The sequence below is a fragment of the Argentina silus genome, assembly GCF_951799395.1.
Source record: "Argentina silus genome assembly, chromosome: Y".
Taxonomy (NCBI): domain Eukaryota; kingdom Metazoa; phylum Chordata; class Actinopteri; order Argentiniformes; family Argentinidae; genus Argentina; species Argentina silus.
In genome coordinates, this window is record NC_139654.1 from 34,269,925 (window position 1) to 34,342,013 (window position 72,089).

General features: G+C 47.0%; 1 protein-coding gene across 1 annotated transcript; it reads left to right on the top strand.

The window, feature by feature from the left end:
* Positions 1 to 11,886: 11,886 nt before the first annotated feature.
* LOC310824084 (echinoderm microtubule-associated protein-like 4) lies at positions 11,887 to 45,738 on the top strand (the record flags this gene model as incomplete). The annotated part of the gene is made up of 12 exons (XM_083696962.1): positions 11,887 to 12,036; positions 13,427 to 13,522; positions 13,641 to 13,775; positions 14,084 to 14,217; positions 14,620 to 14,773; positions 14,905 to 15,030; positions 15,132 to 15,255; positions 21,478 to 21,576; positions 22,187 to 22,317; positions 23,662 to 23,781; positions 23,874 to 24,118; positions 45,471 to 45,738. 12 exons carry the CDS (start codon positions 11,887 to 11,889, stop codon positions 45,736 to 45,738), a joined length of 1,782 nt encoding a protein of 593 aa, XP_083553088.1.
* Positions 45,739 to 72,089: the final 26,351 nt, after the last annotated feature.

The following is a 72,089-nucleotide window of genomic DNA, read 5'->3' on the forward strand; positions in this document are numbered from 1 at the left end:
ACTTAAGTCAGTGATGTAAATGTATTTAGTTTAATGAATGTACAATTGATGAATGTGCAATTTAATGAATGTACCGAGTTGACGTAATGGATGGTTCCACTCTGATATAGCTCCTCGCTGAATTAAACAACATTGTAATACAATATAATATACATAGCGGGGAGCCCTTAAACTTCTAACCCCCCGCTTGAATAAACAACAATAAACTAATAAATAAAAGCGGGGAGAACCATGAAATTCAACCCCCTGCAGGTGGAAGCTGGGGTGGTGGTGGGAAACTTGAACGAATGGGCAGCGTGAACGACTGCTCAAGCTATAGTAAAACTACATGAACTGGCTTTTATAGCCTGTCCCATGAACAGGTGACAATCAGCAAGTGAGAACAGCGTGTGGGAGTGTTCGTCCCTGACGCCAGCTGCGTCCTCCTTGCCGTGCCTTACTGAACCTGTGTGATACTACAAACGGGCTGGTAGGCCAAGAAAGACTTGTACAGTGGATGACCAAAGAATGCTCACCATAATTAAGAAAAAAAACAAAGCAACTGTCCCACAGATCAGGAACACTCTCCAGGAGGTATCCGCAGAATACGTCACCAGCCGAACTACAGGCTTCACTGCAAGGTGCAAACCACTAGTTATCCTCAAAAAGGATGGGTCAGGTTACAGTTTGCTAAAAAGGTCTTGTGGACAGATAAGATTAATATTATCATGTTCCAGAGTGATTGTAAGAGGAAAATTTGGAGAAAAAAAGATCTGCCCAAGATTTAAAGCATACCAGTTCATCTGTGAAACATGGTGAAGGGTGTCTTATGGTTTGGGCAGGTATAGCTGCCACTAGAAGTGGCTAACGTACATACGTGTGTGTGTGTGTGTGTGTGTGCGCGTGCACAGAATCATCTTGCCTACTCGAGTACAAGCAAATGCCTCCAAATTCATTGGATGGCGGTTCATCATACAGTAAGACAATGACCCAAACATACTGCCATAGTTTTTCTGGGTCAATCTTCAGATTTAAATCCAATTGAACATGCATTTCATTTTGTCTTCTCAAAGATTTTAGTCAACAAGAGTTTAAAACAAGCAACAACTGAAGATGGCTGCAGTACAGGCCTGGCAGAGCAATGGGTTGCAGACTTCAGTAGAAGTCACACAAGTACACAAGTAGAAAATTGTTGAAATGAAAACAAAGATCCGCTAGTAGTTGAGCCAACTGTGAGTCTGGGTTGTAGTAATTTGCAAATAGAAGTATGAATGGCAAGGGATCTTACATTTATTTTGGTGTTTGTGCTACATTTGTTGTACTTTTCTTATGGCAACAGGTCTGTAAGAAAATATAGCACAACTTCTGAGTTTAAGGAATCTTTTACTTGGTGCATCAAGCAGCAGAGCAAGTCCATACTTTGGGTCCAGCCGTGTGGTCTGAAACTGAGTTTTCCATCAGCTCTTGTAGTGTTTTACCCTTTGATCTATCACCCAGTCTGAAACAGTATACAAAACATTAACATCTCTATGTTTATTGGTTTGATAAATCTTGTCACACTTAACTTGATCACTCACCATCACTGGGTGTGGTGAAAACCAGTTCCAAATGGTTGGCCTGATAAGCCTGTTTCTCAACAGTCTAAATCTTACATTCCATCCTTTTATGCTTTTTCACTTCATTGAAATAGCATCACAACAATTGAAAGTTCTTCAATTTTAGTGAATATACAATTATGCTTCAGGTTGTCTTCTTGCTAGGGAAATGTTACTTGTCTCTGAATGAGTATTCTTTCTTTACCCTGGAGTTCATGCGGCTTTACCTCAGTCTCCCCGGGAGCGGTCAGCGACTGGAGTCAACCATCCCATCCTTGTCGCGGAAATCTATTACTTATAGATAGAGAGTACTGAAAAATTACTTCAAGCTTTTTAAAAAGTTTTATTTTAATGCTGCAGCAGAGAGCACAGTTAAGACACGCTAAGTAAGCATGCCCCAAGTATCCCCCCGAACATCAGTGGCAGGCCTCTTTATATAGTTAGTTCTGCTCATACTGTTACACAGAAGGTCTGAGGAACCAAACGACGGCACACAGAGAGGGTAGATAAAGCCCGAAGGCGTATTTAATAATGAACGGGGACAAGTAGATAATCCAAAGAGAGTAGTCGAAGTTCGGTCCAGGGGTCGGCAGGAGAGCGGGCAGTCAAACAGGCAGGAGGTCGGGCAGGTAGACGGGTAGTCGGACAGGCAGATGGTCGGGAGGCAGGGAGGTCCAGTAGTTGGTAAGAGGCTAGGTCCGTGGAAGGGTCGACGAGGGGGAAAACCAGGGAGGACGAGGTATCTGGATGGGCACAAGGGAACGCGGTGAAACACAAATAAACACAAGAGGATAACAAAGGCTCGAAGCGTAATGCGGGTTACTGGGAAGGTTACCATGGACACAGTACGATCTGGCACTGGAGTGAAGATCAGGCAGGGTTCTTATAGGGCGGTGATTGCAGATGGTTTGCAGGTGTGCTGAGGGGAGACAGGGAACAGGTGCGCCGTCGACTGGGAGCTGGATGCTCCAGCGATGATCGCCGGGGCCTCAAGGTGGCGCCAGAGGGATGGTTAGGAGGGGGAACCGTAACACATACATTATTTTGAGGTACAACAGGATATGCAAAACAGGTCAGATGGTTCCCAGCATTACACGGCCCTTAACGCCAGCAGTTTATGATCAAATGTGTCTGGTTGGACAGTATCTTGTCTTGGTTGGAGACTTTGAGTGCTTTCAGTCGGACAGTAAGCTCTTCATAGATTATCTTTTACACACGACTCTTACATTCAGCACGCTTCCGCATATTATGGAAAATTACAGCGGTACAACAGTTGACGAATACAGTACAGTGAAAATACAGTACAGTATTCTAAGTTAACCTTTCCTACAATCTACCCCACTAATCTACTAATCATCTAACATTCATTTTTCTATCATTTTTTTATTTTCCTTTTGAGTCTCAACTGTTCTATAAATTAGAAAAACAGAAAGATAGAGCATTGTTTATTCTTTGAAGCTAGCATGAAAACAAAATAATCATAGATTGAGACAACAGTTTGCTCACTATTGGGCGAAGTTCCCATGGACAAATGGTCAAGTTCATCATCATCAGCAATTTTTCCTGGGCTTTGCATAGTCATCGTAACAATCATATTCATCATCATCCATATAACCAGGAACTGGGTACAGGTTGGGGTAGAAGCATTTGGGAGAGGAGTCAGGGTCGGTGTCGTCAAGATCAGTCATTTCCAACGTCATTTGTGGTACGACAGCACCAATAGCTCGATTCATGGCACACATTAAACAAACAATGTCTCCCCCTCCACACTGAAGCACTGTGCAGACCAGCTGTCTCCAGTGTTCACGAACATCTTTAACACCTCACTGGTTGAATGCATGGTACTTGCCTGCTTCAAAACATCCACCATCATCCCCATTCCCAAAAAGCCGAGGATCACAGGCCTTAAAAACTAGACCAGTTGCCCTGACCTCTGTGGTAATGAAGACCTTTGAGTGCCTCATGCTGACCCATCTTAAGGCCATCACCAACCCCCTCCTCGACCCACTGCAGTTCGCCTACAGAGCCAACAGGTCTGTAGACGACGCAGTCAACATGGGACTCCACTTCATCCTCCAGCACCTAGACTCCCCTGGCACCTGCTCCAGGATCCTGTTTGTGGACTTCAGCTCCGCATTCAACACCATTGTCCCAGCTCTTCTCCAGGACAAGCTATTCCAGCTGAGCGTGCCCGAGCCCACCTGCAAGTGGATCACTGACTTCCTGACAGACAGGAAGCAGCACATGCGGCTGGGCAAGCTTGTCTCGGAGCCCCGGACAATCAGCACTGGAGCCCCACAAGGTTGTGTGCTCTCTCCTCTACTCTTCTCCCTCTACACCAACAGCTGCACCTCTAGCCACCCTTCTGTCAAACTCCTGAAGTTCGCAGATGACACAACCCTCATTGGATTAATCTCCAATGGAGATGAGTCCGCCTACAGAAAGGAAGTTGGTCACCACCTCTTCCATAGACTTCCATCCGGCAAAAGGTTCCGGTCTATCAAGACCAAAACCTTGCGCCACCTGAACAGTTTCTTCCCCATGGCAGTGGGGCTCACAAACGAGCTCCCTAACTCTCACTGACTCTGGGACTTCCCTCCCCACCCCACCCTGTCTCTCTCTCACTCACACACACACACACACACAATGCACTGACAGTGTAATTTATATTTATTTAAAATTATTTGAATTCATAGTGTACATGCTGCATACCCATTTCACAGCCTCTAGCCTCATTGCCTCTTAGCCTCGCACAGCCAACATAACTTATTGTTTTATTGTTCTATTTTTTTTGTTTTTTTTGCTATTTTGTTAATATTTTGCTATTTTGTACATTTGTTGTTAATATTTTGCTTATATTGTTTTTTATGTCCCATGCACCAACCTCACCATGTCAATTTCCTGTATGTGCATACACTCACCGGCCACTTTATTAGGTACACCTTGCTAGTACCGGGTTGGACCCCCTTTTGCCTTCAGAACTGCCTTAATTCTTTGTGGCATAGATTCAACAAGGTGCTGGTCATGTTCAAGAAACCAGTTTGAGATTATTTGAGCTTTGTGACATGGCACGTTATCCTGCTGGAAGTAGCCATCAGAAGATGGGTACACTGTGGTCATAAAGGGATGGACATGGTCAGCAACAATACTCAGGTAGGCTGTGGCATTTAAACGATGCTCAATTGGTACTAAGTGGCCCAAAGTGTGCCAAGAAAATATCCCCCACACCATTACACCACCAGCCTGAACCGTTGATACAAGGCAGGTTTTCACGAAATCTAAAATGAAACCACAGTCTCATCCAAGTACAGTCACTAAACAGGATAAGCAAATTGAAAGAGTAGCAACTTACTCTTTCAAGTACTCTTTCAAGTACTTGGATTTCTTGATAGATGAGTTTCTCACTTTTAAACTTTAAACAAGTCATGTTTTTCTTTTGAAGCAAGAAAATGGCTCATCTCCGCTACCTACATGTGTGCCTATAATTCATTATGGTGATATCGTGTGCATGTATGCCCCTGTGGCGTCATTACGTTTGCTGGACACTGTACCATGGGACACTGAGGTTTGTTAGTAAGTCCAATGTATGAGAGTGGGCTGGCCTTCCTTTGCTCTTCATTGGTAATTTTTTTATTTATAAGGCCATACTGAGTCAGCTCCCATTTTGCTTGTGTAAATACAGTGCCCCTCTGTAAGTATTGGAAAGAGGAAGCATTTTGTCTTCTTTTAGCTCTGTATACCAACAGTTTGAAATCAAATAATTAATATGGGTACAAATTCTCAGCTTTAATTAAATGTTTTCTTTTTTTAGATTGGTTCCACCATTTAGAAATGACACCCCTTTTTATTCATAGTCCCTCTATTTCAGGGCACCAAAAGTATTGGAACATTGGCTTGACATGTGTTTCTGGTTAGTTCTGTGTGTTCCGTCACATCATTTCTGCAGGCATAAGAGAGCTGTCAATGTCTGGTATTGATTCTAGGCATTGCATTTGCCTTTGGAGTCTGCTCTTGGAGGACCAAAGAGACATCAATGAAAGTCAAGAAAGCCATAATGAGGCTGAAATATCAGAAAAATCAATCAGAAACGTTAGACTTCCCATTTACATTTGTCATTTAGCAGACACCTTTATCAGAAAGCGACTTACATTTCCCAAAATCAACAGTTTGTAACACAATTTAAAAAGAAAGAAAGCACTGGTGAGCTCAGCAATCGCAAACGGGCTGGTAGGCCAAAGAAGACTGTGGAGGGACATGCAGCGTTCGGCCTGTAGAGGGAGCTACAGGACCGTGGCCAGGGTTCGGAGGCGAGGCTGATTGCGCAGGTGTTGCGAATGAAGCCTCGCTAACGAAAGGTTTTAAGATGTATGTGCCTCTGCTTTCGGGAGGAGAAGGGCTGGAAAGCGGGGACTGGAAAGTCCCAACGAACACTGAAACAACCATTGAAACAAACATTCTGAATAAACGGGAGATTTCCCTATCACCGACACCGCCCAACCTGGGACACAGAGGAAATGGAGACACTAAGTGCGGCCATTGCCGGGATGACGAGGATCCACGAACAGCAGGCCCACCTGCAGCAGGAGCACCAGGCCGCGGTGGAGGAGATGGCGACGGCGAGGGCTGAGGACCGTACCCTCCTCCGGGAGCTCGTCGGGGCCATCAAGGCGGGGCCGGCGCCCGGGTCGGCACAAGGTCCCCCCAAGGTCCACCTCCAGAAAATGGGGGACCTGGACGAACCGGAGGCGTTCCTCGCGGTGTTCGAAGGGACGGCGAGGATCTCGGGGTGGCCGGACGGCGAGTGGGCGTACCATCTGCTGCCCCTCCTGTCAAGGGAGGCGCAGCTCGCTGCCCACAGCCTACCAGCGGCCGCCCAACGGGACTACCCGTCCCTGGCCCGGGCAATTCGAGACCGCCTGGGCCTCACACCGGAGGAACACCGTCGCCGGTTCCGGGCCCTGACGATGGAGGAGGGGAGCCGGCCCTTTGCCTACGCCCAGCGGCTGCGGGACAGCGCGTGGCGGTGGCTGGACCCGAGAAACAGCTCGGCGGAGGAGGTCGGGGACCGGGTGGTGTTAGAACAATTCCTCACGGGGCTCCCGGCCCGAACCGCCGCCTGGGTCCAGTACCACCGACCCCAGGATCTCGCGGCCGCCGTAGGGTTGGCAGAGGACCATCTCTCCCTCCCACCGCGGGAGTTACGTCGAGCAACCCCGGCCCCGCGCACGGGAGGAGCCGAGGGACCGGAAGGGGAAAGGCCGGCGCCCGCCCCGAGGACTAGATGGCAGGGGCGCGTACATCCGGAGCCAGCCCTGGCCCCACAGGCAGCACCCCGAGCGACAGGGGGGGTGTGTTGGCGATGCGGACGGCCGGGCCATGTGCAGGCCGAGTGCCCGGTGATGGAGGTGGGGCAGGTCGTCCGCATCGGCAACATACCGGGCCCTCCCCCCGGACCAGGAGCGGCGTATCGTGTTCCGGTAAGGATACAGCATGATACGCACCAGGCGTTCTTGGATTCGGGCTGCATGCAGTCGATGATTCAGGAGCGCCTGGTTCGACCGGGGGCATTGTTGAAGGCGTCGAGGGTGTTGGTGAAGTGTGTGCATGGGGACATCCACGAATACCCTGTGGTCACTATCGAAATTCATTATGAAGGAAAAAAACATAGTGTACAGGCGGCGGTTAGCCCGCGCCTCACGCACCCCCTGATTCTAGGTGTAGATTGGGAGGGGTTTCCTCAAGCGGTAAAGAGGGCTACCGGGGTGCGTGCACGACAGAGAGGGAGGTGTGAGGCGTGTAATGTGCTCTGTGCTGAGGCGGTGCCTCGTGACACTGCCGAGGAGCCGGAGCCGGCGGGGGGGGGTCTCAACCCGAGATTTCCCCGCCGAACTATCCGCTGCTAGGCGACTTCCCCCTCGAGCAGTCTCGTGACGAGACCCTACGATCGGCCTATGACCAAGTGATAGCAATTGATGGTACTTTGGTACGGCCAGACACAGTGCGCGCCCACCCCTATTTTGCGATTATCAGCGACAGGTTATATAGAGTAAGTCGTGACTCACATAGTCAGGAGGAAGTAACCCAGTTGTTGGTTCCCCGTAGCCGCCGGGAAATGGTCTTCCAGGAGGCTCATTTCAACCCCATGGCGGGCCATTTAGGTTATGATAAGACACTAAACCGTATAATGGCTAAATTTTATTGGCCAGGAATTCGGGCAGAGGTGCGTAGGTGGTGCGCTTCTTGTCGCGAATGTCAGTTGGTAAATCCCCCGGCCATTCCACGGGCCCCCTTGCGGCCCTTACCATTGGTCGAGAACCCATTCGACCGCATTGCTCTGGATATTATCGGGCCATTTGATCGGTGTACACAGGGATATCGGTTTGTGTTGGTCTTGATAGATTACGCAACCCGATACCCCGAGGCAATACCGCTGCGCAATATTTCTGCCAGGAGTGTAGCGCAGGCATTGTTTCAAGTAATCTCCCGCGTGGGAATCCCTAAAGAGATTCTCACCGATCAGGGCACTAATTTTATGTCACGCACCCTCAAACAACTGTACGGCTTGTTGAACATTAAGGCGGTTCGAACCAGTGTTTACCACCCGGCCACTGATGGCCTTTGTGAGAGGTTCAATCGGACCTTGAAGTCAATGATCCGGAAGTTTGTACACGAGGATAGTCGGAATTGGCATAAATGGCTAGATCCCCTGCTGTTTGCGGTACGGGAAGTCCCCCAAGCTTCCACCGGGTTTTCCCCGTTTGAATTACTCTACGGGCGTAAGCCCCGGGGTGTCCTAGACCTTCTTAAAGAAAATTGGGAGGAAAATTGCGCACAAAGCTCCACGCCCTAGGGGTTATTTCACGCGAGCATTTGCAGCAAGCCCAGGAGCGTCAAAAGCGCCTATACGACAGGAGAACGAACCTGCGAGAATTTACACCGGGAGACAAGGTGCTCGTACTGTTACCCACCTCCAGCACGAAATTACTCGCCAAGTGGCAAGGGCTGTTTGTGGTCACACGTCGCATGGGGGACGTGGATTATGAGGTACCGGGGGGTTAGCTTGCAGGTGTATCACATAAATCTCCTAAAAAAATGGAACGACGTGGTCACTGTTGCTCTGGCTACGATAATTCCAGAGAGAGATGAGTTCGGACCGGAAGTGCCAAAATCAAAAGTTAGCACTCCGGTCGGTATTGATAACCATCTCTCTGCTAGCCAGGCCACGGACGTTGCAGATTTGCAAGCTAAATTCGCCGACGTGTTCTCTCCCCTGCCCGGTCGGACTACGCTTATCGACCACCATATAGAAACGCAGCCGGGTTTAACAGTGCGCACGCGTCCCTATAGGTTACCGGTACACAAACGAGACATTGTGTGCCGGGAATTGGAAGCCATGCTGGAGCTGGGTGTGGTCGAGGAGTCCCGCAGTGACTGGTGTAGCCCCATCGTGCTTGTCAACAAGCCGGATGGGGCTATACGGTTCTGTGTGGATTAGAGACGGGTTAATGCGGTCTCCAAGTTCGATGCCTACCCGATGCCCCGGGTTGACGAGCTCTTGGACCGGCTGGGCACGGCCAAATATTTCACGACGTTGGATTGCACGAAGGGATACTGGCAGATTCCACTCTCGCCGGTATCCCGGGAGAAAACTGCATTCTCCACTCCGCTCGGGCTATACCAGTTCACGGTGCTCCCTTTCGGGTTGTTCGGAGCCCCAGCCACTTTTCAGCGCCTCATGGACCGCATTGTGTGGCCGCACTCTGCCTATGCTGCGGCCTACCTGGATGACATTGTCATTCACAGTGACACCTGGGCGCAGCATGTGCAGAGTGTGGCTGCTGTTCTGCGGTCCCTGAGGCAGGCGGGGCTGACGGCCAACCCGAAGAAGTGCGTGATCGGGCGGAGGGAGATCCGGTATCTGGGGTACCACTTGGGTCGGGGGGAGGTGCGGCCGCAGATTGAAAAGACTGCGGCCATCGCCGCCTCTCCGCGGCCCAAGACGAAGAAGGAGGTGAGGGCCTTCCTGGGGCTGGCTGGCTATTACCGGCAGTTCATGCCGGGATTTTCAGAGCTGGCCAGTCCCTTGACGGACCTCACCCAGAAGGGTGCCACGGATCCGGTCCAATGGTCGGGCCAGTGCCAGGGGTCGTTCGAGGCCCTTAATGGAGCTCTTTGTGGAGAAAGACAGACCGGGGGCGCAGATGGTCGTGGCAGACTTCCTCTCCTGTGCAGGGGGGGGGGAGTAGGTTGTCGGCCGTCGTGTCCCCGGTGGGGGTATGTGGAGGGACATGCAGCGTTCGGCCTGTAGAGGCAGCTACAGGACCGTGGCCAGGGTTCGGAAGCGAGGCTGATTGCGCAGGTGTTGCGAATGAAGTCTCGCTAACGAAAGGTTTTAAGATGTGTGTGCCTCTGCTTCCGGAGGAGAAGGGCTGGAAAGCGGGGACTGGAAAGTCCCAACGAACATTGAAACAACCATTGAAACAAACATTCTGAATAAACGGGAGATTTCCCTATCACCGACACCGACTCCGCCTCTGTGTTTAGGACTTGTTTACAAAGACTTATAAAGTGGATGACTGAAGAATGCTCACCATAATTAATAATTAATTAATTAATTAAGAAAAAAAGACTGTCCCACAGATCAGAAACAGTCTCCAGGAGGTAGACGTGAATGTGTCAGAGACTACCATCCAGGTAATATGTCACCAGCTGAGCTACAGAGGCTTTATTGCAAGGTGCAAACCACTAGTTATCCTCAAAAAGGATGGTCAGGTTACAGTTTGCTAAAATGCCTGCAGAGGTCTAGAAAATGTGCTCCTGGACTATTATCATGTACCAGAGTGATTGCAAGTTTGGAGAAAAAATATCTGCCCAAGTTTTACAGCAAGCCACCTCATCTGTGAAACATGGTGGAGGGGGTGCTATAGTTTTGGCATGTAAAGCTGCCACAAGAGCTGGCTAACTTGTCTTAATTGATGATGTTACTGCGTATGGCAGCAGCAGAATGTATTCCAAAGTGTACAGAAACCAGCAAATGCCTCCAAATCCATTGGATGGCGCTTCATCATACAGACAATGACCCCACATACTGCCATAGCAATTAGGGAGTTTTTCAGGGCCAGAAGGTGGAAAGTTCTTATTCAGATTTAAATACAATTGAACATGCATTTAATTTCCTGATGGGAAGATTTTGACATAAAGGGTTATAACCCTTTATGTCAAACCCTAACCCAAAACAAACAATAACCCAATCTGACCCCTCTCTTCTTTGACCCCAAAGTAATTATTTGATTTCAAATCCAAACTGTTGCAGTATAGAGCTAAAAGAAGACAAAATGCTTCCTCTTTCCCATACGTATGGAGGGCACTGTACAGTATATTGTCCACCAGTCAAATGACAACTATTGCCTGCACTCTTGTGACTGTTCTGTTGACTGTGTCTTAGACCCGTACAGAGCTAGGGAAAACAGCTTTCCAGTTCTCTCCCCCTTCCGCTTGGATTGAGCTTCAGAAGGTCCTGAAATTACAGGAGCTCGTCCTTTTAAATGAGTTTAAAGCTCGGCTAAACAGTATGATGGAAAATTAAGTAGGGGGTGTAAATGTTCTATGGATTGATTGAAGCACATACTTCTTTGTCACAAAAAACATTCATAAAGTTTGGTTCTTTTATGAATTTATTCTGGGTCTTCTGAAAATGTGAGAAAATCTTCATGAATGTTTTTTGTGACAAAGAAGTATGTGCTCCAATCAATCCATCACAGAAAAATAAGAGTTGTAGAAATGATTGGAAACTCAAGACTGCCATGACATACATGTTCTTTACAAGTGTATGTCAACTTCTAACCACAACTGTATATCCATGGAGGAATATGAAGAGATTAATTTTCATCTGCTTTTTCATGTTATCCTGTCCTGTCAGACTGTCTTTTTTTTTTTTTTTTTTTTTTTTTTTTTTTAACAGGTTGATCCATATTCACTCTAATGATTCCCACCTTAATCCAACTCATTATGTCTAAGCCCTTAACATACCAAACAGGCTCTGACCTTGTTACTGACAGGACTGTCACCTGCAGCGCTATGCTATCCTAAGCTAGGCTAGCATCCTGTCTGTCTCTCAGCCAGATCTTGCTCTGGAGCTGACTACTGTACCTGTCGAAGGCTGACTGCCTTTACTGGTCATCACTCCTGCATGAACACTAGTACTCACTGGGTTTCATCATGTAAAGGAAAGGAGACAAGGAAACGAGGATACTCCTGAGGAGTGTTGAGATGTCCAAACTCAGACACTTCAGCTACACTTCTAGTTGGTTAGATGTGTGTGTGTCTCTCTCTCTCTCTCTCTCTTGTCCTGCCACTGCAGCCCCATGTGAGGGTGTGGGACTCTGTCAGTCTGTCCACCCTGCAGGTCATCGGCCTGGGCACCTTCGAGAGAGGGGTGGGCTCCCTGGCCTTCTCTAAAGTGGTAGGTACCCCAGCTTCACCATTCATCATTGTACTGGTTGAGTTAACATAATACGGATATATAACATAACACCTTATTAATCCCCACAGGGGATGTACTGCAGCCATCTTCAGTTGTTGTTTCTTTTGAGGACGTTTTGCCTCAAGTCTCCTCTTCAGCAAATGAAATGCATGTTCAACAGGATTTAAATCTGGAGATTGACTTGGCTAGTCGGTAACTTTCCACATTTTGGCTTTGAAAAACTCCAGAGTTGCTATGGCAGTATGTTTTGTCATTGTCCTGCTGTATGTCCAATGAATTTGGAGGCATTTGCTTGTACTTGGGCTGACAAGATGTCTCTGTACACTTTAGAATTCATCCTGCTGTTGCCGTCAGCGGTTACATCATCAATGAAGACAAGTGAGCCAGTTCCAGTGGAAGCCATACATGCCCAAGCCATTACACCCCCTCCACCATATTTCACAGATGAGGTTTCTCCACACTTTACTCTTACTATCACTCTGGTACATGTTAATCTTTGTCTCATCTGTCCACAATATTTTTTTCCAGAACTGTCCATCCTTAACATCCATAAACTTGTCATCCTGTGGCTAACTAGTGGTTTGTACCTTGTAGTGTAGCCACTGTCGTTCTGCTGGTGAAGTCTTCTGCGGATGGTAGACTCTGACACATTCACGCCTACCTCCTGGAGAGTGTTCCTGATATGTGGGACAGTTGTTTTGAGGTTTTTCTCAGTCATGATGAACATTCTTCCGTCATTCACTGTCAAAGTCTTCCTTAGCCGACCAGGCCATTTGCAATTTCTGAGCTCACCAGTGGTTTCTTTCCTTTTAATTGTGTTCCAAATTGTTAATTTTGGTAGGTTTAAGGTTTTGGCTGTTTCTGATTGATCTTTTTCAGATATTTCAGCCTGATGATGGCTTACGCAAGGCACTGTATATACCCTTATGCAGGTCACACAGATTAGAGGTCATACACTTGTATCAAAGCCAGTGGTTAGGAGGTTGAGAACAGATGTTCTAGACTGTATTCTGGGGTTCTAGGTGCTCTGTGTATCTGGATCAGGCTAGTGGGTCAGTGTACAGTCTCATTGAGGTGCTGAATGCCTCATACCTACTCTAATCAATAGTCGTTTATAGTCCCTCATCTCTCCCATTCTCTCTGTCTCTGCTGTTGCACATTCAAGCTGCTTATACTGCCTGTCACCTCACCCACATACAAACACAAATGTTCTCCCACACACAATGAACATGCAAACAGGCATTCAAGGTTGGGTTAATCATAATCGCTTACGTTATCAAAGGTCTACCTGAAAAGCAATAGATCTGTACTAGTGCTGAATTCTAAAGCTCCATCCATCCCTCTCTCCCTCCCTCCTTCCCTCTAACAGGACTCAGGTATACACCTGGCTGTGATTGATGATTGTAATGACCACATGCTGACTATCTGGGACTGGCAAAAGAAATCCAAGATCGCTGAAATCAAGGTCTGACACCTGTGGCATTAAATACCAAATTTTCTATGTCACTTGCTATATATTTTTCTTCCACAGTGCCCTTAGTGACTGTGTCTTGACAGGATGGTCTCTGTTCTGCCCTCCCTAGAGTTCCAATGACGTGGTTCTTGCAGTGGAGTTCCACCCCACCGATGCCAACACCATAGTGACCTGTGGCAAGTCTCACATCTTCTTCTGGACCTGGAGTGGAACCTCACTGGCACGCAAGCAGGGCATCTTTGGGGTGAGGAGGACACATCCATGTCTTTATACCCATACACAGTGTCATTCTCTAGTCCCCTAAAGGGGGGTGTCTTCCATGGTCAGTGTCACTTTCTACTTATTTGTTTGCGTTCATGATATGAGACTGGGTTGTGACTAGGAACATTCATTTTGTTCATTTGGTAGGTTAGGTTACATAAATGTTCCCAAAAAGCTTGTGTTTTGATCACAGCACAAAATGCATTTGGAATCAGTCCAAATTATGTACACGCCGTGTTTCAAAGGCAGTTTATAGATTGTTATTATTATTATTCTCCTTCGTCTTTTCAGAAATATGAGAAGCCCAAGTTTGTGCAGTGTCTGGTCTTCCTGAGCAATGGGGACATCCTGGCTGGAGACTATGGTGGCATCATGCTAGTGTGGAGCAGGATCACCATGGAGCCAGCCCCAGGGAAGGGACCTAAGGGGGGGGGGTTAGAACTGCCCCCTCTGCAGTGTCTGTTTTTATTTCAGGAGGAGCGATATCCAGGAATGTGGAGAATGCGGCCATATCAACCATCGAAAAACACACTTGTATATCCACGCACGCACACACACACACACACTTAGCCCTATGAAAGGCTCCCCTGAGAACAACAAGAGCTGGCCTGTACCGAGGCACATTAACCACATTTGCGAATGTCAACTGTTTGTGGTATCCTATTCCCAGAAATCTTGTCTGTGAGCTTTTTTACGGTCTTTCTCTCTCATTCCTCCCTCCCTCCCCCTCAACCTTCTGGCACATTTTTCCTGCTCTCCCTATCCTTTGCTTTCCTTCTCTTCTCTTTTCCTTTCTTTTCTCCAACCCCCCCTCCCCTCCTCCCTGTAGGTGCGTTTCAGATCAGTCATCAGATCAAGGCCCATGATGGCAGTGTGTTCATGCTGTGCCAGATGAGGAACGGGACCCTGCTCACAGGAGGTGGAAAGGACCACAAGATCATTCTGTGGGACCACAACCTCAACCCAGAGAGAGATATAGAGGTGCAGTGACTCTACACAAAACTATTCTCATTCCCAAACAACCTATACCCCCGTTCATCGCATAGAAACATGCCCTGAATAAATAGCACACTTAGCATTTGGTACTAATCAGATTTGTTCTCCTCTTCCAGGTCCCTGATCAATATGGAACCATTCGGGCTGTGGCCGAGGGCAAGGGAGAGCAGTTTTTGGTGGGCACTTCCCGTAACTTCATCCTGAGGGGGATGTTTAATGACGGTTTCCAGGTGGAAGTGCAGGTAAGCGACTGTTACGTCCCTCATACTGTATGCGGGTGGGTTCTCCTGTCGTGCTGTGTTTTGTGTTCCCGTCTATGTCTCCTCCTCTCACTCTCATACAGGTGTCCGTCCACGATTGGCCCATCCGTCATCATTCGCGCACCGGTTCCGGACCAATCAACTGTCCATCCGTCTATTTAAAGCCCCTCCTGTCCTCTGTTCGGGAGTCGTCGTCTGTTGTGTTTTGTTTGGTGTCTATTGTTGAAAGTGAATTAGCCAAGCCACGTGCATATTTAGCTGTTTCTTGTTATGGTTTAAAACTATACACGGCATAGTGTTTTGGTTTTCACGCACAGGGACAAGGGGATAGTTAAGCTGCCCATGGGTTTTCAGGTGTGTTCTGTCACATAATTTGTACAGGCATAAAAGAGATGTCAATGTCTAGTATTGATTCTAGGCTTAGGGTTTGCTTTTAGAGTCTGCTATTGATGTCTGCTATTGAACATCAGGACCAAAGAGGTGTCAATGAAAGTCAAGGAAGTCAATATTAGGTTGAAAATTCAGAAGAAAAAACCCCCCAGAAACATCAGAAACATAGCCAAAACCTTAGGCTTGACAAAATCAACAGTTTGGAACATCATTAAAAAGAGCTCAGCAAACGCAAATGCCCTGATAGGCCAAGGAAAATGTCTACAGTGGATGACCGAAGAATGCTCACTATAATTTAGAAAAACCCCATCCGCAGAATACGTCACAAGCCAAACTACAGAAGCTTCACTGCAAGGTGCAAACCACTAGTTATGCTCAAAAACGATGGTCAGGTTACAGTTTGCTAAAAAGTACCTTAAAAGCCTGCAGAGGTCTCAAAAAGGTATTGTAGACAGGTAAGACGAATAGTATGTACCAGAGTGATTTCAAGAGGAAAGTTTGAAGAAAAAAGAACATGCCCAAGATTTCCAACATACAACCTCATCTGTGAGGGCGTGTTATGGTTTGGCATGTATAGCTGCCACGAGAACTGGCTAACTTGTTGTGGGGGGACATGCAGCGTTCGGCCTGTAGAGGGAGCTACAGGACCGTAGCCGGGGTTGTGTCGGCGAGACTTTGTTGCACACCTGCTGCAAATGAAGTCTCGTCGGCGAATGTTTAAGATGTGTGTGCTTCTGCCATTTCAGTAGCTGAGCTGGAAACGGCGAGACGGGCGAGACGAGAGAGAGAGTGTAACTTTTGAGGAGGCTGGAAAGCCAACAAACAGTGGTTACGAAAGACTGTATGAATAAACGGGAGAGTTGTTCCCTCACCTTAACGCTGCGTCTGCCTCTGTGTATAAACGGACTTTGCTACATTGGCGCCCAACCTGGGACACAGAATGGAGACGCTAGCAGCAGCGGTCTCGAGGATAGCGCTCGTCCTCGAGCAACAGACGGTCCTGCAGCAGACCCAGCAGGCGACGCTGGAAGAACTGACGGCGGCGAGGACCGCGGACCGTGCCCTCCTCCAGGACCTAACCAGGGTCGTCGGGCCGGTGCCGGGGACCGGAGCGGCACCAGGTCCCCCCAAGGTCCAGCTACAGAAGATGGGGGACCTGGACGACCCAGAGGCGTTCCTCACGGTGTTCGAGGGGACGGCAAGGATCTCGGGGTGGCCGGTCCGAGAGTGGGCCTACCATCTGCTGCCCCTCCTGTCAGGGGAGGCGCAGCTCGCGGCCCACAGTTTGCCGGCGGCCGCCCAACGGGATTACACGTCCCTGGCCCGGGCGATTCGGGACCGCCTGGGCCTTACACCGGAGGAACACCGACGCCGGTTTCGGGCCCTGGCAATGGAGGAGGGGTGCCGGCCCTTCGCCTACGCCCAGCGGCTGGGGGACAGCGCATGGCGGTGGCTGGACCCCGAGAACAACTCGGCGGTGGAGGTCGGGTACCGGGTAGTAATGGAGCAGTTCCTCGCGGGGCTCCCAGCCCGTACCGCCGCCTGGGTCCAGTACCACCGCCCCCAGGATCTCAAGACCGCCGTGGGGCTGGCGGAGGACCATCTCTCCCTCCCACCGCGGGGGCCACAACGACCAACCCCGGCCCCGCGGCAGGGGCCGACGCCCAGGAGGAGCCGAGGGAGCAGAAGGAGAGAGGCCGGCGCCCGCCCCAAGGTCGAGATGGCAGGGGCGCACCCATCCAGAGCCGACCCCGGCCCCACAGGTAGCACCTCGAGCGACAGGGGGGGTGTGTTGGCGGTGCGGACGGCCGGGCCACGTGCAGGCAGAGTGCCAGGCGATGGACGTGGGACAGGTCGTCCGCATCGGCGACATACCGGGCCCTCCCCCCGGACCAGGAGCGGCGTATCGTGTTCCAGTAAGGATAAAACATGATACGCACCAGGCATTCTTGGATTCGGGCTGCATGCAGTCCATGATCCAGGAGCGCCTGGTTCGGCCGGGGGCATTGTTGAAGGCATCGAGGGTGCGGGTGAGGTGTGTGCATGGGGACATTCACGAATATCCGGTGGTCGCTATCGAAATTCATTTTGAGGGAAAAAAACATAGTGTACAGGCGGCGGTTAGCCCACGCCTCACGCATCCCCTGATTCTAGGTGTGGATTGGGAGGGGTTTCCTCAAGCGGTAAAGAGGGCTACCGGGATGCGTGCACGACAGCTAGGGAGGTGTGAGGCGTGTAATGTGCTCTGTGCCGAGGCGGCGCCTCGCGGCACTGCCGGGGAGCCGGAGCCGGCGGGGGCGCCTCACCCCGAGACTTCCCCGCCGAACTATCCGCTGCTAGGCGACTTCCCCCTCGAGCAGTCTCGTGACGAGACCCTAAGATCAGCCTTTGACCAAGTGATAGCAATTGATGGTACTTTGATACGGCCAGACACAGTGCGCGCCCACCCCTATTTTGCGATTATCAGCGACAGGTTATATAGAGTAAGTCGTGACTCACATAGTCAGGAGGAAGTAACCCAGTTGTTGGTTCCCCGCAGCCGCCGCGAAATGGTCTTCCAGGCGGCTCATTTCAACCCCATGGCGGGCCATTTAGGGTATGACAAAACACTGAACCGTATAATGGCTCGATTTTATTGGCCGGGGATTCGGGCAGAGGTGCGTAGGTGGTGCGCTTCCTGTCGGGAATGTCAGTTGGTAAATTCCCCGGCCATTCCACGTGCCCCCTTGCGGCCCTTACCATTGGTCGAGAACCCGTTCGACCGCATTGCGATGGATATTATCGGGCCATTTGACCGGAGTACACAGGGTTATCGATTTGTGTTGGTCTTGATAGATTACGCCACCCGATACCCCGAGGCAATACCACTGCGCAATATCTCTGCCAGGAGTGTAGCGCAAGCATTGTTTCAAGTCATCTCCCGCGTGGGAATCCCGAAAGAGATTCTCACCGATCAGGGCACTAATTTTATGTCACGCACCCTCAAGGAACTGTATGGCTTGTTGAACATCAAGGCGATTCGAACCAGTATTTACCACCCGGCCACTGACGGCCTTTGTGAGCGGTTCAATCGGACCTTGAAGTCAATGATCCGGAAGTTTGTCCACGAGGATAGTCGGAATTGGCATAAATGGCTAGATCCCCTGTTGTTTGCGGTGCGGGAAGTTCCCCAAGCTTCCACCGGGTTTTCCCCGTTTGAATTACTCTACGGGCGTAAGCCCCGGGGTGTCCTAGACCTGCTTAAAGAAAATTGGGAGGAAGGGTCTAGCGACAGTAAAAGTGAGATCCAGTACGTCCTCGACTTGCGCACAAAGCTCCACGCCCTAGGGGCTATCTCACGTGAGCATTTGCTGCAAGCCCAGGAGCGTCAGAAACGCCTGTATGACAGGGGGACTACCCTACGAGAGTTTACACCGGGAGACAAGGTGCTCGTACTGTTACCCACCTCCAGCACGAAATTACTCGCGAAGTGGCAAGGGCCGTTTGTGGTCACACGTCGCATGGGGGACGTGGATTATGAGGTTGTACGCTCGGACCGGGGGGATAGCTTGCAGGTGTATCACGTCAATCTCCTAAAAAAATGGAACGACGTGGTCACTGTTGCTCTGGCTACGGTAATTCCAGAGAGAGAGGAGTTCGGTCCGGAAGTCCCAAAATCGAAAGTTAGCACTCCGGTCGATATTGATAACCATCTCTCTGCTAGCCAGGCCGCGGACGTTGCAGATTTGCAGGTTAAGTTCGCCGACGTGTTCTCTCCCCTGCCCGGTCGGACTACGCTCATCGACCACCATATAGAAACGCAGCCGGGTTTAACGGTGCGCACGCGTCCCTATAGGTTGCCGGTGCACAAACGAGACGTTGTGTGCAGGGAGTTGGAAGCCATGCTGGAGCTGGGTGTGGTCGAGGAGTCCCGCAGTGATTGGTGTAGCCCCATCGTGCTTGTCAACAAGCCAGATGGGGCTATACGGTTCTGTGTGGATTATAGACGGGTTAATGCGGTCTCCAAGTTCGATGCATATCCGATGCCCCGGGTTGACGAGCTCTTGGACCGGCTTGGTACGGCCAGGTACTTCACGACATTGGATTGCACGAAGGGATACTGGCAGATTCCACTCTCGCCGGTGTCCCGGGAGAAAACGGCATTCTCCACTCCGCTCGGGTTATTCCAGTTCACCGTGCTCCCTTTCGGGTTGTTCGGAGCCCCAGCCACTTTTCAGCGCCTCATGGACCGTATTCTGCGGCCGCACGCTGCCTATGCTGCGGCCTACCTAGATGACATTGTCATTCACAGTGACACCTGGCCGCAGCATGTGCGGAGTGTGGCTGCTGTTCTGCGGTCCCTGAGGCAGGCGGGGCTGACGGCCAACCCGAAAAAGTGCGTGATCGGGCGGAGGGAGATCCGGTATCTGGGGTACCACTTGGGACGGGGGGAGGTGCGACCGCAGATTGAAAAGACTGCGGCCATCGCCGCCTCTCCCCGGCCCAAGACGAAGAAGGAGGTGAGGGCCTTCCTGGGGCTGGCTGGATATTACCGGCAGTTCGTACCAGGGTTTTCAGAGCTGGCCAGTCCCTTGACGGACCTCACCCGGAAGGGTGCCCCGGATCCGGTCCAATGGTCGGGCCAGTGCCAGGGGTCGTTCGAGGCCCTTAAGGGGGCTCTTTGTGGAGAAACGGTCCTGTATGCGCCTGATTTTAACCTCCCTTTCTCCCTACAGACGGACGCGTCGGATAGAGGGCTGGGAGCAGTGCTGACCGACCGGTGCTGTACCTGAGCCGCAAGCTGTCGGAGAGGGAGGGCCGGTACAGCACCGTGGAGAAGGAGTGCCTGGCCATCAAGTGGGCGGTCGGCACCCTCCGCTACTACCTGCTGGGTCGCGCCTTCACCCTCTACTCCGACCATGCCCCCCTCCAGTGGCTCCACCGCATGAAGGATGTAAACGCGAGGATCACCCGGTGGTACCTCGCGTTGCAGCCCTTCAACTTTTCCGTCGTGCACAGACCGGGGGCGCAGATGGTCGTGGCAGACTTCCTCTCCCGTGCAGGGGGGGGGGAGTAGGTCGTTGGCCATCGGGTCCCCGGCCTGTGTCGGGCGGTGGGGGTATGTGGGGGGACATGCAGCGTTCAGCCTGTAGAGGGAGCTACAGGACCGTGGCCGGGGTTGTGTCGGCGAGACTTTGTTGCACACCTGCTGCAAATGAAGTCTCGTCGGCGAATGTTTAAGATGTGTGTGCTTCTGCCATTTCAGTAGCTGAGCTGGAAACGGCGAGACGGGCGAGACGAGAGAGAGAGTGTAACTTTTGAGGAGGCTGGAAAGCCAACAAAGAGTGGTTACGAAAGACTGTATGAATAAACGGGAGAGTTGTTCCCTCACCTTAACGCTGCGTCTGCCTCTGTGTATAAACGGACTTTGCTACACCTGTCTTAATTAATGATGTAACGGCTGATAGCAGCAGTAGAATGTATTCTGAAGTGTACAGAAACATATTCACACATTGTCTGCTCGAGTACAAGCAAATGCCTCCAAATTCATTGGATGGCGCTTCATCATACTGTAAGACAATGACCCAAAATATACAATAGCAACAATGGAGTTTTTCAGGGTCAAAAAGTGGAAAGTTCTTGATTGGCCAAGTCAATCTTCAGATTGAAGTCCAATTAAACATTTCATTTCCTGATAAGATTTTAGGCAAAAAGACCTAAAAACAAGCAACAACTGAATATGGCTGCATAACAGGCCTGGCAGAGCATCACCAGAGAAGATACCCAGCGTCTGGTGGAGTCAATGGGTCACAGACTTCAGGCAGTTATTGCATGAAAAGGTTGTCTACCAAATACTAAACATGAGTGCTTAATTTGGACATTTGATGAAATGACTTTTGGAGTATAGAGCCAAAAGAAGAAAAAAGTGCTTCACTGTCCCATTACTTACGCAGGGCACTGCATATACAGTGTGTGTGTGTGTGCGCGCTTATTGCCAGCACAAAGGGGCTCATGAATTTGTTGTGAATTGTACAGGAGTTAAGCTGTAACCTTTTGCAGGGGACATTCCAAATGGCTGCAAGTACATCCGTAATCGTTCCGAGTGTAAAGACATTGACTGGGCCACTTACACCTGTGTACTGGGCTTCCATGTCTTTGGTCAGTACCTAGTTTACAGTGGTGTGTGTGTGTCTGTCTGTCTGTCTGTCTGTCTGTCTTCATGTGGGTTTGTAAAGCTCTGTGGATGCTATTGATGTATCTGTGGGGCCTACTGCTACACTAAGACTGCAGTTCTCAATCACATGCTTACATTTACATTACATTTATGGCATTTAGCAGACGCCTTTATCCAAAGCGACTTACTCACATGCTCTCGCTCTCTCTCTCGAACTCATGCCCAGTATAATAGAGACCCACATTAGCCCTCCACTCCACATTTTTCATCACTTTATGAGGCTGGAAAATTAGTTAACTCTTGACTTTCAAATTCCACAGTTCTCAGTCTGCCAGTCGATTGAGCCCATGCTGAGACTGAAAGGACCCCTGACAATTGAGATTGCATACATGTGAAGCAATCACTATTTCTGCATCTCCATCTCTCGTACACGTTCTCTATCTCTATCTCTGTGAGAATGAGAGATGTAAGTATGAGAAAATAAGAAAAAGAGTATGTGTTTGCGGAGTGTGGATTGGTCTGCCCCCTGGTGGTATGTTTTTGACATACTCTTGGAGAGAGAGAGACAACTTGCTCTCTGTGTGTGTTTCCCAGGAGTGTGGCCTGAGGGCTCAGATGGCACAGACATCAATGCCCTGATCAGGTCTCACAACAGAAAGGTGATCGCGCTGGCTGATGACTTCTGCAAAGTGCACCTCTTCCAGTACCCCTGCTCCAGATCCAAGGTAGACCAGCCCTAAGTTACCCAATTACTACAGTATTAGGTTAAAGTCGAGATTCTCAGCTTTTATTTGATGGTATTTGTGTCCATATTGGTTTCACCATTCAGAAATGTCTGATCAGTTTTTATGCATAGTCAGCCTATTTCAGGGTACCCAAAAGTGATGGGACAATTGGCTTGACAGGTGTTTCTGGTTCGCTAGATGTGTTCCTTCACATCATTTCTGCAGTCATAAGAGAACTCCCAATGTCTAGTATTGATTCTAGGCTTTGTGTTTGCCTTTGGAGTCTGCTATTGGTGTCTGTGAACATGAGGACTAAAGAGACATCAGTGAAAGTCAGGGAAGCTATTATGATGAAATAGCAAAAACAAAAGAAAATCTAAACTTAAACCTACCAAAATCAACAGTTTGGAACATCATTAAAAGGAAAGAAAGCACGAAGAATGCTCACCATGATTAAGAAAACCCCCAAAACAACTGTCCCACAGATCAGGAACACTCTCCAGGAGGTCGGCATGAATGTGTCAGCCACAAAAACATGATGGCCAGGTTACAGTTTGATAAAAAGTACCTAAAAGAGCCTGTTCTGGAAAAGGGTCTTGTGGACAGATGAGACAAAGATAAACATGTACCAGAGTGATGGCAAGACTAAAATGTGAAGGAAGAAAAGGAACTGCCCAATATCTACAGCATACCATCTTATCTGTGAAATATGGTGGAGGGGGGTATTATGGCTTAGGCATGTATGGCTTCCACTGGAACTGGCTCACTTGTCTTCATTGATGATGTAACTGCTGACAGCAGCAGTAGTATGAATTCTGAAGTGTACAGAAACATCTTGTCAGCCCAAGTACAAGAAAATGCCTCCAATCTCATTGGATGGCGCTTCATCATACAGTAAGACAATGACCCAAAACATACTGCCATAGCAACTAGGGAGTTTTTCAGGGCCAAAAAGTGGAAAGGTCTTGACTGGCCAAGTCAATCCTCAGATTTAAATCTAATTGAACATGCATTTCATTTCCTGATAACATTTTAGGCAAAAAGACCTTAAAACAAACAACAACTGAAGAAGTACAGGCCTGGCAGAGCATCACCAGAGAAGACTCAGTGTCTAGTGGGGTCAATGGGTCGCAGACTTCAGGCAGTTAAAATAAAAGCTGAGAATCTGTACTTTATTCTCATAGTACTTGTTTGATTGGAAATCCAAACGTCTGGAGTGTAGAAGAAAATGCTTCACTGTCCCATTACTTACGCAGGGCACTGTGTATGTGTGTGTGTGATAATATATATATATATTTATTATTACTAGATTATTGTTTATCATTGCATTTCCTTCCCCCTCAGTCACCCAGCTACAAGTACACCGCTCACAGCAGTCATGTGACCAACGTGAGCTTCCTCCACAACGACAGTCACCTTGTGTCCACAGGGGGAAAGGATACCAGCGTCATGCAGTGGCGCCTGGTTGAAAAGACCTCCCCAACGACTCCTCCCTGTCTCTGGGGGAGGGGTTCCTGCACAACTCCACCCCCTGCAGTGTCCCTGCGGTGCTCCAGACACCCACCCTCACCGAGCCGGCCCCTCCCCCTCTCACCCTGACATCTGACCACCCAGCACTCCGCGGGACGGGAAAGCCTCCCCCCATGCCCACTGAGCACATGGCCAACGGACAGCAGGAAAGCTCCCCCGAAACCACGCCCCCCTCTGACCTGACCCCGCCTCATTCTGAGTCCACTCCACCCTCCTCTGACAGCACGCTGAGCCCCAATGACCGCCTGGATCCCAGGGCAGGTTGTTTGAGGTTTTCTTTCTGTGGGTCCATCCATACATCTTTTGGGGGTTGTCTTTTTCTAAAGGGCTTGTACAGAATCTTGTTTTTCAGTTTGATGGGCTAGTATCCAAAACGCACAGAGGAAAGGGAACAAGGGAAGTGAGGGGGGGTCTTCTCCCCCTCAACTCCCCTGTAGTAGAATGGCTGGCACTCCGCTGCCCTCCATCCCAGAGGTCGCCGACCTGTGCTCATTTTGTGATCATCAAGTCAGTGGGTGGGGATAGGGGATGGTGTGGGGGAGGGACACAGACATGTAAAACCTTTTTGTGTATGATGCAGAATAAGCATGGTGGCGTCCATACATGATGACAATGATGTTGATAAGATATTTTGACAAGATGGCGGCGCGTGCACACGCAGCGACCACTCGCGCTCCAGAGAATGCGGTGTTTTGTTTGTTTAATAAGTGTTTGCCCGAAAGTTTGTCGTGTTTTTCTCGTCTGTCTGCGTCGAAATACAAGTACAGTCGACAGGCTCTGCTAGACATCTGCGAGAGCAAGATTTACAACGTTTTGGACACCACAACAGAGACACTCAAAGAGCTCGGATTACTTCGCCGGCCCGCGACTACTCGACCCGACCCGACTCGACTCGACTGCCACCACTCCCCCGGAAAGGAGAGGTCGGAAGCGGTGCGCGAGGAAGCAGAAGAGGGGCAAGCGCGGAGGTATCCGGGCTAGGCTAGCGGCTAGTCCAACTCGCCCAGCCATACCATCCATCATCCTGGCCAACGTACGATCCTTGGACAACAAAATGGATCATATACGACTGCTGAGGTCAGCGAATCGGACAGTGAGTAACTGCTGTGTACTTGTTTTCACTGAAACATGGCTGAACGACAACATCCCCGACTCCGCTGTACAACTTGAGCAGCTGACATGCTATCGAGCGGACAGAGCCCTCGTCAACGGAGGTAAACAGCGTGGCGGCGGAGTTTGTGTTTACATTCGTGATGCGTGGTGCCGGGACGCTGTGGTAGTATGCAGACACTGTTCACCACTGGCGGAGTTTATGATCATAAAGTGCCGTCCTTTCTATCTGCCGAGGGAGTTTACTGCGGTCTTGCCGCAGTATACATCCCTCCAACCTCCAGCAACAGTGACAGGAATGCGGCACTTTGTGAACTGTACCAGGCCATCAGTGAACAACAGACAGCACACCCAGACGGATTTACCATCCTCGCTGGAGATTTTAATCATGCTGACCTTAAGACTGTCTTACCAAAACTCCATCAGCATGTCAATTTCCCAACAAGAGGGGAAAACACCTTGGACTTGGTCTACACTTCTCACAAAGGAGCATACAAGGCCTCCCCCCTCCCCCACATCGGACTCTCTGATCACATCACTGTCATGCTAATGCCAGCATATAGGCCCAGAGTGAAAGTCGGAAAACCGGTCCGGAAAGAGATAACTGTGTGGCCGGAGGGGTCCAGGTCTGCTCTCAAGGACTGTCTTGCAACAACAGACTGGGACATGTTCAAGCAAGCAGCCACACAGAACAACCATACGGACAATGAGGAGCTTACAGACACTGTCCTCTCCTACATCCGTAAGTGCTCTGATGATGTGACCCACAAAAAGACCATCATCACTCGGGCTAACCAGAAGCCATGGCTGACAGGAGCAGTCCATCGGCTGCTGAGGGCCAGAGACAAAGCCTTCAGAGCCGGGGATGAAAATGGCCTGAGAACAGCGAGAGCCAGCCTGTCCCGTGGCATCAAGATAGCAAAACTGGACTACACAAATAAGATTACCTGCCACTTCAAGGACAGCAGAGACACGCGGAGCCTGTGGCAGGGCATTCAGACCATAACGGACTACAAGCCCGCGCCACAGACCTGCGACAACAACATCTCTCTGCTCAACAACCTCAACAGCTTCTTTGCACGGTTTGAAGCAACAAACACTACAAGCCCACAGAAAACTCCACCCCCCCCCCACGATCAGGTCCTGTGCCTGTCTGCTGCCAGTGTGAAGAGGACACTCTCTACCATCAACCCCCGCAAAGCAACAGGCCCAGACAACATCCCAGGCCGTGTGCTGAGGGACTGCGCAGAGGAGCTTAAGGATGTCTTCACGGACATCTTTAACACTTCTTTGCGTCAAGCTGCTGTCCCATCACATTTCAAGACCTCCATCATCATACCTGTGCCAAAGAAATCCGCTCCATCCTGCTTCAATGACTATCGCCCTGTAGCACTGACCCCCATCATCATGAAGTGCTTTGAACGGCTAGTCATGTCTCACATTAAGTCCATCCTCCCCCCCACCCTGGACCCCTTTCAGTTTGCATACCGAGCAAAACGTTCCACAGAGGACGCAATCTGCTCTGCTCTCCACCCAGCCCTCACCCACCTGGAAAAAGCAGACTCATATGTGAGAATGCTTTTCATAGACTTTAGCTCAGCATTTAACACCATAATCCCGCAACAACTGATCTGTAAACTGGACCAGCTGGGGCTCAACACCTCCCTCTGCAACTGGCTGCTGGACTTCCTCAGTGAGAGACCACAAGCAGTACGAGTCGGCAACAACACCTCGAGCAGCATCACACTCAGCACAGGGGCCCCCCAAGGCTGTGTGCTCAGTCCCCTGCTCTTCACCCTGCTGACTCACGACTGCACACCAACCTACAGCACCAATCACATGGTGAAGTTTGCGGACGACACAACTCTGGTGGGTCTCATCTCCAAGAACGACGAGACCCACTATAGAAAGGAGGTCAACCTTCTGACCACGTGGTGCAGAGACAACAACCTCCTGCTGAATGTCAGCAAAACGAAGGAGATTGTGGTCGACTTCCGGAGAGGGCACACCGAACACCCACCACTGACCATCGATGGTGCTGCTGTGGAGAGAGTGAGCAGCACCAAATTCCTGGGGGTGCACATCAGTGAGGACCTCTCCTGGACCACCAACACCGCATCACTGGCGAAGACAGCCCAGCGGCGCCTCTACTTCCTCCGCAAGCTGAAGCGAGCGAAAGCTCCCACACCGATCCTGACAACATTCTACCGAGGCACCATTGAAAGCATCCTGTCCAGCTGCATCACTGTGTGGGGCGGTAGCTGCACCGAACACAGTAGGAAAGCACTGCAACGCATTGTGAACACAGCTGCTAAGATCATTGGTGCCCCACTCCCATCCCTGCAAGAGACTTACTCCACCCGCCTCACCCGCAAAGCTACCTCGATTGTGAGCGACGCAAGCCACCCCGCACACAGTCTGTTCAGCCTCCTGCCTTCTGGAAGAAGGTATAGGAGCCTCCGTGCCCACACCACCAGACTCACGAAAAGCTTCATACCCCAAGCTGTCAGGAAGCTAAATTCCCTCCCCTCACTTCCCCCAGCCACATCCTCCAAGCTGTCAGGAAGCTGAAACCACCACCACCCCCCCCCCCCCCCCAAAAACACTACGGACTCTGGACAATCCACTATTCTATTGCTACAATGCACTATTGCACTATTATTTTTTTATACAGAATACACAGTATTTGGCTGCTATTTACTGTCTTTACTGACTGCTCTTTTTGCACTGTTTAAATTATTTTTATTGAATGTTTTACTTTTAGTATGTGTTATCTGTTGTGCCTGGGCACTTTATCTGTCTCACCGTGGGAGAGTGAGAAACGTCCTCTCGATTCCTTTGTATGTCTTGACATGTGAAGAATTGACAATAAAGCCACTTTGACTTTGACTTGACTTTGATGACTGACAAAAAATACAACAACGTGACAATGTTTGAGCCAATCTCATGCATTCCTGTCAAACAGAAAAATACTGAAGATTTAAAAAATGAAAATAAACATTTTAAAACAGAGACCCCCTTCCTCTGTATGTGCTTTTTTGTGCACTTTCAACTTGTCACTGTGTTGGTGATGATAAGAATGTTTTATGAACTGTAATGACTAGTTTACAGTAGGTTCATAATTCCAGCTTGCTCATTTCATGTCGCTCTTGTTTTTACAGGAACAGTCCTCATGACAGACAGAAATGTTTGAGTGCGTGCGTGCGCAGACACAGGCAGGCACATGATCATTTACTTGAGTGTGTAATAGTGGAGAGTTTTTCAGGTCATTGCTCTGTCTGACTGGCACTGACTCAGCAGGACAGGTAGTTCTAGCTGACTGGCACACACATAAACAGACCCAGAGAGAGAGAGAGACCCAGACCCACAGCTGAGCAGAGACTGGGTGTCTGTCTATTGCAGTGCAGGGAATGATGCCAGAATGTCCCTTCGAACAGCACGACTCAGCACCATCACATACACGCACATGTGCGCCCCTCAATCGAGAGATGAGATTCTGAGATCCGAGATGACTAACTCACTCACATAACTACATACAATCTATTTGTTTGATACCTTCACACACTTACCAACACTTTGCTTTGGTCACAAAGTGCTTAATAGCAACCTGTCCGTGCACCCTTTCTCCATCTGTCTTGCCCACCCTTCTCTCTTTGATTGTCCTGAGCCTTGATACTACTGCCCCCTGGAGGCGTTGCAGCAGTCCTCATGGCAACAAGTCCAAAACTTTTAGTCTGCAGAAATTCAGCCTTGTGCAGCCCTTCTCCCCGGTTTCTATAGAGCCACTATTGTCAAAGTGGGGTACGTGGATCGATCTAGGGGTTTTGCGAAATAAATCTGTGATTTACCTTCCCAAACAGTCGTGTTGAATAGCCGACTGCAGTCTCAGTACCAAAAATAAATGCATGCACCCTATCCAACAGAAAAATAACATTATCACAATGTCTCATATGTAAGGGATAATGTTCATAGAATATCAATTAGGCTACAAAATAACCGACAGGGGGTACATGACTGTTAAAAGTTTGGGAACCACTGCTATAGAGGAAATACACAGCAAATACAAAGTGAAATGTTCCTATGACATGTCATGTATGTTCGTATCCATATTCAATTCATTTTGTTTGAGTTATGTGAGTTATACTCATGATATACTTAAGTATATTTAAGGATACTAAAATGACCCAGCTTTAATTGTATTTAAGTTATATTTAATATACTACAATTGTAAATTATGTAGATTTTTAGCATATTAAGTTTACTTGAAATATGTTAAATTGACTTATCTTAATATTTAAGTATACTTATAAGTATGATTATACTGAGATGTACTTTCAACACACTTAGAATGAAATCTTAGTCATATTCAAATAGTGACTGTCAAATAGTATGAAGTATATTAGAAGTGTGTTAATAATCTGTCACTAGCATATTTCTGTGTATTCAATTAGATATAAAAAAATAAAAAAAAGCATTGGTATTTATGTTCAATTTCATTTTAATATTCAACCTTTATTAATGCATGAAGTACTATTGAGGTTGAGGGGGACATGACATGTAACCATGCAACTCTGTAACTCTTGCAGCAGGTCAACTGCCAAGCAAGGAGGCCCATAGGTTTCTGACTTGTACATAAGGCTGAATGGAATACCTTATGGTCCTGATTATTTGCAGTTACAGTAAGCAACTTCATACATATAATTGAGGGATAGCAGGACTCAAAGTATACACAGGGTAGCACTGTTAATACATAATCCAATCTCAAAATGAGCATTGAATCCAATAAATAACCAAACTTTTTTACTTTTTGTAAGTATACTCAATTACAACATAAAAAAACAAACATTTAATCTAGTATACTTTTTGTAAGTATACTAAACTCCAGATTGAATTCCATGACAATAAAGTATACTTTGAGTAAGTGCACAAAAGTACAAAGTCAGCACAATTTTAGTGTAGTTTCAGTAAGTATGAATATATTTTAAGCATATTAATTACTCCTTTAAGTATACATTTTTTCGCTTGTAACTTATAGTAGGCCTATTTGATTTGAAAAGCCTATTTGACAATAAATAACCTCTTTTTGTATCCCTTTGTTCTTATTTTCTCTGTCATGCTTACATTGATGTGCATCCATATTGCTGAGGGTAATAATTCTTAGAAACAGAGGGCAAAGCAGCTGTTCCTGCCAAACTGGTTCAGGTTTGGCACTAGGCTCTTGGCACTAGAACAGAACAAATCTTAAGTATTGTGTCAGCGCAATGAAACCTAATGCAATGAAAATCCTGGTAAGAATCCTCAACTGTATCTCATGAACTACTGTGTATGCAACATGCTCATTTTAAAAGGGCAAGTACAACATTAAGGAAGAGAAGGATAGCAATAGAGTATTTTAAGACATAAAAGAAATTAATGTAAATAAAAGGAGTAAAGAAGTTAACGAAATTAAAGTAAATAAAAGGAATAAAATAAATTAAATCTTACCTTATCAGCATGACAAATCTACTCATGAAACAGACTGTAAAAAGGTCCTTGGACACAGAGGCGGACTCAGTAGTTTTGATAAGGGCAAACCCTGTTTATTCACACTCATCAATTCCTCTCGTCGACTTTCCAGTCGCAGCTTTCCAGCTCTTTTCGAAAGCAGAGGCACACACATCTAAAACCATTTCATTAACGAGGCTTCATTTGCAACCGGTGCGCAAAAGCCTCGCTTCCGTAGCCTGGCCACGGTGCTGTAGCTCCCTCTACAGGCCGAACGCTGCATGTCCCCCCACATACCCCCACCGCCCGACACAGGCCGGGGACACGATGGCCGACAGCCTACTCCCCCCCCCCCCCTGCACGGGAGAGGAAGTCTGCCACAACCATCTGCGCCCCCAGTCTGTGCACGACCGAAAAGTTGAAGGGCTGCAACGCGAGATACCACCGGGTGATCCTCGCGTTCACATCCTTCATGCGGTGGAGCCACTGGAGGGGAGCATGGTCGGAATAGAGGGTGAAAGCGCGACCCAGCAGGTAGTAGCGGAGGGCGCCGACCGCCCACTTGATGGCGAGGCATTCCTTCTCCACCGTGCTGTACCGGCCCTCCCTCTCCGACAGTATGCGGCTCAGGTACAGCACCGGCCAGTCAGTCCCCTCCACCCGCTGGGTCAGCACTGCTCCCAGGCCTCTATCCGACACGTCCGTCTGTAGGGAGAAAGGGAGGTTAAAATCAGGCGCATACAGGACCGTTTCTCCACAAAGAGCGCCCTTAAGGGCCTCGAACGAACCCTGGCAATGGCCCAACCATTGGACCGGATCCGGGGCACCCTTCCGGGTGAGGTCCGTCAAGGGACTGGCCAGCTCTGAGAACCCCGGCACGAACTGCCGGTAATAGCCAGCCAGCCCCAGGAACGCCCTCACCTCCTTCTTAGTCTTGGGCCGCGGGGAGGCGGCGATGGCCGCAGTCTTTTCAACCTGCGGCCGCACCTCCCCTCGACCCAAGTGGTACCCCAGATACCGGATCTCCCTCCGCCCGATCACACACTTTTTCGGGTTGGCCGTCAGCCCCGCCTGCCTCAGGGACCGCAGAACAGCAGCCACACGCCGCATATGCTGCGCCCAGGTGTCACTGTGAATGACAATGTCATCCAGATAGGCAGCAGCATAGGCAGAGTGCGGCCGCAGAATGCGGTCCATGAGGCGCTGGAAAGTGGCTGGGGCTCCGAACAACCTGAAAGGGAGCACCGTGAACTGATGCAACCCGAGCGGAGTGGAGAATGCAGTCTTCTCCCGGGATACCAGCGAGAGGGGAATCTGCCAGTATCCCTTCGTGCAATCCAATGTCGTAAAAAACCCGCAGCGCCAAGCCGGTCCAAGAGCTCGTCAACCCGGGGCATCGGGTAGGCATCGAATTTGGAGACCGCATTAACCCTTCTACAATCCACACAGAACCGTATAGACCCATCTGGCTTGTTGACAAGCACGATGGGGCTACACCAGTCACTGCGGGACTCCTCGACCACACCCAGCTCCAGCATGGCTTCCAATTCCTTGCACACAATGTCACGTTTGTGTACCGGCAACCTATAGGGACGTGTGCGCACCGTTAAACCCGGCTGCGTTTCTATATGGTGGTCGATAAGCGTAGTCCGACCGGGCAGGGGAGAGAACACGTCAGCGAACCTAGCTTGCAAATGTGCAACGTCTGTGGCCTGGCTAGCAGAGAGGTGGTTATCAACACCGACCGGAGTGCTAATTTTTGATTTTGGGACTTCCGGTCCGAACTCATCTCTCTCTGGAATTATTGTAGCCAGAGCAACAGTGACCATGTCGTTCCATTTTTTAAGGAGATTTACGTGATACACCTGCAAGCTATCCCCCCGGTCCGAGTGTACTACCTCATAATCCACGTCCCCCATGCGACGTGTGACAACAAACGGCCCTTGCCACTTCGCGAGTAATTTCGTGCTGGAGGTGGGTAATAGTACGAGCACCTTGTCTCCCGGTGAAAATTCTCGCAGGCTAGTTCCCCTGTCGTAGAGGCGCTTTTGACGTTCCTGGGCTTGCTGCAAATGCTCGCGTGGAGCTTTCTGCGCAAGTCCAGGACGTACTGGATTTCATTTTTACTGTCGCTAGACTCTTTCTCCCAATTTTCTTTAAGAAGGTCTAGGACACACCGGGGCTTACGCCCGTAGAGTAATTCAAACGGGGAAAACCCGGTGGAAGCTTGGGGAACTTCCCGTACCGCAAACAGCAGGGGATCTAGCCATTTATGCCAATTCCGACTATCCTCGTGCACAAACTTCCGGATCATTGATTTCAATGTCCGATTGAACCGCTCACAAAGGCCATCCGTGGCCGGGTGGTAAACACTGGTTCGAATCGCTTTGATGTTCAACAACCCGTACAGTTCCTTGAGGGTGCGTGACATAAAATTGGTGCCCTGGTCGGTGAGAATCTCTTTCGGGATTCCCACCCGGGAGGTCACTTGAAACAATGCCTGCGCTACACTCTTGGCGGAAATATTGCGCAGCGGTATTGCCTCGGGGTATCGGGTTGCGTAATCTATCAAGACCAACACAAATCGATATCCCTGTGTACACTGATCAAATTGCCCGATAATATCCATGGCAATGCGGTCGAATGGGTTCTCGACCAACGGTATGGGCCGCAACGGGGCCCGGGGAATCGCTGGGGGATTTACCAATTGACATTCGCGACAGGAAACGCACCACCTACGCACCTCTGCCCGAATTCCCGGCCAATAAAATCGAGCCATTATACGGTTTAGTGTCTTATCATAACCTAAATGGCCCCCCATGGGGTTGAAATGAGCCGCCTGGAAGACCATTTCCCGGCGGCTACAGGGAACCAACAACTGGGTTACTTCCTCCTGACTATGCGAGTCACGACTCACTTGATATAACCTGTCGCTGATGATCGCAAAATAGGGGTGGGCGCGCACTGTGTCTGGCCGTACCAAAGTACCATCAATCACTATCACTTGGTCATAGGCTGATCGTAGGGTCTCGTCACGAGACTGCTCGAGGGGGAAGTCTCCAAGCAGCAGGTAGTTCGGCGGGGAAATCTCGGGTTGAGACCCCCCCGCCGGCTCCGGCTCCTCGGCAGGGTCGCGAGGTGCCGCCTCAGCGCAGAGCACATTACACGCCTCACACCTCCCTCTCTGTCGTGCACACACCCCGGTAGCCCGCTTTACCGCTTGAGGAAACCCCTCCCAATCTACACCCAATCGGTCCCCGACCTCCTCCGCCGAGCTGTTCCCTGGGTCCAACCACCGCCACGCACTGTCCTGCAGCCGCTGGGCGTAGGCAAAGGGCCGGCTCCCCTCCTCCATCGTCAGGGCCCGGAACCGGCGACGGTGTTCCTCCGGGGTGAGGCCCAGGCGGTCTCGAATCGCCCGGGCTAGGGAGGGATAATCCCGCTGGGTGGCTGCTGGCAGGCTGTGGGCAGCGAGCTGCGCCTCGCCTGACAGGAGGGGCAGCAGATGGTACGCCCACTCGCCGTCCGGCCACCCCGAGATCCTCGCCGTCCCCTCGAACACCGCCAGGAACGCTTCCGGGTCGTCCAGGTCCCCCATCTTCTGGAGGTGGACCTTGTGCCGACCCGGGCGCCGGTCCTGCTTTGATGGCCCTGACGCGCTCCCGGAGGAGGGCACGGTCCTCAGCCCTCGCCATCTCTCCCATCGCGGACTGCTGCTCCTGCTGTAGGTGGGCCTGCTGCTCCAGGATGAGGGCCATCCTTGCGATGGCCACGCTTAACGCATCCATTTTTTCCTTTTATTTTTTTATCCACCTTCACTCTGTGCCCCTCGTTGGGCGCCACTGTAATGAGGTCCTTGGACACAGAGGCTGACTCAGTGGTTGTGATAAGGGAAAGCCCCGTTTATTCAGATTGTTACTTCCTACTCAGGTCCTCTTCGACTTTTCAGTCTCCGCTTTTCAGCTTCCCTCCTAAAGCAGAGGCACACACATCTTAAACCATTTCGTTAACGAGGCTTCATTCGCAACAGGTGCGCAACCAAGCCTCGCTTCCGTAACCCTGGCCACGGTCCTGTAGCTCCCTCTACAGGCCGAACGCTGCATGTCCCCCCACACTTGGGCTCAAACTTCTTGTCTTTTCAGACGTCAATATAACAGAAAACATCTAAAAAAATCCATATCCTAGAACTCCCTAGTCTTATTTCTGACCTCCTTATAACCCATATCCAACTAAAATATGACCAGCAATAGTCACTGCAAATCAATACAAATGTATACTACTTTACACCACTATATCACAATATCCAGCGACTTTAACAATAGTGAGTTCATCTACAAAGATAGTTTCAAAGTTAAATTATCCTAGGGTCCCATTCACAATAACTTACTTTTTATTTTGTAACTAAGAGTAAACCAAGACAGATAAGAGATGCACACAAATAAACAGATGAAGTTGATTCTTTGAATATTCCTCTGAACAGTCAAGATTATGCACATCATTAAAACTATAAACTATAGCCACAGCCGTTAGGATATCGATTTAAGAGAACAAAGCCACTTACACCGCGATGATGACATTTCATAATTCAAGTGCACCCCAAAACAGATGTACCAAACAGAACTACCGGCAACATTCCATGCTTATTTACATTACATTTATGGCATTTAGCAGATGCCTTTATCCAAAGCGACTTACAACAAATACATAAGTATTTATAAGTAAGTGAATCATCTATCCAACAGTCATCATAAGACAAAGTAATCAATGCTCACACCAGGGGCCATTGGCAGTTGTAATGCCAGAAGGCATGTTTTTATTTTATTTTTATTTTTTTATTATTTATTAACAGGAGAGAACTTGTACAGGGGTGAAGAGGTCTCAAGGGTTGGGGTTAGGGTTAGTACAGGGAGGGTAGTGGGGGTGAAGAGGTCTTAGGAAGGACTGTTAAGATGTTGCCTGAAGAGATGGGTTTTCAATCTATGGCGGAAGATCGGTAGTGACTCTGCAGTCCTGACAGTGGGAAGCTCATTCCACCAGCGGGGCGCCAGGACAGTGAAAAGCCGTGACCGAGATTGGCAGCTAGTTTGCAGGCTCAGCAAAACACCTTTATCCAACAAACTGCCATCCAAGAATCAAGCACGAAGGCAAGTTATTTGCTGGCATTCAAATTAGCAAAGACCAGCAAGCCTTTCTCAGAAGGGGAGTTTCTGAAAGAGTACATGGTAGAGACAGCAGGTATCTTGTGTCCTGAGAGCAGGAACAAATTTGAAAAAATTAGCTTATCACGCAGGACAGTGACTCGCCGTGTTGAGCTAATTGACGAAGACTTAGCTAGCCAGCTAAACAAAAAAGCGGAGTCATTTACATTATATTCCTTGGCACTGGACGAAAGTAATGACATAAAGGACACCGCTCAGCTTGTAATTTTTATCAGAGGGATTAATGACAATTTTGAGATAACGGAGGAGTTTTTGGCCATGGAATCCCTGAGGGGGAAAACGCGGGGAGAGGACTTGTATGACAGCGTGTCGGGGGTCATCAAGAGGCACAAGCTACCTTGGAGTACGCTTGCCAACGTTACCACAGATGGATCGCCAAATCTGACTGGAAAAAACGTCGGGCTGCTCAAAAGAATCCAGGAGAGGGTGAAAGAGGACAACCCTGAGCAGGAGGTAATTTTCCTACACTGCATAATCCACCAGGAAGCACTGTGTAAATCCGTATTGCAGCTTGACCACGTAGTGAAGCCAGTTGTAAAACTCGTTAACTTTATTCGAGCGAGGGGACTTCAGCATCGTCAGTTTATTAAGTTTCTTGAAGAAACTGACGCTGATCACCAGGACTTGCTTTACCACTCTAATGTCCGCTGGTTAAGTTTGGGGAAAGTATGTCAACGAGTGTGGGAGCTCAAACAGGAGATTATCTCATTTTTGGAGCTACTTGAGAAAGCTGACGATTTTCCTGAGCTGAGTGACACAGATTGGCTTTGTGATTTAGCTTTTGCTGTGGATATACTGACACACATGAATGAGCTGATCGTGAAGCTACAAGGGAAAGACCAGTTTGTGCATGAAATGTACACAAACGTCAGAGCCTTCAAAACCAAGCTAGCTTTATTCTCAAAGCAAATGTCAAACAAGTCATTCGCTCATTTCCCCACACTGGCTACGCTGAAAGAGGCCCCTCGACATGCGAAAAAATACAGGAAATCACTGGACAACCTGCATGGAGAATTCTGCCATCGGTTCTCTGATTTTGGAAAAATCACTTCAGCTGGTGTCATGTCCCTTCACACAAGACCCTGAAACGGCGCCACAGGAGGTGCAGTTGGAACTGATTGATCTCCAATGTGACACTGTCTTAAAGGAGAAGTTCAACTCTCTTAAACTGGATGAGTTTTATGCTTCATTAAGCACAGCCAAATTTCCAAACATCCAGAAGATGGCATAGAGGATGCTGGTGTTGTTTGGCTCTACGTATGTGTGTGAACAGACTTTTAGCGTGATGAACACCAACAAAGCACCCCACAGATCCCAGTTGAGTGATGAACACCTCAGATCTGTTCTGAGAATTGCCACAACAAAACTAACACCAGACTTCGATGCACTGGTCAAAAAGGGTGATCAACAACACTGTTCCCACTAAAAGTAAATGTAAGTATTAACACTGTAATGCCTTTTTTATGTTTATGTTCGATATGTATGCATCTGGTGCTGGCCCGGCCCGTCAGTCAAATTTTAAAAGTCAATGTGGCCCCTGAGCCAAAAGGTTTGCCCACCCCTGGTCTAGATCATCAGGAAGGCCAGATTTTCTCCATTTCCTCTCAGCTGCCCGGAGCCCTAATCTACAAGCTTGCAGGGTTTCAGACAGCCAGGGAGCATGTGGAGTGGATGGTACCGGCCTTGAGATCTGTGGACAGAGAGAGTCGAAGGATGAGGAGAGAGAGGACAGGAGGGTAGAGGAAGCTGCATCAGTGAAAAGAAGAGAGAAGGATTCAACAGAGGGTAGGGCAGATAAGACAGAGGAAGAGAGAGCGGTGAGTGAGAGGGTGCGCAGGTTGCGACGAGAGGATACAGTGTGGGTAGAGACTGGCTGGGAGGGTGAGCATTTGAGAGGGAGGGAGAAGGATACGAAATGATGATCAGAAACCGGAAGAGGGGTAACAGTGAGGTTTGAGGTATGGGAGGATCTTGTGAAGACAAAGTCGAGCTGATTGCCCACCTTATGAGTGGGAGGAGAGTGGGACAGGGTGAGGCCGAAGGAGGAGAGAAGGTCAAGTGCTCCAGACGAGAGACAAGCTTCTCCGACTGGAAGTCACCCAGGACTTGGAGGACGATAGATAACAACAATGTGAAGTTTGACAGGGGAGGTGATAGAAACAGCATGGTACCATGTTAACATTGTTGACCTCTTCGTTCCAACCCTAGAGACCTCTTCACCCCCACTACCCCCCTGTACATGTTCTCTCCTGTAAAAAAAAAAGATATATATTTTTTTTTTTAAAAAGGCTTCTGGCATTACGACTGCCAATGGCCCCTGGTGTGACCCCCACTACCCTCCCTGTACTAACCCTAACCCCAACCCTTGAGACCTCTTCACCCCTGTACAAGTTCTCTCCTGTTAATAAATAATAAAAAAATAAAAATAAAATAAAAACATGCCTTCTGGCATTACAACTGCCAATGGCCCCTGGTGTGAGCATTGATTACTTTGTCTAATGATGACTGTTGGATAGATGATTCACTTACTTAAACAAATGTATTTGTTGTAAGTCGCTTTGGATAAAGGCGTCTGCTAAATGCCATAAATGTAAAAAAATTAATGTTCTGGTTTGGACCATGCTTCTTCACAATTTTGGGGTCCGGCCCATGCTGTAGAGGCCTTAATAAGTAGTGCTCTTGGGTGTGTATCGATCCGCTATGCCCAAATAAACAAAATAGAAACTATATAAAACCAGATGAAACCCTAACTGACCTTTGTCAGACACGCGTCACAATGTGAGGAGAGAACCTGACCTGCGACCATTTGGCCAGAATATTTCAGGTGCTTTCATTTTATTATATCATTAGCCTAATACTTATGATCAACTGCTAGAGAAACATTCTGCTCGAGTGGTAACCAACTTATAGTCTCCCGCTTTTACTAGCCTAGCCTATTTAATGTCCTTGTTATAGCTACCGCTATATTATTATGTATATTATTAGGATTCATATTAGCATTATGCATATTACTATTATGATTAATGTTATTACTACAACTAGTTGGCTTTCCTGTCTTTTGTGAATCAGCTTCAGTGTAGCCCCATCTGTGAGTACGATTACATAAACTATTAACATCCTTTATTTACCCCTAGTCTAAAACCTATCTGTGACGGGGAGGGGAGTGAGGAACCGGTGATGTGTTGGGCAGTTTTCACCACCCTCTGCAGTGCTTTCCGGTCAGAGGCAGAGCAGTTGCCATACCATACTGTGACACAGTTGGTGAGGATGCTCTCGAGGGTGCAGCGGTAGAAGTTCACCAGGATCTGAGGAGACAGATGGACCTTCTTTAGTCTCCTTAGGAAGAAGAGACGCTGGTGAGCCTTCTTGATCAGGGTAGAGGTGTTGAGGGTCCAGGAGAGATCCTCAGAGATGTGGACACCCAGAAACTTGAAGCTGGTGACTCGCTCCACCTCAGTCCCATTGATGAGGATGGGGGGGTGTGTGCCAGCTTTTGACTTCCTGAAGTCCACAATGAGCTCTTTGGTCTTCCTGGTGTTGAGAGCCAGGTTGTTGTCGGTGCACCACACTGTTAGGTGCTGGACCTCCTCCCTGTAGGCCGTCTCATCGTTGTTGCTGATGAGACCAATCACTGTTGTGTCGTCTGCAAACTTAACAATGGTGTTTGAGCCATGTACAGGTGTGCAGTCGTAGGTGAAGAGGGAGTAAAGGAGGGGGCTCAGCACACAGCCTTGTGGAACGCCGGTGTTCAGGGTGAGGGTTGAGGAGGTGTGGTTATGTAGCCTAACAGACTGCGGCCTGTTGGTTAGGAAGTCCAGAATCCAGTTGCAGAGGGAAGTACTGATGCCCAGTTCACTGAGTTTGGTGATCAGTTTGGAGGGGATGATGGTGTTGAATGCTGAACTGAAGTCAATGAACAGCATTCTCACATAGGTGTTGCTATTGTCAAGGTGGGACAGGGCGGAGTGAAGTGCCGTTGAGATGGCATCCTCTGTACTCCTGTTTTGACGGTAGGCGAATTGAAAGGGGTCCAATGTGGGTGGTAAACAGGTCTTGAGTTGAGCTAGGACCAGCCTCTCGCATCACTTCATGATGATGGGCGTGAGTGCAACTGGGCGGAAGTCATTAAGGCTCGTTGCAGTGGAGTGTTTTGGCACCGGCAGGATGGAGGTGGTTTTGAAGCACGCGGGGACAGCTGCTTGGGCTAGGGACAGGTTGAATATGTCGGTCCAAACCTCAGTCAGCTGCACAGCACAGGCCCTGAGGACACGTCCGGGGATGCCATCGGGACCAGCAGCCTTATGTGCATTAGTCCTGCTCAGTGCCGCACACACGTCGGTGGGAGAGAGTGTGAGGGGCTGGTGATCTGCAGGGAGCACAGCCTTGATGGCCACCTCCTTGTTGTCCCTGTCAAAGCAGCCATAGAAGTGGTTCAGCCATCAGGCAAGGAGGTGTTAGTGGGTTTATAGTCTGTGATGGCCTGGATGCCTTGCCACATGCGTCGGGGGTCAGAGTTGTTCTTGAAGTGATCCTCGATCCTTAGCTTGTGGTTGTGCTTGGCCTTTTTGATGCCCCTCTGCAGGTTAGCCCTGGATGAGCTATAGGCCTGAGCATCACCTGATCTGAAGGCAATGTCGCGTGCCTTCAGCAGGAGTCGGACCTCACTGTTCATCCATGGCTTCTGATTAGGGAAAGTGGTAATCCGTTTGAGGGTGGTGACACTGTTGATGTTGGAATTGATGTCGTCCAGAACGGAGGAGGTATATGAGTCAATGTCCGTGTGGGAGTTGTGGGTGGCCTGTGTGGCAAACACACTCCAGTCAGTGTTTTCAAAATGCTGCTGAAGCGCCGAGTCAGCTCCCTCTGGCCAGACCTTGACTGTCCTCACTGTAGGTTTCACCCGTTTGATGAGTGCTGAGTACTTGGGCAGTAGGAACAATGAGAGGTGATCAGATTGTCCTAGGTGGGGGAGGGGAACAGCTTATTAAGCATCAGCCACGCTGGTATATACAGTGGGGGAAATAATTATTTGATCCCCTGCTGATTTTGTTAGTTTGCCCGATTACAAAGAAATGAGCGGTCTATCATTTTTATGGTACTTTTATTTTAACAAATAGACACAGAATATCAACAAAAAAAGTCCAGAAAAACATATTATATAAAGTTATAAATTAATTTGCATTTGATCGAAGGAAATAAGTATTTGATCCCCAAGCAAAACATGACTTAGTACTTGGTGGAGAAACCCTTGTTGGCAAGCACAGAAGTCAGACGTTTCTTGTAGTTGGTCACCAGGTTTGCACACATCTCAGGAGGGATTTTGGTCCACTCCTCTTTACAGATCCTCTCCAAATCCTGAAGGTTTCAAGGCTTTTGCTTGGCAACTCGAAGCTTCAGCTCCCTCCACAAATTTTCTATAGGATTAAGGTCTGGAGACTAGCTAGGCCACTCCATGATCTTAGTGTGCTTCTTCTTGAGCCACTCCTTTGTTGCCTTGGCTGTATGTTTTGGGTCATTGTCATGCTGGAAGACCCATCCACGACCCATCCTCAGTGCTCTGGCTGAGGGAAGGAGGTTCTCGTCCAAGATCTTATGGTACATGGCCCCGTCCATTGGCCCCTCAATGCAGTGAAGTCGTCCTGTACCCTTAGCAGAGAAACAGCCCCAAAGCATAATGTTTCCACCTCCGTGTTTGACGGTGGGGATGGTGTTCTTGGGATTGTAGCATTCAGCATTTCTTTCCCTCCAAACACGAAGAGTCAAATTTATGCTAAAGAGTTCAATTTTGGTCTCATCTGACCACATCACCTTCTCTGAATCATTTAGGTGTTCATTGGCAAACTTCAGATGGGCCTGTACATGTGCCTTATTGAGCAGGGGGACCTTGTGGGCACTGCAGGATTTCAATCCGTTACGGTGTAGTGTGTTACCAATGGTTTTCTTGGTGACTGTGGTCCCAGCTGCCTTGAAATCATTACCAAGCTCCTCCCGTGTAGTTCTGGGCTGATCCCTCACCCTTCTCATGATCATCCTTACCCCACGAGGCGAGATCTTGCATGGAGCTCCAGGCCGAGGGCGATTGATGGTTATTTTGTATTTCTTCCATTTTCTAATAATTGCACCAACAGTTGTCTCCTTCTCACCAAGCTTCTTGCTGATGGTCTTGTAGCCCATTCCAGCCTTGTGCAGGTCTACAACTCTTACCCTGATGTCCTTTGAATGTTCTTTGGTCTTGCCCATGGTGGTGGAGAGGTTGGAATAGAAGAGATTGATTCTATCGACAGGTGTCTTTTATACCCATAACAAGCAGAGATTAGGAGTACTTTTCCTAAAGTGACAGGACTAATCTGTGTGCTTTATGGGCATATAACCGGTCTGTATGAGCCAGAATTCTTGCTGGTTTGTAGGGGATCAAATACTTATTTCCTTCGATCAAATGCAAATTAATTTATAACTTTATATAATGTGTTTTTTCTGGACTTCTTTGTTGATATTCTGTCTCTATTTGTTAAAATAAAAGTACCATAAAAATTATAGACCGCTCATTTCTTTGTAATCGGGCAAACTAACAAAATCAGCAGGGGATCAAATAATTATTTCCCCCACTGTATATAAATATTATTAGTTTTTTATCCCCCCCCCCATACAGGGCTGTCAAGGGGGACCACCATCCAGAAGCAATCAGAAGCTGCTGTTTTGAGAATGAGCTGCCAACCCTTTTTGTTCTAAAAATAATAGAAAACCCATTCATGAAAAGCTGTGATGTAGGCTGATTGATTTTGCTAACTTTAATAAACTAGTGTCGTAGAATTTAAATAATGGTATTTTGAAATAACATACCGTTAACCAGAGCTGTTGATTCATTTAGAGACTTTATTCACAGAGAACAAAGCCGGTTCAGATTTGCAAAGTTGAACACACTTTCCACTTCCGTTACCTGTCTTTTTATTTATCACACAGGTCAACTCCATTCAACAAACTTCTAATTCCTGTCTACATACACCAATAACATTCAAGAACTACATTTCGTCATCCAGGAAGATACTCCTACCTGGAGTAGTCAATCTACTGAGAGATCAATTGACCTAGGCTGTTTTCTAAAGCCTTTTGTCCTGGCTGTTTCCAACTGTGTTTATTACTCATCTATCCTGTCCTTAGATCACTCTAACCTGTTTCTGCAGCTTTGAACCATTGTACTTTATTGTATTCCTACCCTCTAGTTAACCCCCACCTATCTGATCTCACCCCTTCTGACTGCATTCTCCAAATGTTCCAGGACCATCTGTTTTCTTGTGACCTTTTCCCCTAGGTGTGGGATTACAACCCTTATATGTCTTTAAATTTACCATACTAGGTGAGGCAATATACACCTCACCTTGAGTGAGTGGCCCAGCTGTTTGTATATTTTTCCATATGTGGCCCTCAGTGAAAAAAGTTTGGACACCCCTGATATAAAGGATCAGACCTCTGGAGACAGAACTCAATGTGATTAACTCCAGGAAGATGCTGGCTGTGGATGAGGGGCAGTTCCAGCAACATCAGGAGAAAAATAGGAGGAGAAGATCAAGGTAATATACGCACACATTGTATAGCCCCTGTCCCCTGAGTTATCTGACCTTATTTTTCAGTTCAGCCCTACTCATCAGCAAAATAACTGATACAGTTGGAGTTCATTTTCACTTTTCAATGTGAGAGTACGCTAACAAACTTTTTGTCTGCCGCTTTTCGCATTGCGTAAGTCTCCACTCTCTCGTTGCTGTTTTTTTTCTGCTGGCGAGAATTGTGTTTTGGAAGTGATTTCTGTGGGTCCTAGTGCCGGATGGTTTCAAGTCTGTCTTTGGCTTGCTGTGTATACCGTCCGTGGTGTTTTTTTTTTTTAACAGTGTGATTCTTGGTGGTCTTTTTGTTCCTATACGGACATTTCTATTTTTCTACTCTTTAATTTTGGATATTACTGTACTGGATATCTGCACACATCCTAATACTGGAACATGCTTCCTTTTAATTTTCCTTCAGTGGACATTGAGGAGGCTTCTGCAGAAGCTTCTGCAGTCGCCCTTCTCTCTCACAAATTGTAACTTGGAGGACATAGTTACTGTACTGTAAATGTGGCTTATGTCAAATGTTTTTAGTATCTATGAAGGGAGACTCCTGTTTAGAGTCAGAGGAACCTTTCGTGTGTGAAAGATGTAACCGGCTCATCGAACTACAGATTCAAGATTTCTTTATTTGTCACGTGCATACAAGTATACAGTGAAATGCAAAAGTGACAGTGCCACAGAGTAGTGCAACAACACAATAAGTTTTAAAATACAATAAAATAAAAATAGAAGTACTAAAAAATATACAGTATGGACAGTATAAACAGTATAAACAATATAAACAGTATAGCCAGTAAGCAATATAAATAGCAGATGGATGATTATGTGTGTGCATATGTGTTAGAATGACAGTGCATGTGTGAGTGACTTGAGGGGGGCACTGGTGGGGTCATCGTTGATGATTCTGATGGCATGGGGGAAGAAACTCAGTCTTAGCCTCTCTGTTTTTGCTGCATGACAGCGGAGGCGTTTTCCTGACCGCAGCAGCTGGAACAGTCCATGTTTCGGGTGGTGAGGGTCCTTCATAATCCTGTATGCTCTGGTCCTACACCTCCTGGTGTACAGGACATGGAGAGGGGGGGTTGGAGCTCCCATGGTCTTTTCTGCCAGGCGTACCACCCTTTGCAGAGTTCGCCTGTCCTGGGCCGTGCTGTTACCGTACCAGACGGTGATGTTGCCAGCCAGGATGCTCTCCACAGCTCCAGAGTAGAAGGACTGAAGGATCCTCCGGGAGACTCTGAATTTCCTCAGTTGCCTGAGATGGAACAGGCGCTGCCTTGCCTTTCCCACCAGAGAACTGATGTGGGTAGTCCAGGTCAGGTCTTCTGAGATGTGGACTCCCAGGTATTTAAAACTGCTCACCCTGTCCACAGCAGTCCCTCCGATATCCAGCGGTGTGTAGGCCCTTAGTTGTTGTGCTCTCCCGAAGTCCACAATCAGCTCTTTTGTCTTGGAGACATTCAGGATGAGACTGTTCTCCTGACACCAGAGTGACAGGTCCGCCACCTCGTCCAGGTAGCCTTTCTCATTGTTATCTGAGATCAGCCCCACCACGACCGTGTCGTCCGCAAACTTGATGATGGAGTTTTCGCTGGACTTAGCCACACAGTCGTGGGTGTACAGGGAGTAGAGGAGGGGACTAAGGACACAGCCCTGGGGGGACCCTGTGCTCAGTGTGAGTGAGCTGGAGGTGTGTCTACCCACCCTGACCACCTGTGGCCTGGCCGTCAGAAAGTCCAGGATCCAGGCACACAGGGGAATGTTCAGTCCTAGACCAATCATCTTATCAGCCAGTCTGGTGGGGACTATGGTGTTGAACGCTGAGCTATAGTCTATAAACAGCATTCTCACATAGCCCCCCTTCTGCCTGTCCAGGTGGGAGAGAGTGGTGTGGAGGACCTGGGAAACTGCATCGGTACAGGTAGACATCCTCCACCTCACAGAGGAGGTGAAAGTGAGAGACGATTGTATCATTGCTCTCCAGGACCAGCTGAGACAGCATACCTCCTACAGCTCGGCCCTTGCTGTAGGGGAGCTCTTTAGCCCAGATGCCTTCCCATTACTAGACCGGTCCCCAAACCGGTGGTCGCAGGTAACAAGAAGAAAACCAGGCAGGTGGCCAAGAGTATCGCTCCCCAGGTTTCCCCCATTGAGGATGACCTGGTGAAGCTGTCAAACTGCTTTGACCTTCTCGGCTATGATGCTCCAGCTCCATCAGCCCCTTACGCCCCCTTGGATACCTCTCCCACTCGGACAACGGCGGTCCTGGCCCCAGCAGCATCCTCAACTCCTTCACCCTGGCCCACCAGCTGCACTGTCCTCCCGGAAGTGGCTACCCCTCCTCCCATCCAGTTGACAGCTGTTCCATCACCCACTGCCCCACCCCTGAAGCCACCCACATCTGCCCAGAGGCCTCCAGTGAGCAGCCAGCCACACCAGTCTCACCAGCACCTCTCTCCTTGCCCACCCTCCCCTAAGCAACAGCTTCATGTTGGGTCAAACAACATCAAACTGGCCTTGTTCGGAGAAACTGAGAACAGACTTTATACAGCTCTCCACAACTATGTTCAGGTGACATGAGGTTCAGCAGGCTACGGCAGCTACATCGGTGACTGAAAGCATTCTGCAACACTGAGGATATTCCATTTATCGACAATTTTGACCTGTTTTGGGAGAGACCAGCATTTTTTAAACGTGATGGAGTACACCCAAACAGAAGAGGAGCAGAGATCCTATCTAACAATATGGAGAACGTGTTAAAGTGGTGAAGGGACGCTAGTCCTAGCCCTGTTAAGGTAACTCCAATCCATTTCCCCCATTCACTGCCAAAAAACCCTGTTTCAGTACAGGCTAACAAATTGGCCTACGCCTCAGGGGAGTTACCCACCCTAGAAACACCTGACGATTTTGAAATGGGAAATGGGCTTGGACTACTACATTTAAATGCCAGAAGCCTAATAAATAAAATGGACTTCATTAACACATGGGCTCAACAGGCAAACCCAGAATTTTTGTGATCTCTGAAACATGGCTAAATTTGTCAGTGCCTGACAATGATGTGTCCTTAAATGACTATTCCATATTTAGGACAGACAGAGAAGGGAGAGATGGCTATTTTTTTTGTCAAAAACTGTTTTATTGCATCTGTTCTGCTGCCCTCCACTGTACCAAATCAATATGAATGTTTAGTCCTAAGTGTGTGTTTTGGAAATAACTCGAAGCTGATTGGAGTGTATCGCCCACCATCTGCTCATCATAGTACCCTTGATAATTTAGCTGCACTTCTATCCTCCTATGCACACTCAGAAGTAATAATAACAGGTGATTTGAATCTAGACTGGTTTGTTTCCAACCTCAGTTAAAATCAAACACTTGTGTGATGGCTTACAACTATCACAGTTAATCTCAAAACCAACATGGCCTAACTTGAAGAATACAGATAAATCCACCCTGCAAGACATCATTCGAACAAATAGGCCTTATAAATATATATCCAGTGGTGTTTTTTCAAATGACATCAGGAATCACTGTCCGATATTGTATTAGAGATGAAAGGATAAAACAATCTGCTCCACGCTTCATTACAAAAATAAGTTTTAAACATTTTAGTGAGCAAGGTTTTTTTACATGGTCCTTATTGGTCGAATCTTTCCCTTATCAGCTGCATACCTGACCCTTTGCTCTAGAACATTTCTCATCTATATTTATGCTTTAGAATTAGAATAGATCTAATCCTTGGTATTCCACAGAACTCTCAGATCTCCTTTTGTTAAGAAACCAGGCCTGGGGCAAAGCAAGAAAAACAGACTCAGCAGCTGATCGGCTGATTTTCAGACAACTGAGAAATAGATCAATTAAGAAGGCTAAATCAAGCTACTTCCTAAGTGCTATCTGATTCTGCTGGTGATCCTACAAAATGTTGGAAAACAATTAGTGCCCTGAAGCGTGGAAATTCCTCTTCATCTCTACCTAAAGAAGTTTTGTCAGATGCTGGCCCCATAACAGAGAAAATTCGGATAAGTAATGGATTTAACCAGCTGTGGGGGGACATGCAACGTTCGGCCTGTAGAGGGAGCTAAAGGACCGTGGCCAGGGTTACGGAGGCGAGGTTTTGTTGCGCACCTGTTGCGAATGAAGCCTTGCCTAACGAAAGGGTTTAAGATGTGTGTGCCTCTGCTTTCAGGAGGAAGGCGGCAACTGAAAAGTTGCCGAGTGTTTGGAGGGCTGGAAAGCCAGATACGAACAGCCACTAAAAACTTTATGAATAAACGGGACCATTCCCTCACCACACCACTGCGTCCGCCTCTGTGTACAACGGAACTTGTTACAGTGGCGCCCAACGTGGGGCACAGAGAGACGGAGGGGAAATGGAGGCGTTAAGCGCGGCCATCGGAGGGATGGCCCTCATACTGGAGTGGCAGGCCCAACTCCAGCAGGAGCAGCAGTCCGCGATGGATGAGATGGCGACGGTGAGGGCTGAGGACCGTGCCCTCCTCCAGGAGCTCGTCGGGGCCATCAAAGCGGGACCGGCGCCCGGGTCGCCACAAGGTCCCCCCAAGGTACACCTCCAGAAGATGGGGGACCTGGACGACCCGGAGGCGTTCCTGGCGGTGTTCGAGGGGACGGCGAGGATCTCGGGGTGGCCGGACGGCGAGTGGGCGTACCATCTGCTGCCCCTCCTGTCGGGCGAGGCGCAGCTCGCTGCCCACAGCCTGCCAACGGCCGCCCAGCGGGACTATCCCTCCCTCGCCCGGGCGATTCGAGACCGCCTGGCCCTGGGCCCTGACGATGGAGGAGGGGAGCCGGCCCTTTGCCTACGCCCAGCGGCTGCGGGACAGCGCACGGCGGTGGCTGGACCCAGGGAACAGCTCGGCGGAGGAGGTCGGGGACCGGGTGGTGTTGGAGCACTTCCTCACGGGGCTCCCGGCCCGGACCGCCGCCTGGGTCCAGTACCACCGGCCCCAGGATCTCGCGGCCGCTGTTACCTTGGCGGAGGACCATCTCTCCCTCCCGCCGCAGGAACGGCCGGCGCCCGGAAGGAGCCGTGCTGCCGGAGGAGGAGAGGCCGGCGCCCGCCCCGAGGACGAGATGGCAGGGGCAGGCATGTCGAGAACCAGCCCTGGCCCCACGGGAAGCACCCCGAGCGGCAGGGGGGGTGTGTTGGCAATGTGGACAGCCGGGCCATGTGCAGGCGAATTGCCCAGTGATGGAGGTGGGGCAGGTCATCCGCATCGGCAACATACCGGGCCCTCTCCCCAGACCAGGACAGGCGTATTGTGTTCCGGTAAGGATACAACACGATACGGACCAGGCGTTCTTGGATTCGGGCTGCATGCAGTCCATGATCCAGGAGCGCCTGGTTCGACCGGGGGCATTGTTAAAGGCATCGAGGGTGTTGGTGAAGTGTGTGCATGGGGACATTCACGAATATCCTGTGGTCGCGATCGAGATTTATTTTGAGGGGAAAAAGCATAGTGTACAGGCGGCGGTTAGCCCGCGCCTCACGCATCCCCTTATTCTGGGTGTAGATTGGGAGGGGTTTCCTCAAGCGGTAAAGCGGGCTACCGGGGTGCGTGCACGACAGAGAGGGAGGCGTGTAATGTCAATGCTCTGTGCTGAGGCGGCGCCTCGCGACACTGCCGAGGAGCCGGAGCCGGCGGGGGGGTCTCAACCCGAGATTTCCCCGCCGAACTATCCGCTGCTAGGTGACTTCCCCCTCGAGCAGTCTCGTGACGAGACCCTACGATCGGCCTATGACCAAGTGATAGCGATTGATGGTACTTTGGTACGGCCAGACACAGTACGCGCCCACCCCTATTTTGCAATTATCAGCGACAGGTTGTACCGAGTAAGTCTTGACTCACATAGCCAGGAGGAAGTAACCCAGTTGTTGGTTCCCCGTAGCCGCCGGGAAATGGTCTTCCAGGCGGCTCATTTCAACCGCATGGCGGGCCATTTAGGGTATGATAAGACACTAAACCGTATAATGGCTCGATTTTATTGGCCGGGAATTCGGGCAGAGGTGCGTAGGTGGTGCGCTTTGTCTCCCGGGTATTCAGGCTCTGTACAGAAGCCTCCGACCAACCCTCTGATAACAGGTGTGGACCCTCAGCCTGCAGGGTCTTACCCACTTCAGCTGCTGACTGGTCCTATGTAGGTTGGTGTCGATTGGACTCACTCCGCTGTTAACAGTCTACGTCCCATAGTTCCTCCCAAATCTTCCTCTACCCACCTCAGATGCACTGAAAAGTCACCCCAATAAAACCGTACACCGAAGTGGGTAATCTCTATGGTTAACGACTGCTCCAATCTTATAAGAGTGCCCGATGGTGTGGTTGCGGATAAAATGTTTATTGGTAAGGATAACTTACCCAAAGGAGGTAATAAGGGGCCAGATATAACCCTTCAGATCCTAAGATGTAATATGCACAGTAGTCTATAATGTTTTATGTCACCAGGAGGAGGTAAAATTGCTTATGATGGATGGATACTAAACTTCCTTATATGTATAAAACTAAAAACTAAAAAAATATAAACATTAAGATTAAGAATTAAAATTGAGAAAACTGTTCCTTTAAATGCAGGTTAAATTCTTTAATGATGGCTTAAAGCATTGCAGCGTTACAGGCAGAGTGATTATATTGTAAAATGGTAGTATTCAAAAACGATAAAAATTAGAAAAGAATAAAAACCTATCAGTCTGTCCCTACTCTGCCTGTGAAATTTAGAGAAGTCCCAGTTTCACTTGATCAGAGCGAGGCCGGTTCCTCTTTCATACTCAGTCCTGCTCCGGTCCTTCAGGTGTTACGCTCCGCAGCGGGGAATGACCATTGTACTGCTCCAGGGAGCTCTTTTTATAATCTTGCAATGGGGCTTTTTGTTACCCCCACCCTCTCTTATGTGGAAGTGTCTCTGTCCCTCAACTCTCAGTGTCACAAGACATATAATAATAATTCGATCTAGTTCATTCAGTCAGGCATAGAATTCGATCTAGTTCATTTAGTCAGGCATAGAATTCGATCTAGTTAATTCAGTCAGGCATAGAATTCGATCTAGTTCATTTAGTCAGGCATAGAATTCGATCTAGCAAGCATCACCCTGAGTTCGCACCCATGCTTAATCATGGGCATAAGGGCACCTGTTGTTATGTCGACTAGACATACTTATCACACTCATGCTTAAACATAGACCCACTACATCCCACAGATCCTACACTATCAACCCTTCTTGTGCCATACTAATCTAGGCATTTCTCAAAGTTAACATTTAGTACATATGGTATACAATCAACATTAGCACACATGATTAGCCTACTTCAGTAATCATCCCTGAGTAAGAATTATACAATCAACATTAGTATGGTGGCCTACTTCAGTAATCATTTCTGAGTAAGAATTATACAGTCAAACATTAGTATGGTGGTAGCCGACTTCAGTAATCATCCCTGAGTAAGATTACACAATCAAACAGTTCTATATTTCTATATTCTTAGTACCTTCTGTGTTAGTAAGCTGTCATCACAATGAGGCCCAAGCAGATATGTTGACCCAGGGTCATACACTTGCATTCTAATTCCTCTTATTTAGTTATTCAGTTACACATATTCGAACCAACTTATCATTTATAAGCAGTAATGCAGTTTACACCTATTTTTATCAACTTATCATTCATAAGCAGTTATGCAGTTGGACCTATTTGAAGGATAGATCAAAGATAAAATGTGTCGCGGTGTCCCTCGTCAGGTTGGGCCCCCAGCTGCTAAGCTTTTTCTCTTTCTCGCAGTGTCGTGGTGATTCACCAAGGTTGCTCTCAAACCTCGGGCCAATCCTGCTGTGCTTAACTGGGTAACGTTGGGAATGGTGTTTAGGCCGGGGAAAGGCCATACTAGACTCGCCCTCGGCGACAGCTTCTTGTCGCGAATGTCAGTTGGTAAATCCCCCAGCCATCCCACGGGCCCCCTTGCGGCCCTTACCATTGGTCGAGAACCCATTCGACCGCATTGCCATGGATATTATCGGGCCATTTGATCGGTGTACACAGGGATATCGATTTGTGTTGGTCTTGATAGATTACGCAACCCGATACCCCGAGGCAATACCGCTGCGCAATATTTCTGCCAGGAGTGTAGCGCAGGCATTGTTTCAAGTAATCTCCCGCGTGGGAATCCCGAAAGAGATTCTCACCGACCAGGGCACTAATTTTATGTCACGCACCCTCAAAGAACTGTACGGGTTGTTGAACATCAAGGCGGTTCGAACCAGTGTTTACCACCCGGCCACTGATGGCCTTTGTGAGAGGTTCAATCGGACCTTGAAATCAATGATCCGGAAGTTTGTGCACGAGGATAGTCGGAATTGGCATAAATGGCTAGATCCCCTGCTGTTTGCGGTACGGGAAGTCCCCCAACCTTCCACCGGGTTTTCCCCGTTTCAATTACTCTACGGGCCTAAGCCCTGGGGTGTCCTAGACCTTCTTAAAGAAAATTGGGAGGAAGGGTCAAAAGCGCCGATACGACAGGGGAACTAACCTGCGAGAATTTACACCGGGAGACAAGGTGCTCGTACTGTTACCCACCTCCAGCACGAAATTACTCGCGAAGTGGCAAGGTTTGTGGTCACACGTCGCATGGGGGACGTGGATTATGAGGTAGTACGCTCGGACCGGGGGGATAGCTTGCAGGTGTATCACGTAAATCTCCTAAAAAAATGGAACGACGTGGTCACTGTTGCTCTGGCTACAATAATTCCAGAGAGAGATGAGTTCGGACCGGAAGTCCCAAAATCAAAAGTTAGCACTCCGGTCGGTATTGATAACCATCTCTCTGCTAGCCAGGCCACGGACGTTGCAGATTTGCAAGCTAAGTTCGCCGACGTGTTCTCTCCCCTGCCCGGTCGGACTACGCTTATCGATCACCATATAGAAACGCAGCCGGGTTTAACGGTGCGCACGCGTCCCTATAGGTTACCGGTACACAAACGAGACATTGTGTGCAGGGAATTGGAAGCCATGCTGGAGCTGGGTGTGGTCGAGGAGTCCCGCAGTGACTGGTGTAGCCCCATCGTGCTTGTCAACAAGCCGGATGGGGCTATACGGTTCTGTGTGGATTATAGAAGGGTTAATGCGGTCTCCAAATTCGATGCCTACCCGATGCCCGGGTTGACGAGCTCTTGGACCGGCTTGGCACGGCCAAATATTTCACGACATTGGATTGCACGAAGGGATACTGGCAGATTCCACTCTCGCCGGTATCCCGGGAGAAGATTGCATTCTCCAGCTCGGGCTATACCAGTTCACGGTGCTCCCTTTCCGGTTGTTCGGAGCCCCAGCCACTTTTCAGCGCCTCATGGACCGCATTCTGCGGCCACACTCTGCCTATGCTGCGGCCTACCTGGATGACGTTGTCATTCACAGTGACACCTGGGCGCGGCATGTGCAGAGTGTGGCTGCTGTTCTGCGGTCCCTGAGGCAGGCAGGGCTGACGGCCAACCCGAAGAAGTGCGTGATCGGGCGGAGGGAGATCCGGTATCTGGGGTACCACTTGGGTCGAGGGGAGGTGCGGTCGCAGATTGAAAAGACTGCGGCCATCGCCGCCTCTCTGCGGCCCAAGGCGAAGAAGGAGGTGAGGGCCTTCCTGGGGCTGGCTGGCTATTACCGGCAGTTCGTGCCGGGATTTTCAGAGTAGGCCATTCCCTTGACGGACCTCACCCGGAAGGGTGCCCCGGATCTGCTCCAATGGTCGGGCCAGTGCCAGGGGTCGTTCGAGGCCCTTAAGGGCGCTCTTTGTGGAGAAACGGTCCTGTATGCACCTGATTTTAACCTCCCTTTCTCCCTACAGACGGACGCGTCGGATAGAGGCCCGGGAGCAGTGTTGACCCAGCAGGTGGAGGGGGCTGACCGGCCGGTGCTGTACCTGAGCCGCAAACTGTCGGAGAGGGAGGGCCGGTACAGCACGGTGGAGAAGGAGTGCCTGGCCATCAAGTGGGCGGTCGGCGCCCTCCGCTACTACCTGCTGGGTCGCGCTTTCACCCTCTACTCCGACCATGCTCCCCTCCAGTGGCTCCATCGCATGAAGGATGTGAACACGAGGATCACCCGGTGGCATCTCGCGTTGCAGCCCTTCAACTTTTCTGTCGTGCACAGACCGGGGGCGCAGATGGTCGTGGCAGACTTCCTCTCCTGTGCAGGGGGGGGGGGGGGGTAGGTTGTCGGCCGTCGTGTCCCCGGCCTGTGTCGGGCGTTGGGGGTATGTGGGGGGACATGCAGCGTTCGGCCTGTAGAGGGAGCTACAGGACCGTGGCCAGAGTTACGGAGGCGAGGTTTTGTTGCGCACCTGTTGCGAATGAAGCCTCGCTAACAGAAGGGTTTAAGATGTGTGTGCCTCTGCTTTCAGGAGGAAGACGGCAACTGAAAAGTTGCCGAGTGTTTGGAGGGCTGGAAAGCCAGATACGAGCAGCCACTAAAAACTTTATGAATAAACGGGACCATTCCCTCACCACACCACTGCGTCCGCCTCTGTGTACAACGGAACTTGTTACACCAGCATTTTATTTCAGCAGGCTCTTTATTTGAGAGAAATGGTGGTTTGGCTGACCATGGTCAGGCGGTCGACTACGCTCCCATCTCCCAGCCCCCAGTTAACTACTAGCGAATCTGTTTTCATTTCAAACATTTTCTACTTGTGCTGTACTAGATGCCCTGCTTAAAATTGATGTAAACAAATCCATTGGGGCTGATCTGCTTGATCCAGGCCTATTGCAGGCCCCCTTGACTGCCAAGTCATTGACACATATTTTTAATCTGACTGTTATCACAGGTACTATCCCTAAGGTTTGGAAGGTAGGTCATGTTCTCCCTCTCCATAAATGTGGTGACCCCTCTGACCTAGATAACTACCGCCCAATATCCAAGCTACCTTGCCTTTCCAAAGTATTAGAGTCCCTGGTCAACTCCCAGCTAAGAACCTTTTTATCTTGGGGTCCATGTCCCACACAATTTTCTGTGCAGATGTAGTCTACTGTAGCTATATATTTTAATCACAAACAAATGGAAACCATAGCCTTACAATACAGGCAACACATGTTTCCTACATTCACTTTGGATTGAGGCATGTAGTAGCTAGATCTAGACAACAAATGATGAGATGTGAGATATGGACACATCAACACCACTTTAGAAGTCTGAAAACATTACATTCACTGATTTCAGAGTGAGCTACAGTATGTTAACACCTACCCATTTTGTATGTCTGTATTAGTATTGACATTCCTGGCCAATAGAATCTTGCAGCAATGGCCTGCTGGGTTCTGTGAACTCCACAGTCAGCTCAAACAGAGCTGCTGTGAAGTTTTGACCACGTTCGCCATCTAGTTAAATTAGATTCAGACAATCATAACTGACACTCATAACTGACACATTTTCAAAAGGTAGCTACATTTATCTAATTCCAGCAAATCTCACTTGACAGTTCATGCCCTCTGTTTAAGGTTCACAATGTCCCTATGCATGTCAGGGTCCATGATCATTCAGTTCACTATTGACCCCAACACTGCTGAGTGTTTCTTTTCCATTTTATAAACCTCTGAATGAACATGTCGAAGGTGTTAGATATTTCCCTTTAAACTGCTGAGCAGTGCAGAAACAATTCCTAGCCCCTATCAAAGGAACCTGTGTAGATCTGAAATTAATTAGAAAAAGATAACCTGGCTTGTATTCCTATCCTATCCCATCCTATCTGGTAGCAAAGTGTAGGGCATCTTCTGTCCTTGTCGGAATCGGGACAAATAGCCAAAATGCGAGGTGTTCACCTTACACCCATCTCCATCTCCCTTACATCCATCTCCATCTCAAATGCGAGGTGTTCACCTTGCATCCAATTCCATATCCATCTTGCATTACGTTGCTCTCTCTTTTACTACATGCAATCACTTTGTGTTGTGGTGCGCGTTGACAGGCTCCTGCTAGATTGTATACAAGAGCCATAGTGCAGGTTTGGGTGAGTTGGGATTGATATACTGACAAATATATGCAACACTCTCATGATCTGAGCTGTTTATCGAGTCCGGATGGGTGCACTCGGGTAAATCAGCTGTAGGCCTAGTGTCATTTACCTGAGACCCGATCATTTCATGCTTTTCACTTGCACTAACCACTACGTTATTCTCCCATCAAAAGTCACCAGAATTGCTTGTTTAACAGGTGATATGCAACATTTTCTCTGGGTCACATTTTAGGCAGCACCCCTTATGAAATATACTTATTTGTTATACTTATTCTCGTCATTGCACATGGCATGTAAACATTTTTGACTGATTCATGAAAGTTCTCATTTCAATCATGTGAAATACATTCAGTGCCAGAGCAGAAAATGTATGACATGAACTGCGCTCTTTGCTTTGTGAGTGTGCTGTGTCCATATACAGTAGCCTACTGCTGAAATGTGCGGAATCAACTGAGAAACATTATATCCAAATTGAAACAACAACTCATAAGCTACTCTTCACATAATTAATCAGGCGGCAATGTTTGTAAACACACTATAAACATATCATGCTCAACGATGCCTCCTGGTGGTTGTTTTGACGTGGTGAATGACCTGAAAAAATAACTCACCTGTGGCGTCATGGCTCGGCTCTAAACTTCAGCCAACTGTATAAAGAGAATTGTTGGGGTGCAAGAAAAATCCCTTGGGCCCAACTTTAATACTTTAAATAAAAGAAGACATATTTGAGTCAACCAAGGTTTACCATTTATTACAGATCTGCAGGAGAGAGACAAATGGCTGTCTGCACAGGGACTTGTTTCTCTGGCAGAGTGCACAATCTCTCTCTCATAAGATGTTTTTTTTTCTTTTTCGCAAAACCTTTATATTCAGCTCTTCTCAGGGCTAGTAACCCCCGTACAGTTCAACAACAAGGCCCCCTTTGTCACATTACACCCTGGAAATTAAAATAAATCAAATCTAACCTTTTTGAGCTGTATGTACACATTATAACCCTCATCATCAAAGTGAAAATAAAAAATTTAAAAATTCTGGACAATTATTAAAAAATAGTGAAATACCTGGGTTGCTTAAGTGATCAGCCCCTGAGAGTATACCATTATAAACTTGCTCAGGTGCAACCAATCAACTTCCAGATCAAACACCAGGCTAATTGCCCCCCACCTGACATCAATTGTAGTGGTTTTGATTACTTCAGAATAAAACCAGCTGTTTCTTGAGGATTCCACTACTAGAAGTACATGGACATCAATTGTAGTGGTTTTGATTACTTCAGAATAAAACCAGCTGTTTCTTGAGGATTCCACTACTAGAAGTACATGGTTCTGCAAAGAATTCACCATGGTTGGAAAAGTACTTTCAAAAGGCCTCCGGGATAAAGTTGTAGGAAGTAGGAAGTTAGGTGAAGACTACAAAAAGATTTCGAAGGCTTTAGCTATCCCTCTGAGTACCGTTCAGAGCATCATTAAGAAGTGGAAGGCGTATGGCACCACCAACACCTTGCCTAGATCAGGCCGTCCGTCCAAACTGGATGACCGAGCCAGGAGGACATTGATCAGAGAAGCTACCAAGAGGCCAAAGGCAACTTTGAAGGACTTACATGTCTTTATGGCTGGGACTGGTCTGTCTGTGCATGTGACAACAATCTCACAAGCTTTACACAAAGCTGGCCTGTACGGCAGGGTAGCAAGAAAGAAGCCTTTTCTGAAAAAGTGCCACACTCAGTCTCGTTTGTGCTATGCAAAAACACACCTGGAAGATTCTGTTGCCATGTGGAAAAAGGTTTTATGGTCAGACGAGACTAAGATTGAACTTTTTGGACTGAACTCCAAGCGCTATGTTTGACGAAAACCAAACACAGCACCCCTACTGAGAAGCATGGTGGTGGCAACATTATGTTGTGGGGATGTTTCTCTTCAGCGGGGACTGGGCAATTGGTCATTCACCTTCCAACACGACAACGATCCTAAACATACCGCCAAAAGAACAACGCAGTGGCTTAAGGATAGAAAGGTGAATGTCCTTGAGTGGCCAAGTCAGAGCCCTGACTTAAATCCGATAGAAAATCTGTGGATGGACTTGAAGAGAGCAGTCCATCGCCACTCACCACGGAATTTGACTGAACTCGAACAATTCTGCAAGGAAGAATGGGCAAATATTTTCCAATCTAGGTGTGCAAAGCTAGTAGAGACATATCCAAACAGATTGATGGCTGTAATTGCAGCGAAAGGTGGCTCTACAAAGTATTAAATCAGGGGACTGATGACTTTTCCAACCCTGTTATTCTTGTTTTTATTTTATGTTTTTATGAATTTTCAGAACTGTCGCCTTTTTTTTTCATTAGTTTGATGTTGTATGGCTAAATTTGTACATAAAGCTGGAATTTTTTTTTTTTTAATGGGTTTTTATTTCAGGCTGTACGACAAATAGAGTAACTATTTCAAAGGGGTATGATGACTTTCTATAGGCACTGTATAGAGTTCATGAACAGTTATGAATAACCAATAGCCAATAAGAACCTTGGGGTGATCCTTGACAACCGCTTATCCTGTGTGGCGAACATCAGTAGATTCTTCCTCTACAACATCAGAAGGATACGTCCATTCCTCACCAGAGAAGCAGCACAACTTTTGGTCCAAACACTTGTGATCTCCGGCCTTGACTACTGCAATGCACTCTTGGCCGGACTCTTGGCCTCCTCCATCAGGCCTCTGCAGCTCATCCAGAACACTGCCGCTCGTCTGGTGTTCAATCTCCCCAAATTCTCCCATGTCACGCCCCTCCTCCGCACCCTCCACTGGCTCCCGGTAGCAGCTCGCATCAAATTCAAGACCCTGGTGCTTGCCTACCGGGCGGCAAAGGGAACAGCCCCTCCCTACTTGCAAGCAATGGTTAGCCCCCAAACCCCTGCAAGATCACTCCGCTCCTCCACCTCGGCTGCCCGCCTGGCACCGCCGCCTCTACGTGGATGCAGTGGCCGCGCTACTCGGTCACGGCTTTTCACTGTCTTCATTGCTTTTCAATAGGAGCACCACAAAGTTCACCCAAATATGACAATAGGACAGTGCAGGAAAATTGATTAATTAACCTCTTAAGCTCTATGCCTTAGTTGACTAATTTCCGTCTAAAAAACATACCCAAACTAAACTGCTTGACAAGTCTACGATAGGTCACAAGAGCTGAAAAGAGCCTCAGCAACTTGTCAATAATATGTGTACAAAATAATTGTGTTGCTACTGCTAACAGAATAGAAGTTATAAGGCTTTTTGTGAGTGGTTCCCTTGAAACCTCTCCAGGTGTCCCGAAATCTCTCTAAAGTGTCCAAATGAACTCGAACTCTGCACCTAGGTGACAACCTACCAACCCCTGCACACCCCCCCCCGGACAATTGCACTATTACAGAATTCCTATAAACTGTACATACTGTATCCACACTTACTGTACCACTGCTCTTACTCAATACCACTGCTCTTCTGTACATATCTGTCTATACTGTTCATAATCTGTCTATACTGTTCATAATGCACATATCCCTATATTTTCTTTAATACTACTGTTAATACACTGCACATATCTGTACATACCTGTTTATACTGTTCATACGGCATTCCATATTTATATTTATTCTGCTATCTACCTGAATGTTACTGTTAATACATATATACTGCTAGACTGCATTACCTATACAGCTCATATGCTGCTACACTGTTCATACTGCAACCTATTTATTCTGCTTATAATGCTACTGCTTATTCATATACTGCTACACTGCACTACTTATACTATACTGCACTACTTACTGCTCATATACTGCACTACCTGTATATACTGTTCATTGCACTTTCTGCTTTTTTGCACTTCTGGTTAGATGCTAACTGCATTTCGTTGTCTCTGTACTTCTGATCTAATCTAAAAAATGCTTTACTTTCTTTTAGAACCATAGAAATGTGCAAAGAACATTATAAAATCAGTAAAACCTATCAATCCACCCAACTGTAGAAAATTCTGGATGACTATCAAAAAACAACAACATATACATCAACTATATACAATAAAGCACAGTAATATGAACAATAATCACCTTTACACATACTGATTGGAAGTCAGATTGGATGTTTGTTGTTTGGAAAAAAAATACGCAAAATTAACATCTCGACACATTGGGCTGTAGATTCACTTGACTTAAACAGAAAACAACACTGACCTGCTACTTAGAACCAACAGACTGTCCTGTTTCAACCAGTACCAAACACGTGTATGTTCTGTAATATTCTTCGAGTATTCAGAGCATCTGGAGACGGGAGCGTTTATCTTTTTTTTTTACTTTGCGACTTGAAGCGCTGCCCATATATCGAGGTCACGTCATTTGTGCCGTCACCAAAACAAATATATTATGGCATCGTTCAAAACCCAAGATCCGCACCTTTCTTTTGGTATATTGCAATCGCCTATGCAGTTTACTGTGTTATGACTAACTGATCAAATATCTAAACATAATAAAAGCAGAGATCGGCCCGTAATTGGGCCCATGCAGTTTAAGGTTAACAGTTTGAGGTTAACAACAACAATAATATTTCATGATAATTGCCTAATACTGTAATCATTTAAAAATATGTCTCTATAGTCCAATGAGGGCCTAAATGGTAAATGTAAATGTTGTCTAAATCAGCGTTTCCCAACCGCTGTGCCGCGGCACACTAGTGTGCCGTGAGAGATCGTTGGGTGTGCCGTGAGAAATTATCCAATTTCACTAACATTTATTAATTATTATCTGCAAATAATATGCCATTGTCGAGTGTCTGTGCTGTAATATAGTGACTGGCAGAGTAATGTAATATTCGTCCGGGTGGCAGCAGGTAGCTAATTGCCTCGTTCCTTCTTAGAGACAAGAGAATTAGTGACGCATGCGACAGGTCGTGGTGACAGTGATGGAGAAGTTTTTAAAAAGGAAAAATGCAAACTCCGAACTGGGCCCTGGACAAGATTCTGACCCAGGTAAAGGCCCTAGTATGAGTGGTGGTAAAAAGAAAGCAAAGACGGTAAGCTTGAGGCAATACAGCGAAAGCTATCTTTCGTTCGGATTTACTTTCACTCGAACTCGTAGCTAAATCAAAAAAGTCCCACTCTGTGGCAGAGACATTAATACTACCTGCCTGCAAAGCCATTGTCAACGAGATGCTCGGCCCTGACGCGGTTAAAGACATAGCTAAAGTCCCGCTCTCAGATAACACAATTGCCAGGCGTACTGATGACATGTCTACAGACATCGAAAGTCATGTTTTGGGAAAGATACGCATCAGTAGGAAATTTGCGTTGCAACTTGATGAGTCTACGGATATTATTGTATCAGGCTACAGAGTGTCATTTTGTAACATTTTTGGTTGGTGGTGTGCCGCAAGATTCTTTCAATGTAAAAAATGTGCCGTGGCTCAAAAAAGGTTGAAAAACACTGGTCTAAATGATATAATGAGAGACATAATGCACAGGCAAGAATCATAGTCTGAAGCAATGATGGTCAAGGTCTGTAGGTTTGGATTTAATGGCTGCTACTGGGACACAATGTACAGGTCACTATTTCTGTTACAGCAGGTTATCTGGTAACAATTCAGCATGACTAGTATTTAAAGCTTTTATAAGGCAGTACTCTTATTTTGAAGAGAAAAATAACTTACATTTTGAAGGACTTTCAAAAAACTAACCAGGAAGTGGGTTTGACAACCTATCAGTGTTGCCAACTCCTCAGTAAGGAAAGTAGCTATTGGCTGTCCTAAAAGTCGCTAGAAGTCGCTAAATGACGTCATCGCCTAATTTGCATAATATCTAATTTGCATGTAATTGTAATGGACGCTGTAGGAGAGAGGAATAACGTCGTGGGAGAGACAAAAGTGAGTAAAAAACACCCTAAATATGTTTAGAACTACAAATGAACTTTCTTCTGTTGATTCTTGTTTTTGTTTTTTTAATTTTGCCATTGAAATCACTTCTCAAAATAACTTTAATGCTTTGTCTAGACCCACATTACATAAAACAATTTTGTCCTGTATTGTTAAATGTTAGAAAATCAAATTTAATCAAAATACTGTTATGTGGGGTGGAATTGCTAGCTCTACGTCCAACCCTCCTCCTTTATCCGGGCTTGGGACCGGCAAAGTGACCCAAAAGAGACGTGTTTTTTTTTTGTAAGTTTTTTTTTTTTTTGTTTTCTTAAGTTTGGTTTAGTTTCTAACCTTATGCTCCACTTAGGAGCCTACAACAAGTCACAGTAAAACATGAACATTTTTTGCCATAACTATAACATTTTTTTTTTTTGTATAGACGGTTTTAACTTGACAACATTAACAATCTAAATGGACCAAAAAGAGACAATAGAAAAAACTGTCAATAGCAATGTGAGAAAATGATGGTAACTAGTCTGGCCCTAATTCAGGTTCATTGTTTTTTTTTTTCAGACCCCCCTCCACACACACGCTGTGCTGGCTCACAGAAAGAGCAGGTCATCTTCATTTTGGTCAAGGCTTTCTATGGCAGGTTCAGCAACTGAGGGAGCTGACTTAAATGAGTAAGCAGCTGATGTGCCAAAAAGCTGCAAAACATTATCAGGCAGTTTGTGCTCATAGCAAGCCTCACCAGACAACTTCAGACCATATCAGACATACAGGATGGAGTTAAGGGTCTGCAAGGACATTCGATTTCTAAGTTTGCTTTTTACCACACTCATCTGGCTGAATAATCTCTCGACTTCAGCATTCGAGTATGGCAAGGACAACACAGACACAGCAGCCATGGCAAGTTCCTGAAACGGGTTGATATCAGCTGCATCCCTGAACTTCCAAATCTCATTCCAGAAGCCCACTGTGTTTTTTGTTTCATTCCACTTATTAAGATGGATGGTACGCCATTGCTGGACAATCTTGTCAATCTCTGCAGGAGAGTAGCCAAGGAACTTGGCTATTTTTTCTATTTCTCCCAGGCTCTTGTTGTGCTTTAGAGTTTCCTCTACATTGAAAACTGACATGTACTGCAATGCTTCAATGTTGTCCGGCAGTCTCACCCTCAACTCGTTAGTGAGGGAGATGGTGAAGGCTACACACCGCTTTTGGACATTGTTCTTGTCCTCAGGCGCAAGGTGGAGCTCAGCTGCCTTTGACTCAAAAAGGTAACCACGGTATGGTTTGGGACTGATGTATCCATCAATTGGCTCTTTGAGTACATCAATATTTGCCAGTGGATTCAGCACCCTGCTACTCACAGACTTTATCAGGCTAACCAAGCTGTCAAGAAGTTTAACAGGATCTACCTGCTCTCCCTCAAAAGCCTTGATGGCCAACTGTACCTCACCCAGCACTGACTTCAAAAAAGTCAGATACAAGATGTTTTGAGGATCACTGTACATGGAGTATAAAACCTCAGCCATGTAGCAGTGTTCACTGGACTTGGTGAATGCGAAATGCAGTTTAAGCGCCTCCCACTGGTCCAAAATGCGTGAAACCGCTGGTTCAATGGAGAGCCAACGTGTGGCACACACCTTGGTTATTTGTAAGGGTTTCTCCCCACAGTTGATGGTCTCATATATGGCCTTGTAGGCCTCCCTGCGCTTTGGAGACACTGAACCAGTTCTAAGTCTCCCGTACCAAGTACTCCACACTACGGGGGATGGTGTCATTGGAAGCATGACTTACAGCTAGCTGCAGAGAGTGACACACACAGCGAATAAGAACCAGATCTTTGAGGCCATACTCCTCCTTCAGCACTTTATGGACCCCATTGTTAATCCCCAGGAGTTTCTCTTTTTTAAGACAACACTTCTCCAGGAAAGCCACAACAGCTCGGGCTATAGATCTGGCATCTCCTCCCTCCAACTCAACAAGCCCCAGAAATGTTGAGACAATTGTGTGTTTGGTGTCACTAAAATACCTTATCACAACCCCCAGGTACTTAGAAACACTTATATCTGTGGACTCATCGAGGAGGAGGCTGAAACTCTGGTCACCCACATGTGCGACCAACTTTTTTAGAAAGTATGGTGCTAGAACACCATTAATCATTTCTGTGCACTTTGTCCTGTGCATTTTGAAGTGAGTAGCAGCAGTGGAGTCTGAGAAAGCAGCTTTACATGCTTCCCCAATGTGATCACATGCTAGCATGGAACAGTTTGCAGCAATAGCTAATGCCATGGTGGCTTCAGCCTTTTTTGCAGAGTCAATTTGTTTACTCATTAATGGCAGCTTGCTTTGGGTGGAACTGTTATAAGGCTTTGCCTTTTGAATATGTTTTGGAGTTGTCATGTGTTTTTTTATATCACAAAGTTTGGCGTAGAAATCAGCCTTACAATACATGCAGTATGCCCGTGTATCATCTCCAATAAACGGCTTCAACCAGCCTTTGAATTCAGGGTTTGATCCCCACTCCTTTCTGTATTTTTGAGCGTACAGTTTAGACATGATGAGCTAACTAGCTAGATGTTTAGCTTATGTCACAGAGAGGCACACACACAGTGGACGAGGTGAGTAAGTGACTGAGGCTGTGTGAGTCAAATGCAGTAATTTATTTTAGTGTGACAGTGAAGAAACATTACATTTACATCCCGCTCTGTAAGCCAGGGCGGGATCAGCGGCAGCTTTGCGCACGCGCGATTCATTTGCAGTGTGGACGCAGAGTGGTGTGGGTCTCCTCTCCTCTCTGCTCTGACTGCAGCTGGGACTGCTGCGCGAGGCTACTGTGAGACTGACCGCCTGTGAGTGCTTTGGGACGGGGGAGGGGCTCACGGCAGCACCCGCTGCTCGTTGAGGACAGTAACTGCAGAGCGATACGTGCTTTCACGTCAGAGTCTCCAAAACACCAGAAAAGTCTCCAAAACACCAGAAAAGTCTCCAATAACACCAGAAAAAGTCGCTAGATTTGTCGCTCGTCGCTTTTGACAAAAAAAGTCGCTAAGAGGATTTGGAAAGTCGCCAGATTTAGCGAGAAAGTCGCCAAGTTGGCAACACTGCAAACCTATATGTGCAAGCTATCTTGTGTTGCTGTCTTAACTCAGTATTTGGTCAAAACTATCAAATGATAAATAACATTTACAAACAATCGGTAGGCTATGGCCAGCTGATGCCTCGAAAGAAAGATGTAAATCACAAAGCACTAGCAACTTACTTAAAAGGTGATGCTACTAACTAGATAGATATATGCTCGTAAGCTTGAAACAACTTGTAGTTTAAACACCGATAGTACATACTGTAGTTAGCTAGAGGGACACGTTAGCTATATGCTGTGTGGGGCCACTGGTGTTGCTCACTAGCAATGCTAAATGAGGCTAGGTGTTAGCTAGTTAGCCAGTAACACTTGTAGCAAGCCTGTAAGTTGCCAATGTGAAACGCACCTTTCAAACTTTTTCTATATTTATCCATTTTAATTCAGGCTGGTAGTTTGTTATTGGGTTATGTTTTGTTAAAAATGAATACCATCTCTGTCAAAATTATAGTATAGACAAGCATGAATACAACATTTATGAATTATTTGTTTATGAATGCAATGTTGGATCACTTTACTTAATCATTACTGTTCATAATTGCTTATGAAAGGTGAGGCTACTTTACTTGGAGTGCCTTATTTTAGATCTTATACTGTAGGTGCACATTAATTATGCTCAGTTACAAATGTTTGTAACTCATTTAATAAGGGCTGGTAAGTCATTCATAGATGATCAACAGTTTTACACTTTACATTGAGGTGACATTTGTATCAGTTATTAATGTTGGTAATTCATTAATACATGGTTAACGGTGTTACATTTTACATTAAGGTCACATTTCATCAGTTTGAAATATTGGTAACCCATTAATACGTGTTGGTAAGCCATTCATAAATGATCAACGGTGTTACACTTTACATTAAGGTCACATTTCATCAGTTACAAATGTTGATAACTCATTAATTAATGTGGATAACTCATTCTCTCTCTCTCTCTCTCTCTCTCTATATATATATATATATATATATATATATATATACACTCACCGGTCACTTTATTAGGTACACCTTGCTAGTACTGGGTTGGACCCCCTTTTGCCTTCAGAACTGTCTTAATTCTTTGTGGCATAGATTCAACAAGGTGCTGGAAACATTCCTCAGAGATTTTGGTCCATATTGACATGATAGCATCACGCAGTTGCTGCAGATTTGTCGGCTGCACATCCATGATGCGAATCTCCCGTTCCACCACATCCCAAAGGTGCTCTATTGGATTGAGATCTGGTGACTGGAGGCCATTGGAGTACAGTGAACTCATTGTCTTGTTCAAGAAACCAGTTTGAGATGTGTAGTAGAATTTAAGTAATGGTATTTTTGAAATAACATACCGTTAAACCGGAGCTGTTGATTCATTCAAAGACTTTATTCACAGAGAAAGAAGCCGTGTCAGGTTTGCAAAGTTGATCACACTTTTCACTTCCATTACCTGTCTTTTTATAGACATCACATAGGTCAACACTCTTCATTCAACAAACGTCTACTTCCTATTTACATACACCAATAATATTCAAGAACTACATTTCGTCATCCAGGGCTACGCCCCCTTTTGGCTTGGCGCCGGTCAGTCTACTTGAGAGATCAATTGACCTAGGCTGTTTTCTAAAGCCCTTTTGTCTTGGCTGTTTACAACTGTGTTTATCACCCATCCATCCTGTCCCTAGATCACTCGATTATGTTTATACAGCTGTGTACCATTTTACTTCAAAGCATCCATACCCTCTAGTCAACCACCACTTATCTGATCTCACCCCTCTGAGATGTTCCAGGACCATCTGGTGTCCTTGTGACCTTTTCCCCTAGGTGTGGGATTACCAAGGCTAGTATTTGTCTTTAAATTTACTATATATTATGTGAGCTTTGTGACATGGCGCGTTATCCTGCTGGAAGTAGCCATCAGAAGATGGGTACACTGTGGTCATAAAGGGATGGACATGGTCAGCAACAATACTCAGGTAGGCTGTGGCGTTTAAACAATGCTCAGTTGGTACTAAGGGGCCCAAAGTGTGCCAAGAAAATATCCCCCACACCATTACACCACCACCACCAACCTTTGAGTTACTGTTGCCTTTCTGTCATCTTGAACCAGTCTGGCCATTCTCCTCTGACCTCTGGCATCAACAAGGCATTTTCGCCCAGAGAACTACCGCTCACTGGATGTTTTCTCTTTTTCGGACCATTCTCTGTAAACCCTAGAGATGGTTGTGCGTGAAAATCCCAGTAGATCAGCAGTTTCTGAAATACTCAGACCAGCCCGTCTGGCACCAACAACCATGCCACGTTCAAAGTCACTTAAATCACCTTTCTTCCGCATTCTGATGCTCGGTTTGAACTTCAGCAGGTCGTCTTGACCATGTCTACATGCCTAAATGCATTGAGTTGCTGCCATGTGATTGGCTGATTAGCGTTAACAAGCTTTTTGCGTTAACGAGCAGTTGAACAGGTGTACCTAATAAAGTGGCCGGTGAGTGTATGTATGTATGTATATATATATATATATATATATATATATATATATATATATATATATATGATATAATAATCTTATAATAATAATAATAATATCAATAATAACTCATTATATATAATAATGTTAACAGTGTGACATTTCATCAGTTACACATCTTAGTAACTCATTCATAAATGGTTGCGACTTAATTCAAGAGCGATCTTACCTGTTTCGGCATGACTTTTCCCAGCTTTGAAAATATCCTCACACTCTGTAGCTGTAGCTTTGATGCAACGCTCCATATCATTCCCTGAGATGGAATGTCGTGGCCGTGCCCTTACCTGTTTTGGCATCACTTATCCCAGTTTTGAAAATATCCCTGTACTTTTCCATTATCAGAGATTTTCTCTGGCCCCACGAAAAATGCAAAGGGATGCTTAATATCGATACAGATTAATTTTATACCTGTCATTACCTGAAGCCACAGTGGAAAACTCAAAATATGGCACTCTGCATTGCAATTGCATGCGGAGTGCCAAGTTTTTAACTGTGGTGCCGGGTAATGACTGGTATAAAGTTAATCTGTATGGATATTAAGATTTAATCTCTATTTGGATATTCCGTGGGGCCGGAGAAAATCTCTGATGATGGAAAAGTATGTGGATATTTTCAAAACTGGGATAAGTGATGCCAAAACAGGTAAGGGCACGACCACGACATTCCATGTCAGGGAATGATATGGAGTGTTGCATTGGAGCTACTGCTAAAAGAGCTGTGATACAGGCCACATGGCAGTGAAGAAATAATTCTTAATAATATTCCAGCAATAAATAGAGATTCTTAAAATCACAGTCACAGATACGATGAAAAATACGAGGCATTATTACACTATATGGTAGGAAAAGCAAGAACCATAGTAAGGACAGCAGAAGAACAGTGCTCTTCTTCGCTCCACTCCACCTGAGCTGCTAGTGTTCACTATGAATGTGCTTATCCAGTGCCCTCCAGTGGTCAAATTATGTCATGGGAAAAAACTGTACTGGGAAAATCCCCTCAAAATGAATGGTGACAAATCTAAATAAAATCGCGCAGCAGTTTGCAAAACTGCACATGCACATGAACAGAGACACAGAGACAGATTCTTTATTTATCTCAGCTCCTTCCATTCATTCAAAGACGCATTAACTTGACACGGCTTTACTCAGGAGGTCTCCAACAAGCAGAGTACTAGTGATTAAGTAGTGGTGACCAAATGGGGATATTGCAACACTATTGTGGAATTTGGCCCTATTGTGGTAGAAATAACTGTCTACTTTGATGTGGGCAGTCATGAGAAAAATAAGCTACTGTGGCTGTCTAGCTGCTGGCTGTATGAAATTATGAATGAGTCCTAAACATAAAGCTACTCAGAATAAATATGCCATTTTGGGGGAAGGAGATTTATGCTAATAATAGATCTAGTCTAAATGGATCTACTGGTACTGTAGATGGTAAAGATAGTATTGTATTGTCCTTCAATCAGTAGGACAACATCTCCTGGTCATAGATATGAAGTTGGTCATCCAATGATGAAGCATGATGAAGTGTGTGTCACAAAAGGTCAAACATCTGCAACAGTATTTGGCCAGTGTGATATGTTAATAATGAGATTTCTCTCACCTCCTCCCCTTCTTCGGTGTGGTAATCCTTTCTGGTGTTAGGACCTCCAACAAACATGATGTTCAGCTGGCAAAAATGCCTGAGCAAAAGAAAACAATCTATACACAATGTACTGGTACTATATTCTTTAGGACAGTATTCGCTGACATAGCATGCAACATTACTCTGTGGCTACTATGTACTGTATGTGGGTTGCAATGAACTAAACGTTATAACACATATGGCAACACCAAGGTTTGTAACTTCACTAAAACTGACACTGTCTGTAAAGAAAACTAGCCCAAGCAGCTACTCACATGAGCTTGTTGCACACTGGCGGCAGAAAGGCCTGCTATCCATTTTTAGACATTTAGCTATCCATTTGTCCATGTAAGCTGCATGGGCCCAATTACGGGCCCGATTTCTGCTTTCATTTGATATGTTTAGATGTCTAATCGGTTAGTCATAACACAGTAAACTGCATAAGCGAATGCCATATATCACAGTGCTATAATATGGTGCTATAATATCTTTGTTTTTGGTGACGGCACAAATTATGTCACCTTCGATATATGGAGGTTCCTGACGCTCCAGACGCTCTGAATACTCTAAAATATTACAGAACATACACATGTTTGGTGTCACCGTACAGGTCTCTGTGTTTGATCAAACCTCATACGTAAGCTATGTAGTTATTTATTAGGTTGTTATAAACATAGGTAGTATAGTTTGCAGTGGTCAGACAAAGATTGAGTGTGTGTACGCACTCTAAATGCGCAACATGGTCACTCCATCCAAAGCGTACTGTATGCGATGTTCTTCGTGTTGAAGTCATACAATGAAGGTATAGGCTGTGGAAAACTAGACAGCCTTGTAGCCAATGAGACGGGCGGTGTGACTTCCAATCAGGAGGTGTAAAGGTGATTATTGTTCATAATACTGTGCTTTATTTTATTTATTTTATTTGTTTTGTTTATTTTTTGTTTAGTTTCGTTTGGGTATGGTTTTTAGGCAGAAATGTTAGCCCTAAAGCTTAAGAGGTTAACAAGAAGTGGATCTCCATCATCATTGTAAACTGATGTGAAACTGTCACTTCAAAATGTCTCTTTAAGGATTTATCCACTTTTTCTGAGACCCTGATTCTCTATTTAAACTTCCAATTGCAAAAGTGAGCAATGAATAACAGAGGAGGAGTCCTGCCCTGTCCAACAGGATGGGTGAAAGGTTGCTTACATTCTCACAATCAGTAAACTAGTGGTGTGGGCAGTCATATAAAATCAAAGGGGCAACACTTGTTAGTGAAGTGGTGGAGAGAGCATATGTTTACAATGGGGGTGGGAAGCAAGACTCACATGATAATGAGCACTGCAGCCACTAGACTTTTTACATAATGTAGGTCTACAGAACATGAAGTAAGAATAAGAAAATAAGTGAGTGAGCAAGAGAAATAGAACTACTGTAGCTGCGGCATGGTTACAGTGACGATATGTCATGTGTAGGATAAGACAAATATGGGCAGGGTAAGACAAATACCAGTTGCCATATCCACAGATCAGTTTGTCTTCTGATCCCCTCAGTATCCCCAGGCCCATAGAGAAGAGTCAGTCACAGGTACAGCAGAGCAGAAATTACATCATCATCAACAACATCACCACACTCTCTCAGGTAACTAACTTCACGTGTTCTTACTAATTATATTATTGTATAGCGCTGTATACTGTCCAATCAAACCCCAGAAGGATAATGAATTTTCGGCAGTGAAATGACCTCCATCTCTCCACACTTCCACTCTCTGTCGATATCCTGGAGCTTGAAGCTCAAGAACCAGCTAGTAGCTCAATCTGGAAATGCAATGGATCTTACAATCAGGTAAGTTCTTGTTAGCCCCCTTGGAGAGGAAGATCCGCTGCTTGTCCACCAAGTCCTTGAGGCTGAAGGTGTTCATCCCTGACATAGGGTTGAGATTGAATGGTGGTTTCCTGAAGGACTCAACTCCAAAAATAGAAAACAAGACAACTTAACATAAAACAATAGGAGGTGCCAATCAATCCAGACCCCCCATCTATGACAGTAACTGTAGATGACCTCACGGTCCACCATGGCTTGGCTTCCCTGTTCTGTGCTGCCAGAATCCTGAGAAACACAAATTCATGCTGGAAAAATTGAAAACCCATCTCTTCAGGCTACATCTTAACAGTCCCTCCTAAAGACCTCTTCACCCCCACTACCCCCCCTGTACTAACCCTAATCCCAACCCTTGAGACCTCTTCACCCCCACTTCCCCCCTGTACAAGTTCTCTCCTGTTAATAATAATAATAATAATAATAATAATACAATTTAAAAAAAGGCTTCTGGCATTACGACTGCCAATGGCCCCTGGTGTGAGCATTGATTACTTTGTCTTATGATGACTGTTGGATAGATGATTCACTTACTTAAACAAATGTATTTGTTGTAAGTCACTTTGGATAAAGGCGTCTGCTAAATGCCATAAATGTAAATGTAAATGTACTGCACAAAACTTAACTGAACTTCAGTTATAAGGATATATAGGCTACCCTGGCATGAACATGAAATAACAGATAAACAGCTACACTGATTAGCCTACAGTGCTGTGACTTTGTATGTGTATGCCCCATAGTCTGTCACAGAACAATTTGTTTTACAAGTAGACTAGGCCTACCCTATGTTGGCTCCAATGACTGAATATATGAGATAGAGCATGCGTGAAGTCATGTCAAGTACACCAACGACTGATTGATCCATCAACGTTTTAAGTTAAATGGTTACAGGAGAGATACAAGTAACTAACAGAGATAACAAACACTTAAAGCAGAATTTAGAGAAAATTGACCAGACTAACTTATTGTTTTAATATTTTTGTTTTGAGTAAAATGATATCTCTTCCGATCAATGTAATAACCCTTGAGCCACGTTATCACAAGACATTCGATGAGTGTGATCATCAGTTCAGCTAACTAGCTTGGCTAGGTCACGTCGCTAGCTAGCTTAGCTAACGTAAACAAGGCATTTGATGGGTTAACCAGAAGCAATGGTCATTGACAATATCAGAAACAGTCGTCAGGCAAGGTGATGTGTTGCCCTGACGATACAACAGACAGAACAATCTCAAAACAAGTTCATTATATGCATGTTGAAAAAGTTATGGTGGGAGTATTCATAAGCTCAACTGCTGAGCTCTAGAAATAGAGCTCCAGTGGCGCAATCGGTTAGCGCGCGGTACTTATATGGCAGTACAATGTAGAGCGATGCCGAGGTTGTGAGTTCGAGCCTCACCTGGAGCAAACTTTTTGTTAACATCAGATCATATGGGAAATTTTATAGTAATAAATTAGTTACACATGTTGAAACCAATGGTGTTTCTGGTAGTTGTGTACAGAAGAACTTCACACTATGTTACCAAGGATAACAGAACAATAGCCTTTTACTGCTATTTACATTTTTTTTTTTTTTTACATGATACATGATGAGGTAAGAAATACATATATTACAGTATTTACAGACATGCTTGTCTATGTTGTTGTATAGATCATTGTACACATTATGTCCCTTTTATAATGTCAACAGCTGAAGCCACTTCCACTCATTTAATGCAATCCATATCTCTAAAATGCTATTATTGCTGTCCTCTTTTGTGTAATTTTATGATTTCAATCCAGACTATGATATGCAAATATAGAACAATTGGTGTAATGTTTTTTAA